The 72089-nt window shown below is 47.1% G+C and overlaps 1 protein-coding gene across 1 annotated transcript; it reads right to left on the bottom strand.

Annotated features, from left to right (window-relative positions):
* Positions 1 to 24061: 24061 nt before the first annotated feature.
* On the bottom strand, positions 24062 to 40760 carry LOC8026138 (monocyte to macrophage differentiation factor 2). Its single transcript, XM_029988153.4, has 6 exons — positions 40680 to 40760; positions 30320 to 30477; positions 28448 to 28522; positions 27000 to 27101; positions 24724 to 24793; positions 24062 to 24316 (listed from the first exon to the last, which is right to left on the bottom strand). The coding sequence occupies exons 1-6, from the start codon at positions 40755 to 40757 to the stop codon at positions 24125 to 24127; spliced, it is 675 nt and encodes a 224-aa protein (XP_029844013.4). The 5' UTR covers positions 40758 to 40760; the 3' UTR covers positions 24062 to 24124.
* Between the last annotated feature and the right edge of the window lie 31329 nt (positions 40761 to 72089).

The following is a 72089-nucleotide window of genomic DNA, read 5'->3' as shown; positions in this document are numbered from 1 at the left end:
TTGGAAAGGGGGTACTGAAGCTTCATACCATCAGTCCCTTCCCTGATGCCATTTACCACAAATGAGACTGTTGCAGAGTAGGTTCATCAACACATCTTTATTTGAGGTTCCGCAAGCATGCTCTAATCTCTGTCAATACCTCGCGTACATTTGCCGTCGGTAGTTGCAAGTTTGATTAATGGGTGGGGGAGCATGTGCACCGAAATGTGCGTCCATCACTCTGTTACCTCGCACAGAAGTGGAATGAAAAGGGAACATACTTTCATTTACCCGCAGTTTATTTTGAGGCTATCTGCGGTTGGAAACGGGCAGTAAGCACATAAGTCACCGGCAGGGAGGTCTTGCGGTTGTCCTGCTTCCAGCGCAAGCTCTCGGTAGTGCATGGTAGCCAAAGCAAGATGTAAGGCAAAGGACGCATGCTAGAAGCCAGGCATCCTTAAGAGACTCCCTATCGTTCGCATCCCGCCAGTAAGAATAGTAGTGGAGACAATTGCCGAAGCATAATTCCAGTGCCAATGGACCTGCCATTTTCGTCCTTATCTGTGACGCTAGGGAAGGGATGCATGCATCATCTCGTCGACCTTTGCCGTCGCATCTAACTATGCGTCCACCCTTGTAATGAATAGTGTCATTTTTCCGATGACCTGGGAAGAGAATGATGCTAAAATTTGCACCTGTAGAGTCCTTTGACGTTTGGAAGAAATGCACTGACATGGATGCCATTTTGAAAACCACTATGAAAGATTATAAAGCAAAGGAACTCGGCAGCCAAACTGACACGCAGAACGTGAACCACTTCAGAACTGCCATGGAATTGCGTAAACGTTTTAATAAAAAAAAAAAAAAAAGCTTCTTGTAATATACTGAGACAAACTATCGCAGATAAAATGAACGTCGTGATTCTTATACGAGTAGAAGAAACTGACATATTCAAATTTCCGCTTCTGTTTTAAAAGAGGTGTCGAATCCAAAACTGCAACGAAACTGCAAACCCATTCACAAGTTCCCAAACCTACGGGCCAGCATATATCTGAGAAAACTAGGTTGCCTCAATGTCCACATGAAGGTATGTACCCTATAGTGAAAACTTTTCTTTGCTGAGGCACCTGCGCAGGAAAATCGCGCTCTCTCACGAAGCACGTGCCCATGTCTCCCTTTGCTTTGGTACACATTCCTGTCGCTTACAACATGACAGCAAGCAACCAATCTGCGAGCTCCGTCTTATGTTCAACTTTATTGATGTCGCAGGAAACGCTTTTCCATGCCATAGAAATTTCTGAACAGTTGGCGACAGGAAGTCTCATTTTTGCATTGTGCCGATCGCCAATGGCGCCCGCCCGCGTATTGTGAGACCCCCCACGGCAAAGCCCCGCGAGAGAGAAAAGAAGAAGGGAGAGGAGGAAAGGGAGGAGGGAAGAATACCGCGATTGGCTGGCGCAGTCACGTGGTACGCGCGCGCTACGGGCTGTTCTAAGCTGCGTGCAGCCCCCCTCCCCCCCGCTACCGCCGACGCGAGCAGACGCCCTGCCGTTTTGTTTTGGAGTACTCCACGCCCCAGTCGAAAAAGTGCATTGGTGCAGTCCTAGATATTGGAAGGTATCGTTAGTGTGAAACTGGATAACATACGCGCACAGGTCTCAATGCTGACTGGGCAGCTACGCTACGGCCGTTTTATGCTTTCTGCCGTAACGTTCGCGTACTCCAGGGCGGAAGGGTGTGTTTAGGCCTAAGGACCCGTGACCGCTGCCAGCGTTCCGAAGTCATTTACGGCCTGGAAATAAACCCAGCTCGTTTGGCTTTCGCTAAAACGTCCAGTGTAGCTAATGTTTTATTTCATTCGAACGACGCGCCGCTGCGGTGTTGTGTAGTCTGCCCTACAGCGATGCCCAACTCGCCGCTTGGCAGCATTATTCACGGGTGTAACATCATTCGCCCGTTGCTGGCCTCAACAGGAATCGCGCCAGGTACGTATGAGACGCCAACGGAGCACAAGCGGTGATCTGGACCGCGAGTGCACGTCTGAATTGTGCTTTGCATATACACTGTCACGCCTCTGCAAGAATCAATCGCGCTCCCCGCAGCTAGTCGAAATGGAGAAGTGCATTGTCAAGCCTGTAACCCTGCGGCGAAATTGATCTATACCCGATGTCAGCTTTTTTGTGCTCCACTGGAAACGGTACTAAAGCGTGAACGCAGCTGCTTCGACCAGTGCTTTTTTTTTTTTTTTTTTGCGCGATCACTCGAGGGGCTGAAGCATGTCCGCGGGCAGCGTGCACGCACTCGTACATCCACAGTGGAGTGACGCGAAGTGACGTAGCGATTGTTACAAATTTAGCGAAGGAAGCGGGCAGTGAGAAAATATTCCACAAGCCGACTGGCCATCTACTGTCATCGTCCTCACCTGCAGCGACGACTGGGCACGTGTGTGAACGAATTGGTTGATGTCAAGGGTCGTCCTCGCTGTGCTTACCAATTAGCCTCTGCAATGTGATATGCCCACATGCCCACTGTTATGCGTACGCATGCTGCAGACAGCAGGTGTCAGATTTGTCCTAGCTATGCTTACCTCAGAATATCTTCAAAGGATTGTATTCACACATGTCCGCAAGCCTCGGATAGTTTTGCCCGAGTGACTTGGAGCCTGTGCTCGACACAGGGGGGCTATGTTGCACGTTTTGGACTCCCAGAAGACTAGGGAGAAGGAAGTGACGTAGGTGTGAATGAACGTGTCTTGGCAACTTCTGCAGATACTGTCATCAGCGACTACACCAATCAACATCCAGCGAGCATCGTTGACGTCACTTCCTTCTCCCTAGTCTCCTGGGAGTCCAAAACGTGCAACATAGCCCCCCGGTGCGAGGGCTGGCTTTGCCTGCCTGACCTCCATCTTTCTTTGCGACTACAAAAAGCTGGCCAAACTGGCACCTGGCATTGGTGAATAGGTAGTCTAGACATAAAGGGAAACCGAGGTCAGCCAGCGTGAACTTTGCTTCAGCAACAGGGTTTCAAAATGCAGCCGCAAAAAGATGCACTACATGTTGGGCACATTGCCATTGACGTTTCTGTTTCCAGCAGCTACAAAAATAAGCACTCTCATCTCAGTTTGTCCTCTTTTCCAAACTTGGTGATGTTAACCACTTGCGAGGTTCCATCAACCCAAATTTCCACTACAGAATACTGACACTTCTGGCTGCATGACCTCCACTGGGCCATGTGCAGTCAAATCATGGAATGCCTAATTTTTCTGAAACCAGTAGGGAAAATATACGAGGCAAGACATTCTCAGATGATCAGCATGGTCGACTATATATGCAGCAGACCCGACAACAAAACTCCCTGCACACAACTTTAGAAATCCATCCATTTATTTCAGGCACATTGCACTTGCGAGCAGGCAAGCACGAAAGCAAGTTTACATCACGAGCACTGGCAGTGCAACACAAGGCGCGCAAATATGCCCAACAAAAAATATGAAGCATAACGAAAAAATAATGGTTATCTCATTATTGAAGACGGCAATAGAAACAAGGTTGTCGTGATTCATGTATGTGCACTACACAGTAAACAGCGTCGTGACAACAGGAAGGGCACAAAAAGTGCATTAAAAACAAATCGCAATAAGGAAACCTTGCACTCTATGCAACCAAAAAAAAGAAGGAAGCCTAATTCCTACCAATAAAATCATACTATTTTAAAATAAAATAAAATACTATTTTCTATCAAAAGAACAGATGCGATGCGAATACACGAGTCTTGGTCAGTCATGTATCGGAACCGCTTCTAGCATCTCCCTTTCCACTTCCTTTCCTACGCCTTGCCACTTGCACACCGTTCAATGCAGATGAACATCCATAAGCTTTGCAGTGAATTGGCAGGTGTGATCCATAACCACTGATAAGTGAGGCCGCACTGATTACCATGCCTCTTACCGCAAACCAGCAACTTAACCTTTGGTCCCGAGCATTGCAGATATTGGAGAACTTGCAAAGGGTCGTAATGATGACAACCACACAGAATTTGGCTGCTACTCTTTTCAAGCTGTGCAATATTTTATGTACATAAGGCATGACTTCAATTTTTTTTGTGATGTTTCTTGAGTACAGTATTATGGCTTTTAAGTTCTGAAAGGGACAGTGACACCCCCCAAAAATTGCTTTTATTTTTTGCCAGGCAATACATTATGGTGTTGGAAGACTACCGTATCAATATTTTACGACAGCGTCACATATATTTTTTATAAAGTAAAAAAATGCAACTGCTTGAAACCGAAACTGGACTGGGGAAGAAGAAATATAGAGAAAGTTACCAAAAATCACATGGTTTCGCAACTTTTCTTTTTTTCATTCAACATAGTTGCAGCTTTTTACAAGCCACGAAAAATGGGCATCATATTTTTTGTCTATATTTAGCACCGGGTGTGTGCCTTCGATTACCCACGACTTTGATTATCTTTGGTGATTGTGTCTCAACCATAGAAATCGGCACGTGACCATGGAGAAGAAGGTGAGTGCGACTCAAACCGTCCAGTTTTCGAGCGGAAAGAAAACGAATTTCGAGCCGCAAATTGTGTTGTGTAGCCGCCGCATTTGTTCATTTAATGGAAAGAGTGTGATTTTATCAAGAGGGATTAGGCTTTTCTCTGTTTTGGTTGCGTCGAGTACAGGCAGTTTCCTTGTTCTGGTCTTTTTAATGCTCATTTTGCGCCCTTCCTGCTACATCATGACGCTGTATTTAGTGCACATACATGGATCACGACAATTGTTTCTATTGCCACCTTGAATCACGAAAATAACTTTGTTGTTGTTTATTTTATTTTTTTTCCGAATGGGCTGTGTTGTTGTTATTCATCAAGATAGCTATGGCATTGTGCCACGTGTGTGTGCACTAGATATGTTTGCTCGGCAGAATTTTTCAGTAAACCTTTTAGTTGCAAGTTAGCGCTCGTTTTGCGTTCTGCTTCTTCTGTGTCCCGTCTTTCTTGTGCTACTTGTCAGCGATCCGGAAAAACGTAATGCCGCGCTCCTTTCACTCTTTGCGCACCATCTCAGGACTCTGTGAACGAGAGTATGACTCTTTTACTCTGGAGCAGCGTGCACAGAAAGTCGCTTTTTGCTGTCTAGTGGAAAGAGCGCAAGCTCGTTGACTCCCGGAGCCGCTACTGAGCGCATCTAATCATCATCTGCACTGGGGTTTTGCACCAAAAGTAGTATAGCCTCATTTCACTAGGGCAATAAACAATTGTTCCACTAGTGCAACAAAACAGCAGCCGTTCCACTAGTGCAACAAACAGCAACCAACGAAAACAAGCAAAAGAGTACACTGGATAGATTACCTGTTTGTCGGAGCTCACCAACCCATCTGGCACACACGACGTAGAGCACACTGAATGCATATTTGTTTCTCTAGAGGGACCTAAGCTGGCAACAAGACTATGAAATAGACAAACAAGCAGTGTCGGATGACACGGCTTTCGTGTTTAACTCCCTGGGCGAAATGCACACTGACAAACGCAGTATCGGTAGAGGGAGTTGGTTTTCTTGAGTAAGGATTTTAAATCAACCACTTCTTTATGTGTTGTTGACTCTTCGCGTGACCAGTGTGTTCACAACGCCATTTTACTCGCACCCCAAGGTATCTCTACCGCCAGTGTTTGCAGACATAATGGTATGAAAGATGAAGAGGATAAACCATAGCAAATGGGATCATTGTCACTTACAGGTCTGCAATGTTACTAGAACACTCAGTTGGGAAACTCGCCGTCGAAACTTGGGCCGCTGGGGTCCACCGAGACCGAGCTAAATACGACAACAGCGCCACTCTTTATCATTTGTCTGTACTGTGGTCACCTTGAGCTTTTAGAAAGCATGTTTTTGCATAAAAACAAACGGAAAAGACTCTTTTTGTATGAAATTTATTGGAGTTTAGTACCAAATGATGGGCGCGTGATGTTTTTAAAATCTTTAGGTTGCAGGGTTTTGCAGCACAATTAATATTGTTTTTATACAACCATGCCTCACCGGTGCTTTCAGGTAGCGCGTCCCGACCTAGGTGCATTTTAACTTCAGTAGTAAGTCGCGGTGCGTTCGCTGGGGAGACGGGGGTGGCACCCCTGTAACCTCTTCCGCTGTATTTGTTTTGGCTCAGCAACGGCCGATTAAAGCCAAAATAGAAGTAACGTACAGTTCCTCCAGTGGCCGCTGCGGGAGAAATGGCGGCGTTGTGTTCGTCATTAGCTCGGTTCTTGAGGACAGATCGGGGCCACTTTTTCAGATTAGTCTCTGTGGCAGTTTTCCAACTGAGTGTTTTATGGCGAATTCCACTGGTCGTTTTGGAGCGCGCCGGGATCGACTTTTCTGGAGTCAGCCTATTTCACTGGGCGATCGAAATCGAGGCGACCCCGTTCGGATCGTGTGCTCCAGTCCGGATTTGGTCAACTGATCCCGGCGCGCTCCAAAACGCCCAGTGGAATTCGCCATTAGTAACGTTGCAGGTCTGGTTGTGGAAGGGTTGAGAGGCTAGTCATTTTTTGTGGCTTGTGACATAACTGGACACTGGAGTATCTACAAATGGAAGCTGACTGGAGTCATTGTCAGCACAATAAGTAATTGATCTCACGTTTCATTGTATGAATATTTAATATTAAAAAAAAAAAGTTTAATAGAGTATTAATAGTCTCATCGTGGTCCTCAGTACAAGTTAAGGGAAAATAAACTTATCGTCATATATAAGCCAGCCACAGTTCTGAGTGCGAAAATATTGTGCCCAAACCTCGCTGTCAGCGGTCTTTGGTGGGACTGCCGCTCTGCGATTGCGACAATAAAAGTCAGATGGGCCTATTTTGTGCCTGTCAGGCAATTGCCGTCCTTTTTATGTTGCCTCTCTCTCTTGTGACAGCACGGCGCTATGAGGTTTTAAAATTAATACAACACGACAAACAAGGACTTGTTCGTCGTCAACCGTTGATCGGAGTTTGTGGTGATACGTCAATGTCTGAGGTGTCCAGGAAAAAATCGCTGTTGGGCGTTCCAGTAGTACGACACAATTAGAAACGACCAAGGACATACTGACTTTTGGTTTGCAGCTAATTAACATGTATAATTCCTGAGCAGAACGTAAGACTATGACGGGGAATAACAGTGAATAACCTTAATAAAAACATCAGCGCGATATCCACCACAATGAAAAGCGATCAGACTGTACCAAAACTCCAGAAGGACAAAAAACAGGACCAGTACCTCTTTTTTTGTGTGTAGAGCATGTAGAAGTTAAAAGAGACGGACAACGCGAGAACGAACCCGAAGACTGTTCGAAGAGCACCGACTCCGAGCCAAGGATACCAAGGAGGATTCTCCGAAGATAACGGCGCCATTTTGTCCATATGGTGGTGGTGATGATGATGATGATGATGGTGGTGGTGGTCGTGTGTGTCGTTAGCGTCGTATTTGCGTGTTCCAAAATGCACTCGATCTTACTCTAGTGTTAGGTGTTTTTTTTTTTTTACTTAGGCGTTCTAAAACCTGACCACGTCCCACCGTTACTAGACCCGCGTCCAACGTTTTTAATTGGTTTTTGTCAATTTGTGATGTCACGTGACACAACCCGCCAGAGCACTAGTGCGCCAGAGTAACTCGAATTCATTTGGAATACGGCCTTGGTTTCGTTGTTTCGTAACCATAGCGTAATTAATTATTTAAAAAACTAAAACATTTAAATTTAATTACTAACACTGTTTACAAGCGTTTATTTGATTTTGAAATCTACTTAGGCGCCTTCCAATCCACAGAAAACTGCACGCACATCGACATTATCAATGGCGGCCGTCGACGGTTAAGCTGCAGCTGCGCTCCTCTTCTGCACTATAAGGTTTGGAGTGTGTCTTCTACATATACGGTTTAATCGCCTAGTCGTAAAGTTTGCTCTGGGGAAGGTAAGAGTGGGTGCCCATTGTCCAGGCAGGTGTTTCCGCTTCTCGAGTGCTCGCGCAACGAAAGCAGTGGACGTAGCTTCATGTACGTACGTATGACACCTTCCCCAATAAAGCTCGCGCGCACGGACGCACACAATGTTTTGTTTGAATTTCTAAAAAGCTTTGAACTCGCGCCAAGGGGTGGGGGATCATGGTAGCTAGCGTGAGCAACGCAAAAGGAATAAGTCTCTTAGCGGAACCTTATATCCCTTTTTGAGGCTTCTACGAATTTCCTTTACAATTTTAGCGCTCTGCCTACTACAAGGAAAAAAAAAAAAAAAAAAAGAAGAGAGAGAGAAGACATCTGAACAGTTGAACAAATGAGTCAGTAAAGAAGAGTGTGACATAATTTTGTTGACATTAAGGGCTTCAAACTGGGAGAGGCAAGAGTTGATAGTACACTGAGTATACCGAGCACCTCTGCAGTTTTAAGCGTTAAACGTGTGGTGTAATGAACAACCTGACAGCACTTGAGCAGCTGCTGTGCACCTGCAGCTCCCACATAGCTCGCAAGTGTCGCCATTGCTGGGTACTGACAGATTGTTCCAGTTAGTGGTTTCTTCAAACTACAACTTATGTGGTGTGAAGCTAACACGACGAACCGAACGCTCGCGGCGCATAAAATATTGGCATGGCTGAGAATGACGTCACATGCAAGCTGTGTACCGTAACCACAGAAACATCCCAGGTACAGTCAGCATCAAAATGAGGTGGAGCGACGGCCAGATTCAGCTTACCCCTGACGGGATAAGCCGTGTAGAGCAAGACTGGAACAGGCTGCTGTGATTTTATGCAAGGGGGAGGTTAATGGTAATGATAAGCTGTGCATTTAGCCAACAACAACTGATTGTAAACAAAGAAAACATGACAGGCGTGATGATGCATCAAAACCAACAGCTGGCCCTGCAACGAGTTCTCCCAACCTTGGAGCCTCGCCCATGCATGAAATCTCGGTGGTCCGTTCCAGCCTCGCTCTCAGTGCTATCGCGACAGTGGCACCACATGTGAGATTTTTGCCACTCCGGCCGGTGTGGCGACAAGCCAGCTCATTTTGATGCCGCCTGTACAAGAGCGAATCCAGCCAACGTGTTGAAAGCCCATTGAACAAGCTGACCTAGCAGAGACGATTGTTGCACCTTTAGCAACAAATACAAAAATCGCACAACCGAATATGCTTACTCTTTGGCCTCCCATCAGCAGGAGGATGGTAGGACTCTTTGCTAAAAAATCACACTTCATTAATGTTACGCCCTCGCTAGCCCACACAAAAGCTGGTTACATTTTGAACAACATATTACTCTGATCATATCTAACAAAACTGATGTACACTGACTATTTACACCTCCACCCGCCCGCTAAATTTACCAGCCGTGTTTATTGTTTTTATCATGCCCTAGACTTGGAAGCAAGCCCTATAACACCTTCCATGTTAAGACCCGAAATCACAGCATGTGTGTGCTTACGCTAACTTCCTACCAGTCCAGACGAAAGATAGTTGCACTCTTAAAGGGGCCCTGCAAGGACTTTTTTTACTGGTTTTTAATTTGCACCGAACCTGAGCGCATTGAACGTAGTAACTCGAATTTCGCTTTATTTTAGAAGTTATAGGCAAATTAAAATTACAAAAACAAGCAAAAAATAACCTCCTTCATGACGTCCTTGGTCGCTTGAGTGGCCGTGAACTAGAGAAGGGGTAGCGAGCTCAGCGAGCGCTCACGGCTGCCGCGCTCCGTTTTGACGGCTCAAGAGGACGCCACTAAAGCATGTTCTGGATATGAAGCGGGCAGCCAGGGTGGCTCGCAATACATGTGCTGCGCAATTAAACACCAATTCGGCATGACATTTCATTGGCCACAAACGACAGCAAACATACGGTAAAGATCAGTTCAGAACAAGAGCCACTTCGCGCTGCCATACCGCGCAACGGCCAAACCGCAAGCGAAACCTGCTTCGAAGGCCTTCAGAACGCTCGGAACCGGTTGTATCCTCGAGCCGGTATACAACCACAGCGCCGCCGCGTACATCCGGGACCTTTGTAACTCACTGCTCGTTCGTGCCTCATCCCACTACCCTTTTCTAGTATGCGCAGCCTTTTCCACTGCTTGGTGGCAGGTATGTCGACGGGTCATTTCTTGTTTCCGTACTTTATAAACTGCATTTGTTTCTTTTCTGATCTAAAATACTGAACAAAAGCTACTTTCATAAGTGATTGAAACAGTTGTCAAGATGTGGAAACCACAAAAAAGGTAGATGCTTAAATATGATTGCCGGGCCCCTTTAACAAACCACAAACTCTTACAATAGGTGAAGAATTCATTAGATGCCTCTGCCACAAGTGTTATGCACAGGCTTAAAGTCGCTGGTGCAAAAATGATTTCATAGAGATGCCCCTGTGCATTGTCTGTTTCATGACATTGGCTGAGGTGGGGGGAGGGGGCATACCATTTTGGATGGTAAGAGCGACAACCTCTTCTGTCACCCCACACAAACCCTTGCGAAGGAAAGCAGATAGCGCTATGACTTTGCTGCGTAACTTGAGGCAGGGGCTTGTAGAGAAGCAGAGAGTGAAGTGTCTTCCAATACCAGCTATGACACTACCGTAAAACACTGATAAGAAACTACAGCAAACAAAACCACATATAGGCATGACTTGCCAACATAAACCCGTGTACCGTAAAATCCTGAGCAAGCGCCCACTCAAAATTTCTAGACATTTCCTCAGAATTTAGGGATGGGTGCTTCATAGGTCATCAATATGCAAAAAATATGTGTCCAACATATGGAAGGTTACTTAAAGAAGGGGATGGACAACAATGACTTCCAATAGACAATATGCGAAATTGTTTGAACGCCTGGCAACACTCTGTGCGCTGCCATCTTTGTTGCGTCGAGATGTCTCTGCTGTTTGTCACTTTCATAGCGTTGTCGGTAGCAATTGCGGCCTACTGCTCATTCTCATCGCTCCTCATTCACACCTGCGAGCTAAGGGTTAGTATTGTTTGACGCCTTTCTTGCGCATGTACATGCTTATTGCCACACCGGTCGCTGGTTTCTCGCCGCAACCAACATGGCAGACATAAACTTCAGCTTGAAATTTGGCTTTGAGTGCCGGCAAAGGCGCGGGCACGGGCTTGGGCTTCTGGTTTTCGAAAGCGCTTTCTCTTCGCGAATGTTTGTGCGAGTAAAGGATTTTTCAGAACTACGCTTTTGCACCCTGGCCTTTGCCAGCACCGAAACCAACTAGTGAGACAGAGCATGCTCTTCGGCGCCTCACTAGATGGCACTATGCATTTCGCATATTGTCTATTGGCAAATGCATTTACTGACCCGAAGTTCACATATATAGGTGAAGGAGGGAAAAGGGGAAAGTGAAAGCTGCCACAGTGACAAGAGAAAAAAAAGTAATGTTTCACCCTCACCTCTTTTTCCTTCTCCTATATATGGTAACTTCAGGCCAATAAATGTTGTTGCAAGTTAGAAGTCATTGTTGTTGTCTGTCCCCTTCTCTGTGTTACCTTCCTTATGTTGGATACTGTTATCAAATCGCTTATTTTGTACTTAAAGGGGCCCTGCAATCATATTTAAGCGTCTACCTTTTTTGCGGTTTCTAAGTCTCTTGGAGTTCGGGCAAGCCAGCGGGCACGGGGAGAGTAACTAAATATCAGTGCGCCATATTTTAACCGGACGACGCGGAAACCTCCTTCGCCGACGGGAGCGACCCACAGTACCGAAAGCGCGCAAAATGTGACGTCTTTGGTCCTGGGCTTACTACTGGTCAGAGCCGCTAAAAGCTTCTTTTTAGTCGAAATACAAAATGTAAGTGGCGCGAACCATTTTAATTATTTATAAAAATAGTTTTTGTTCAGTATTTTAGGTCAGAAAAGAAACGAATGCAGTTTATAAAGTACGGAAACAAGAAATGACCTGTTGACATACCCGCCACCAAGCAGTGGCACCGACACGGAAAGGTCCCGGATGTACGAGGCGGCGCTGCGGTCGTATGGACAGGAGGATCCGACCGGCTCCGAGCGTTTCGAAGGCCTTCGGCGAGAAGCTCTGTCTTGCGGTTTGGCTGTTTGGCGGTATTGCAGTGCGAAGTGGCTCCCATTCTGAACTGATCCTTACCCCATGTTGCTGTCATTTGTAGCCAATGAAGTGTCATGCCGAATTAGTGTTTAATCACGCAGCAAATGCAATGAGAGCCGCTCTGGCTGCCTGCTGCGTACAACCTATTCAGAACGTGCTTTGGTGGCGCCCTCGCGCTGTCGACACGGAGTGCGGCAGCCGTGAGCGCTCGCCGAGCTCACTACCCCTCCTCTAGTTCACAGCCACTCAAGCAGCCAAGGACATCATGAGGAACGTTATTGTTTGCTTGTTTTTGTCATTTTAATTTTCCTATAACTATTAAAATAAAGTGCATTTTGATAAAAATAAAGTTTAACTAAGTTACTACATTCAGTGTGCTCAGGTTTGGTACAAATTAAAAACCAGTAAAAAAGTCCTTGCAGGGCCCCTTTAACTTTGTACAAAAATATCCTTAGCCTATTTTGCAAATGTTGCAAAAAGTGGGGGTGGGGGGTTATTGTTGCATGGGCAGATTCTTAATATTTCACGGTAGGTAAAGAGAAAAAAAAAAAAGTGTCTGTGAGAAGTTGAGGCAGCTATGGTCGGAGGTGACAACAGTGTTCTTGCCAATCTCCTGTTTAGTGTCCGGTTCCGTGGTACTTGACGTGAGGCACCCACTCTTGATGCGGAAGTGCAGATCATGTACCTGCTTGCTCCTCTTGGTGCCGGAGCCTTTGGAAGGGCTGCCGGCGGACACTGGACCTGCGCCTCTAGTGATGTCCGGTCGACACCTGGCAATCTCTGTGGGCTGCACCTTGATGCATCGCCCGTGCTTCCTGGCACTGCTGTAGGCCGCTTCCAAACCAGGTGCAAAGGAATCGCCTGCAGCTCCTTGTGCGCTTCATTTCTAACAGCACCTGCTCCAGGCAATGGTACCGCCACTGTTCTTATTGAATCTGCTGCAGTACGTCAGCAGCATCCTTTGAAAGAAAGTATCGTGGTGTATCTTTTACTAACAACCCGTTCAGGACCAGCTAATATTCATCCTTTCTTTGTTCCTCATGTGTCACTACTTTCCTCTCCTTGCAAAGTTCCATCCTCTTTTTCAACTACTGCCTGTTAAAGAGACTGTAACAGATATGTAGATAGATAATTGACAGTTGCCAAGGTGCTGCAGAACAAAAACATTGTGCAAGTTTTAGCATGTACAAAGAATATCATCCCATGAGTCGACTATGCCACGCTTTCATACGATCCGAGGGCCGTTTTGAGGGGGTGCAGCAACCGCAGACGAGCCTGGAGGGGCCTCATCACGACCAGCATGTGTCAAAGGAACCAATTAGAAGTTCCTAATGGTGGCCGTGTAACCCATTAACATTCATACAATATTAACACAAAGTATGGTCTGTGACATATGAGCAGGGAAAGTAGGCAAAGTTTTTCCATTACCTTGTTGGGTTAGGAAGTTCCCAGTCCATGATCCATGACATATTCGTAGCTTGGAGGTAGCTTTCCAGCCACTGGTAAGTATCTCGGTCACTAGTGAGAGTGACGCGAAGCACGTCGATGTTGTCAATGCAGTTCTCGGTGTCTCATATCTGTCCACCTCGCACGTAAAAAATCTCAAAGTCCATCATCATCACAGGTAGAACGAACAACGGAATTCAGCTGCTGTAATGCAAAACCTTGCAATTTTCACGCCCTCGTGTCGGTAGGCACGAGTGTGATCGCTGCTTGTAGCGCGCATGTTTAAATTTGCAAAAATAAAAATGCATGTGAGCTTATTAGTTGTAAAGGCTGAACTGCAAATTGTGCTAGAACTCGGATTGTATAATCTGTTTTCTTTAATTGAGAAGTTCTACTGAGGGGCGTCTGCTTTTTATAAATGGCGGGGCGTGCTGGCTGTAGCATGCAAGACCTTGCTGCACAATCACGTAGAAATACAAGTTGAACAACATATTTAGACTTGCTTTGGTGTTGTATGATATGCTTTACTGGTGCGTTATCATAAATTATGAAACAATGCTTCCCACACTTGCGGGAACAGAATCTGCTCTAGAATCTGGTTAAATAATGCATACTCATCGATATCAGTAATGGTAACAACTATGAAAATAGCAAGAAATAGGAGGCGACATACCAACTCAAGGCGGCCAAACAAGAAAATCCCAAGTGAAGCCAAAAGTAGAGCTCGCGGTCGGTGGGAACGCCCCTGTGGAATTAGGGAAAGGACTCATTGTTTTTTAGTGTAACAGAACATGGTTTATTTCGAGTGAAAACTGATTTCAGTAAAGCAAGCGAAGGCACGTCCACCTTCGACCGTCGTTTGAACAAGAAGGGAGAAGTGGCCCCCAAGCGTGGGTAAAGAGGGGGGCTCGTCATTTATGACCCCGCGGTGGGGCGCGCTCTCCCTGCGGCTCCCCGTCCCTCTTCGCAGTTTCCTGAAAAGGGGCCAGTGCCTCAATCTCGGGTCGTCCTAGTCGTTTGCCGCCCTTTCTTCCCTGCTCGGGCATCTCCAAGTTCTCTTCTTTTTATTTTACAACACGTTCCCCCCAAAATGACAGCGTCATTTTTTTTTTTTTTGTCCCGTTATGCGATCTCAAGAGGGTGCAATAACTGTACTATAGGTTTTTTGAGCGTTGACCCTCTGGGCATCTTGAGCAGGCATGATCATACTTTGCCGTCTCTTCCCGGAAACACCTGCTGGATCCTAGCGAGTCCCCACTGCTGTCGGGGTCGCAGGCCGTTGCGAAGAAGAACCAGATCACCCCCTTCCAGCAGTTTTTCTTGGCGTTGTTTCTGGCTTTGCACATTCCTCAGTTCCGCCATGTACTCTTGGCTCCATCGGCGCCAGAAGGCTTCCGTTGTCATCTGTCGGTGGGTCCAAAACCTGCGAAGGTTGGTGTGAACACCTTAGACATCTTTCCTCCCTATGCTTGGCTGCGTCGTCAGTCGTCTGCCCGTTAAAAAGAAAGACGGACAGAGTGGCACGGGCTCTTTGGGTTCAGCAGGGCAGGCAGCTGTTGCACGGTTTTTTCTTTGCAGAAGAAACAGCTATCAAGTTTTGTTCATTGATGCAGTAATGCTGCGGAGGATTGATAGCGTTCTTCAGGACTTCCCTTCTTCTCGTTTTTCTTCTCTGCCCTTAATCCACGTGGCTGTTGCCTCGTGCCTATAGCTTGTTGTGTAGCTAGGTTCCTGCGGTTCTGGACTTCGACTCTCAAAAAGGCAAGCAGTCGTGAGATTAGTGGCACGATACCTCGTTCAATGGTGCTTGTCTCCATCGGCCGTTCCCGAGAGTCCTCAAATCTCGTGGACATCCCACCAGCTGAAGCGTCCAGCGTCGACACGTCTGATGCCTGCTCGTTCACGATCGTTCTGTTAAAATTCAGCAAGATTTCTTTTGTCAGTGCACGGTAAACCATTGGAAACAGAGGAGCACCAAAGGTCTGATGCTTCTGTCCGAGTGCCTCCAGCCTTTGGAGATGGGAGATGATGGTGTCGTAGAGTCAACGGAGACCCCGGACGTCGTCGGCGTTTCGCACTGGCTGTAGATCTAGGAGCTTCTGCATGTGTGTCTGAACGAGGATGTCCTCATTTCTGAAGCGTTTCTTCAGCAGAAGCACCGCGTCCTCGTAGCACCGTGATGTGAGAGGCAAACCCCTGATGGCACTTGACGCCTCGCCGGTCACCGCAGCCCTGTGGTACCCAAACTTGTCGAAGGTATTACTTGCTCGAACTGCTCCCAGAACTCTTGCCAGGAGAAGCTTTTGCCGTCATACTTGTGCAGCTCGAGCTTCAGGTGCTTCACTCGACAGGCAGTCGTTGTCGCGTTTCCGTTGTTGTGCATCGCCGATGAATCCGAATTTTGTGGTGCCCTTGCTCGGACTTCCTTCAACTCTTCCTGAAGTGTTGCAATATAGGTGAGGACCTGATCATTGTATTCAATTGTTTGCACAAAGTTTTGCTCGGCTTCTTCCGGCACCAGTGGCTCGATGGCGGCGTCCACCTCGTTCAGTTGGGCTTGGAGGGCACCAAGCCTTGCGGAAAACATGCTGAGGTTCTTTTCGTTTTTCTCATTGCTTTTGATGTATGAATCAATTTCAGAAAGGAGTTTGGTCACCTGTGTTTGCAGGGCAGTTCGTTTCCCCTTGAGTTGTTCCATGGTCCGGAGCTCGTTGCCTCAGCTGTTGGCGAATCCAAGATGGCTCCTGCCTTCTTCTCGTTCGTCTTTTTCCCTTTTCTGTCGTTGGATGTTCTGCGTTGGAAGTCACGTCCTAATTTCCTTCATTCCCGGGTTTCGGCACCAACTTTTTAACAGTGTGGAATTAGGGAAAGGACTCATTGTTTTTTTAGTGTAACAGAACATGGTTTATTTCTAGTGAAAACTGATTCAAGTAAAGCGAGCGAAGGCACGTTCACCTTCGACCGTCGGTCAAACAAGAAGGGAGAAGTGGCCCGCGCAAAGCAAGGTCTAAGAGGGGGGCTCGTCATTTATGACCCCACAGTGGGGCGCGCTCTCCTTGCGGCTCCCCGTCCCTCTTCGCGGTTTCCTAGAAAAAGGCCGGTGCCTCGATCTCGGCTCATCCTCAAAGTCGTTTGCCACTCTTTCTTTCCTGCTCGGGCATCTCCAAGTTCTCTTCTTTTTATTTTACAACAGCCTCTAAAGGTGTCCTTTCTTGTCTATGGAAGTAGGAAGCTTCTGGAGGCGACATGAGGTTACCAGGGGTGAAGCCAGAACCGTGGAGGGACACGCCCCCAATGATAACCAAAAACCAAGAGATGCTATTGGACAGCTGTTGAGCCAGCTCTCCTTTTCGTCCACAAGCGTCTCTTGGTTTTTGCTCATCGTTGGGGGCGTCGTGTCTCCTCCACAAGCTTCCTACCTCCATGCGAAACGGCGCTCTGTTGTTTGCAGACCAGTGGCGTCGCTGCGTTTCCATAGGAGCTAAGCCTTTTTCTTTCTTTACTTTTTCCTCAGGTAAAATCGCTCTTTGCAAATTTTACAAAAAAAATGCACCATCCGTGGGCAACGCTGCACAAAGTCGTAGAGCGATAGGTTAAGAAAGCGAATTTTCCGGTCGATTTAAAGAGCCTGGCGTCTCCTTGTATCACCCTGTAGAATGCTTTCTTGCCGCACTTGTGAAGACAATTGTATCTGTTTTTGTATTTTATCCTCGCAGTACATGTATTGCAGTATTTGTGCTCCAGAATAGGTTTTCGAGTATATCTGACCAGCCCTGGCTATCTTTTTCCTGGTGGGCAGCTTCTATATAGCATACAGATGGTCTTCGTCCCAAATTCAGAGGCTAGAAGTATTCGATTTCATGTGGCAGACTACCTACCGAGCAAGTGCCCACTCAAAATTTTGAGATAGTCACAAACCATTGGGGGATGGGTGCTTGTTAGGTCATCATATTAACATGTATATATGTGTACTGTGCACATTTTTTTTTTCTTTCTTTCAAATGTTATAAAATTTGGGGTTGGGCACTTGGAATGGGCCGACGCTCTAAGCACTAGAACAGCGACCACGATCATCATTCTTGACCCCAAGTACACATGGTTTAAACTTTCAATGTTATTTTACACTAATAGGTATGGGGATGGGTTAAACTAGTTGGTACGTGCCTGTTATATGCATTGGCTTGTGCAAAATACACAAACACACACAGGAAGGAATGGGGCTCTGACCGCTGTCTACAAACTAAGGTTTACTACTCCTTCCTCTTCATTCCTGTTTACTGGGACCACTAATAGTGTTCACTTTTTTGATGGCTACTTAAAAATGATTACCCCTCTCATTGGATTCATATGTGCAATGTTTGACAAGTAGTGAGCCTGCTTAAAAATAAGCAAGCACATTAGAAAAGAACCATGCCAGTGTGTAGTTTTACTTTTCCCACATCATTTTAACAGCAATCCATCGAGCTTGGTATGTTGTAAAATTGTGAGCCACCATTGTCGAGAAACATCACAGAAAACTTGGGCGATACGACTTTCCTCCAAGACATTCCAGCTTGTCTCACTACCTGCCCCGCAGTTCCATGAATGTGACTTAGAACTCTTATGCCTTGGCACCCTACTCACTGGATCTGGCACCATCGGACTTTCATCTATTCCCTGCGCTCAAACAAGATCTGTAAAGACAGCCGCTCCAGCAAGGAAGCCGTCATAGACGCTGCACGTGAGTGGTGTGAGGACCAAGAGAAATTACTTTTTTCTCAGTGGGTGGGCTCCACTAGAAGTGCATAACACTCAAAGGAGACTTTGCAGAGAAATAATAAAGGGCCATTTGCATGTGACAGTCCCATCAAAAATAGGCTCACTACTTCTCAAGCTTCCCTTGCAGACAGGTTGTGTACCAATCTTTAACAACTTTCTACAGTACTAGCCCACAGTTCTTCGTTATGCTTCATATTTTTTGTTGGGCGTATTTGCGCGCCTTGTGTTGCACTGCCAGTGCTCGTGATGTAAACTTGCTTTCGTGCTTGCCTGCTCGCAAGTGCAATGTGCCTGAAATAAATGGATGGATTTCTAAAGTTGTGTGCAGGGAGTTTTGTTGTCGGGTCTGCTGCATATATAGTCGACCATGCTGATCATCTGAGAATGTCTTGCCTCGTATATTTTCCCTACTGGTTTCAGAAAAATTAGGCATTCCATGATTTGACTGCACATGGCCCAGTGGAGGTCATGCAGCCAGAAGTGTCAGTATTCTGTAGTGGAAATTTGGGTTGATGGAACCTCGCAAGTGGTTAACATCACCAAGTTTGGAAAAGAGGACAAACTGAGATGAGAGTGCTTATTTTTGTAGCTGCTGGAAACAGAAACGTCAATGGCAATGTGCCCAACATGTAGTGCATCTTTTTGCGGCTGCATTTTGAAACCCTGTTGCTGAAGCAAAGTTCACGCTGGCTGACCTCGGTTTCCCTTTATGTCTAGACTACCTATTCACCAATGCCAGGTGCCAGTTTGGCCAGCTTTTTGTAGTCGCAAAGAAAGATGGAGGTCAGGCAGGCAAAGCCAGCCCTCGCACCGGGGGGCTATGTTGCACGTTTTGGACTCCCAGGAGACTAGGGAGAAGGAAGTGACGTCAACGATGCTCGCTGGATGTTGATTGGTGTAGTCGCTGATGACAGTATCTGCAGAAGTTGCCAAGACACGTTCATTCACACCTACGTCACTTCCTTCTCCCTAGTCTTCTGGGAGTCCAAAACGTGCAACATAGCCCCCCTGTGTCGAGCACAGGCTCCAAGTCACTCGGGCAAAACTATCCGAGGCTTGCGGACATGTGTGAATACAATCCTTTGAAGATATTCTGAGGTAAGCATAGCTAGGACAAATCTGACACCTGCTGTCTGCAGCATGCGTACGCATAACAGTGGGCATGTGGGCATATCACATTGCAGAGGCTAATTGGTAAGCACAGCGAGGACGACCCTTGACATCAACCAATTCGTTCACACACGTGCCCAGTCGTCGCTGCAGGTGAGGACGATGACAGTAGATGGCCAGTCGGCTTGTGGAATATTTTCTCACTGCCCGCTTCCTTCGCTAAATTTGTAACAATCGCTACGTCACTTCGCGTCACTCCACTGTGGATGTACGAGTGCGTGCACGCTGCCCGCGGACATGCTTCAGCCCCTCGAGTGATCGCGCAAAAAAAAAAAAAAAAAGCACTGGTCGAAGCAGCTGCGTTCACGCTTTAGTACCGTTTCCAGTGGAGCACAAAAAAGCTGACATCGGGTATAGATCAATTTCGCCGCAGGGTTACAGGCTTGACAATGCACTTCTCCATTTCGACTAGCTGCGGGGAGCGCGATTGATTCTTGCAGAGGCGTGACAGTGTATATGCAAAGCACAATTCAGACGTGCACTCGCGGTCCAGATCACCGCTTGTGCTCCGTTGGCGTCTCATACGTACCTGGCGCGATTCCTGTTGAGGCCAGCAACGGGCGAATGATGTTACACCCGTGAATAATGCTGCCAAGCGGCGAGTTGGGCATCGCTGTAGGGCAGACTACACAACACCGCAGCGGCGCGTCGTTCGAATGAAATAAAACATTAGCTACACTGGACGTTTTAGCGAAAGCCAAACGAGCTGGGTTTATTTCCAGGCCGTAAATGACTTCGGAACGCTGGCAGCGGTCACGGGTCCTTAGGCCTAAACACACCCTTCCGCCCTGGAGTACGCGAACGTTACGGCAGAAAGCATAAAACGGCCGTAGCGTAGCTGCCCAGTCAGCATTGAGACCTGTGCGCGTATGTTATCCAGTTTCACACTAACGATACCTTCCAATATCTAGGACTGCACCAATGCACTTTTTCGACTGGGGCGTGGAGTACTCCAAAACAAAACGGCAGGGCGTCTGCTCGCGTCGGCGGTAGCGGGGGGGAGGGGGGCTGCACGCAGCTTAGAACAGCCCGTAGCGCGCGCGTACCACGTGACTGCGCCAGCCAATCGCGGTATTCTTCCCTCCTCCCTTTCCTCCTCTCCCTCTTTCTTTTCTCTCTCGCGGGGCTTTGCCGTGGGGGGTCTCACAATACGCAAGAAGGGAGAGGAGCCCGGTAGAGGCCAATGTGCAGCCCCCTGCGCTGCCATCTCGGAGGCGCATGTGCAGAATTCTGTGCGATTATTTTTAACGCTTCGCCCAGGCGCGTGAACTGCCCGTGGCGCCGCTGCGGAACCGCACGTGCGCACTGCGCGGTTCCGCTCTGGTGTTATCTGTATGACGTCACTTCCGTGACCAAGATTTTGTGACATCCGACCTCCTAACTTTGCATTCCCTTCTAAGCGCGGGGAAAAACGAAGTTCTATGTCAAAAAAAGATCGAGGTACACCTAAGCATTCCTAATGAGTTGTGAATGCGAAAGCATGCAAGCCGCTCGTCCGCTCCCTTTTCGTTGCCGTTCGGCGCGTGTGCTCCCCTGGTGACCTTGAACGCTCCGCGCCAATGGACACACAGCGCCATGGGGTGAGCGGTCATAGAAACTAACTGACGAGTGCAGCGGCCAATGGAAGCCCCGTCGACGCGCGCCAGCCAATGGAACCAAAGGAAACTATCTGCCGTTTTCGCGCTTCAGACTGGTGACGTCAGCTCGCCCCATAAGACCAGTTAATGCTTTCGCATTAAAATAGGCACAGCGAGCAAGCGGGCGGACGAGCGAGAGGGCAAACGGGCGAAAGTTACGAATAAAGTCACTGGACCCCGATCCAGTGACTTTAGTTACGAAGAGCGATTCTGAGGATGCGGGAAAGCCGTCGGGAAGGCAAGCTCTTGTGCAACTTTCTTGTATCGCGCGTACCCGCGTGCGTCGTTCGTGCGCGGCGTGCTATCAAGCTGCGTTGAGACGGCGTTGCTGCGTGGCGTGGGCGACACCGCGAAAAGACAGAGCTCGAAATAGGATGTTTCACAGACGCCTGTGTGCAGCAGTCAAGCAAAGCTTTATTTATCCATTGCCTTTGTCCCAAACGTCGCACGATCTTACCAACCGCGGTCGCGACGTTTTGGGACGAAGGACCGGGTTCGCGGTGACCTTATTTCGGTTCGGGTTCGAACGGACTTACTTTTTTTGTAAGCAAAGCAATTTTTTTTTCTTTTTCTGGTATCGTTATTGTTTTCCTATCGCACGAACATACTCTGATTTTTGAGGTCGCAAAAAAACAGTACGAGCTAAAAAGAAAAAAAGTCATTTTCCTTTTTTGTTTTACTTTGTCAAGGACATCCTCCAACTCTTGGCGGATCCCGCGGGGTCCGCGCTGGGGTATTTGTAAGGGTGGGCAATCACTTGGTGCCTTTTTTTTTCTTTCTAAATTGGTATTTGCCCAAAAAATTGAGTGGGCGATCACTGGGGTATGGGCGATGACTCGAGATATTACAGTAAGTCTTTTCTGTTTGTGATTGGTTCAGCGATGACAGAACACATAAAGAACGACGAACACCATGTTGGTGCACTTTTGACTGTCTGAATGAACCAATCAGCTGCTAGCAGGGGCTCCGTCTGGACCTAAGATGAAACGTAGTAAAGATGTTGAATGGATGCCATATTTGAGCGCGTTCTTGACACCGCTTGCTCAGGAGATTCGTTACTTATTGCCTGCTGAGGAAGGCAATTTTACTGGTATGTCTGAAGTAGCAGCGAGTCTTAAAACGAATCGCAGTGTGGATGCTCTCGAACGTCGAGCGCGGTGGTACTATGTTGCAGCGGATATGGTGGGAATCGTAAAGAGCAACTCCGCTCAATTCCGAAAATATCGCGATAATGAGTGAGATTAAAAAGCACTAATAAAAGGCGCTATATCGTTTGCTTCGTGAGAATAGGGACATACTTTAAACGAGCACAAATCGAAACCGAGATTTCGGCTCCGTCTGGCAACATTGGCCTCGGGCCGCCAAGAACACGGCTATGACGTGGTACGAGGTGTCACGTGATCCTCCACACAACGACGGGCGGAATGATAGGGACGGGTGTGTGCCAGATGCAAGAGTCGTCTGCACTAACGTCCCTGGATATTTTTTTCGTGAAAAACATCGAGGGACTTTAGTCTGCATCACACTCGTTTTAATGCCTACAACATTCGACGGCGTCTGCACAACTGCGGCATCAGTCTACGCACGTCGTGTGAACGAAACGGTGAGACGACGACGGCCGTACGGTTCCCAAGAAGCGCGCCGGGCAGGCGCGTACGCCAATCATGTGGACATCGCTGAGCCCCGAGAGGAAAAGTTGCTGACGTCACCCGGTACGCATGACCAGAGTGGTTTAACACCAACAAGGGCGAACTGCTTGCATTTTTAGGGTTATGATGATAATGCAATTGTATGCAGCAAAGGTGCAAGCGAGCTGGACAAGAATGACGAAAATATTCCCTGGAGAAGGGGAACAAGAGGGACAAAGGACAAACACAAAACTCCAAACACAACTAGGTGACTGGTGCGCGACCGAAAAAAAATCCGACTGTTGCGCGACCGAAAAAAATCTGACTGGTGGCAGCTGATAAAACCTGTTTGCGCTACGGACATCTAATTCCTGGTTAGCTCAGTCGCGCCAGTCACCAAGCTGTGTGTGTCCTTTTTCCCGCTTGTTCCGCCTCTACAGGGATTATTTTCGTCATTCTTGTCTAGCTCGCTCGCACCCTTGCATTTAATTGCATTGTCATCAATGAAGCGGAGTTGCTCTTTAATGGTTCATTTTTGCTGGCTTTTATACCAACGAATAAATTCGAATATTAGGAAGTGACTTTGCTGCGACAATGGGGACACAAAATGGCTGTCCAAAGACGCCCATAAGGGTCCTCGAGAAAACAAGAGGGGAAGGAGAATGGTAATGAATGTGATGATGAAGACGGGGCGTACGCCATCTGTCGGCATCACTTCTCACTACGCGTCCATCGTCTGCGAAGTGGCGGACTAGATTTCCCAAAACAAATTTGTTTTTTGTTGTTTTTTAAGACGCAAGTTCATTTTTGGCCTTTTTCACTGTAAACTTCCACCACCTGCTTGCACTTTTGTAGTAAACCGCAGCGCGATACCCTGAAAAACCGATTTTTGCGGGCCGTCAAGCGCTAGTTTACGTTCCGGAATTCGTTTTCCCATCCTCCGTTTCCAAGATGGCCGCCCCGAGATCACAGGTATCATCGAGAGGTGAAACTATAGCATCGTATGTACGCCATATCCTCTCTGATCTTTATAAATAGGACTATACATAAACATTTTAGCACGCATAGCACAACTGGGAAGTTTAAGTTTCTTTGGCATACGCAATGGGTGCACCGTATATGTACCCTGAAAGCACGTTCTTAGCTAACATGTAGACAAGAAAGCCTAAAGTGCATAATTTTCTTACCTCTCAAAAGAAGGCCACCTAGGGCAGACTGGACGCGAATGCAGCAGCGTTAGCGTTTAGTTGGATCTCGTGTACAATCAGTGAAAACACGAGACTACGGTAGCCTTCTTTAGTGACGAAGGAAAATTCAGCGCTTAGGCTTTCTTATCTATGAGCTGTTAGCGTTTTGCTTCGCTCGGGAAAACAAAACAAAAACGCGACAGAAGTTGCATCACCGCGCGACCAGGCACGTGACGGGATGCTGCGTCACTGTTCGTGGCTGGCACCGTTGAAGAGGTAGCGGTACACGGCCTGGTAGTGCACCACCGTGGCGGCGTTCACGAACAGGTGCCAGATGGCGTGGGCGAACGGCAGACGGCCGTCCATCTTGAAGAAGAGCACGCCGACCACATAGATGATGCCGCCGAAGTACAGTTCCTTGATGCCCGTCGGAGGCCTCTGCGAGGTTCCAGCACGCGTCACGCGGGGTTACTGCACTGAACTAGGGAAGAACATCCGCCATCTTGCTTTTGTGAACCGCTCATGGGGAAGATGGTCGAATCCACCATGGATGGCCACCGAATTTCTGTGGCATTTCAGAAGTGAAGAGTGTTCGTGCACAGCTTTGATAAAAAAAAAAAAAAAAAATGATGTTTTTTTCTCGCAAAAAAAAAAAAAAAAAAAAAATTAAAAACAAGTTTTTTTTTTATTTGTTTTTAAGGAAGGAAGTGTGAGCTGGAAATATCTTTGCGATACCTTCGGTGTTTCACAAAGCATGCTATGTAGTCTAAGTCTTCATTTTAGACGTGCTGCACACCGGACCGGTCGCATTACAACAGCGGCACCGTAAAACTCAAATTCCTTACCATTGAGAATGTTGCAGACGCCGGCACCATAGCAGATACAATGTAGATGAACACTTCGAGTGTCTTGTACCTGCGGCGACGGGACACAAACACACAATACCATAAAAATTGTTGTTCGGGGCATTACCCGTACGAATGGGTGGCTCCATGACTTCGTCTCTAAAGTGTTGGCATGTACTTACAATGGGCTGTAGACAAGAAGCCCGACAATTTAGTGAGTTTGAGACAAAGCGTTTTGCCATATTATGCCGTAAAATAGAGTTCGTATACACGTTTGCTCGCAATCGAGCTCTGAAAAGTAACAAAGTTTGGCTATCGCGGGTTGGGAAAGCGCCCTGCAAGTGCGTGAGGCGGGCGATTAGCACGAAACTAACGGCGTACGTGGGTCATACTGAACTTCCAAATTTAGACGTGTACATACAGAGGGTAACCATTTTGTTCTTAGCCCGAGACTGAGGCAGGAAAAGAGGAAAGTTTCAAAGTAGAAGAAAAATGAACAGTTCAGGACACGTCTCTAACAGAGCTAAAGACCAACTATATTTGGTCACCCCCTTGTATACACTCCACGAACTTCACCACAGAACCTTCTCGACCTCCAAAGCCAAAAGATAACAAAGGTCCCATCTCTTTACACCACAATTGTCAAACGACCTTGACGTTTTCCATAAAGCAACACACCTAGCTCCCCTCTCCCGGAAGATAATTGACTGAACCTTCGTCTTCGCGTGGTTCTTTCTGCGCGCACTGGAGCGCTCTTTCCAGAGCGCGCGAAATCGGGTGGTTGAAAGAGAGTGCTGTGGCCTGATCGGGTGGTTCATTCCGAGGGCGCCTCTCCCTCTCAGAGCGCTCTCTGGCACTCCGTCTGTAGCCGTCGGAGTGCGGAGCGGCGCAGGCGTCACGTGGCAGCTGGACGGTGATCACGTGGTTCTGTTGACGATGGCCGGCAGTGGTCTGTGGTGGTCTGCGGGGTCCGGCATGACGGTGCATTCGACGGTGCGAGGATTACAACGGACGGGACGACATTCGTTTGCGCCCGTAACAGGAAAAGCCGACACAACGCGATGAGTTGACAACTGTTTCCAAGCGTTGGCTTTCGTTCCGTTCTGCAAAAATCAATTCGCATACTGTTATTTTCTTTCTTTTTTTTACATGCCGATGAGTAAAACAATGTACGTCAAAACCGTTATTTCATCACGTTGCGAGCGTAAGTTTTGCTCAATCGTCCACCGAAACGCTGTAAGATCGTGTTGTTTTTAATGCATTATCAGTGTCAAGGAATATTAATTCCGTGACTGGTCTGAGAATCTCGGAGCGCCCTGAAGCCAGCAGTTGTGATCGGCTGAAAAGGATCCCGAGTAGCTCTGGCGGCGGGGAGGGGTCGCTCTGCTGAATCGAGGTCAGAGGGCAGAGGCGACCACCCGAATTCACCGTAGAGGTGTCCTCGACTGTTCATTTTTCTTCTACTTTGAAACTTTCCTCTTTTCCTGCCTCAGTCTCGGGCTAAGAACAAAATGGTTCACATCCACCAGCTCGCCTGGGCAATCACTATATTATCATACAGAGGGTGTTTGCGAGTATCGCACGGTGCGCTTGGAAGTATGGGGTCAAGAATTTCGCATTTGACAACAATAATGATCGATAGATCATTTGTTGTGCCCCCCTATGTAATGCCCCCCTATGTAATACCCTCTCACGAGGGCCTTTAGGGGTAATATGAATAAAAATAAATAAATAAATAGATCACGCCACCTTTTGGCTGAGTGAAATGACATCATTAATGGTTTTTTTTTCACTTTTTATATGGGAGTACAATAGCGAGTTTTAGTGGACCGTGTTTTCCCTTCCGCTACGCCCCTACGCTACCCGGAACTCTACAGCCAATTAGGGAGTTGTAGTAGATCGTTTTTCTCCTCCGCTACGGTATCCCCGAAGAAAACGCCGCAGCTGCGCATGCGCGCCGCCAGCCTAGTCTGCGTAGTTCAAGGTCTTGTGGCGGATTACGGAGCGCTATGCGGGTGCTTAGCGGGCTGCGGAAACGGTCTACTACAATTCCCGAATGCCATCGGCGCAGGCGCAGTGGTGGTTTCTTCGTTGCCGGGGGGGGGGGGGGGGGGGGGGGGGGGGGACGCGGTTTATTAAGACTCCCTACTAACCGCCCTTGTGCTACGGTACGTCCGTTTCTGTTGATACGTTAATTTGCGACATTTTTTTTTTTTTTTAAGCAAACGCAGCGTCACTCTAGCAAACAGCCAGTGGTTGAGCTTTGGCGGCCTTACTTCTCGTGAAAGATGTTCTGGTAGGCGATGCCTAAAATACACATGAGCCAGACGAGGTAGAGCTGCTTTTGGCCCCACGCGCTGTATTCCCGCAGTAGTAGCCTGAAACAGAGAGCTTCGTTTTGACAAAGAAGCGACAATCGTGCCTTTCGGATCCCGCAATGCTATACCGCAGAAAGCAAAAACAATTCGAAGGAAAAAAAAAAAAAACGCGTTTCGGGCACGAGTCGCGCATAACACGAGTACGACCGCCGCTGCGTCGTTTATTGTCACAGAAGCTGCGCTGACTGTGCTTGCGTAGTAACCCATTTTGCATCGAGCAAAGCGTCGACGGATGCGCCGGCCATTCGACAGCTAGTTCCACCACCGTGGCTTCGCGTCGAGGGCATGAGTTGGCGCATTGTAATTGAGTAGTGCTGTTGGCATTAGATGGAGAAATGCACATAAACTCAAAACAAAATGGAGGCATTTTAGTTTTCATTTGTGCGTCGAAATACGTAACCGCTTATACGAGAATCATATAATCACTCTCCCTGAGGGATCTGTAAATACTGCCTTGAAAAAAAAAAAAAAACTTTGATTACAAGAGGACGGTGTCGCTAAGTTTGGGCTTATTTGGGACCCCCGGCGTTATGCCACAACTAACATTTAAGTGTTCCCGCGCTTGGAAGCCAAGTCGACTTGAAAGCCAAGTCGACAAAAAAAAAAAAAAAAAGAATTTTTTTGCGTTCATTTTTTTTTCGAGTTGTTGCCGTGAGCTTCCTTAGCATTCATTTCACAACATGAAACGTCTTGTTACCTGTCAGGAACAAGTTCTACTGCCTATCAGTGTTGCCAGTAGAACCTCAGACCAAATTCAATAACTTCGCGAAGACGAATAAGGAGTAATCACTGGCGGCCGTTGCTATGTGCGCGACTGCTGATCGGGTGCGGAAGAGGAGCTTCCAGTTCTTTTGCAACGTTGCCCACAACTATGGCGTCCGGTGAATTCTCCCATGACCGACCTTCAGTTTTTATTTCCTTTTAATTTGTTCACTTCATGATTACCACAGCAGGACAGTTCATTATCCTACTCGATTCCACTGTGCCTCTCTCCCCAGGCCTTTGTGGAGGCTCGTAGACGCCCGTTTCGATCACTGCCTCGGCACCTCGGTAAGACTAGAGAAGGTCGGGAATGGCGGCTGGAATCTGGCACGTGTTTAAAGCTTCTTAACTCCGTTCATGCTTTAGCTGAGCGTGGTGGTATGTGCGTTCGGCGGAACAGTGAGTCGCCTCCCTTTTATCACTGCCCTGAGCCTTCGCTCTCTGCGTTTGGGTATTGGCTGGAGCGAGATCACGTGGCGAATGATAAACGTACGACTCGTTCAACGAGCACGGAGCTTCCTCCGGGCTCAACGCCCCCGAAAGATAGAAGCATTGCAGATGAGGGAAATGTCCGTTTGACCCACCATGGAGTGTATGCCGACGCGATAAAGATGTAGATGGCAGCACGGTCGCAGCGATGCATGATCTCCTTGAGTAACCTGCGAGGGAGTTCGGTTGGTTTATCTCTGGGACCCGTGGCATTCGATCAGTTCGGTCGTTCAAGAACCTAGACACACATAGCTTATCCCCAAAGCGTCTATCCGATGCAATCGTTTATGCAATCGCTTGGCCGTTCAGACCGGTGTGTCAGCTTACCGACATACTCGGCCATACCTTAGCTCCTCTTAAAACGGTCCAAGAGCGAGAGGGTCCCTACTGGCGAATCCAAGGCCTGGAGCTTGCCATGTCATCTCGAGCTTTGAATAGCGCAGTGCGCGATAGCAAGAACGCGTGTATGTATTGCGATTCTGGATCGACTGGACTGGCTCGTGGTGTTTGCAAGGTTCACTTCACGGTATCCAGTCACGTAGCTAATTTCATTTAATCGCCGATTCCTAATATTAACCCCAACAGATCACGGGGATTTCGGTACGTTTTCAGGTCATTATACATTATAATTAGGGTTCCGCGTTATCGTTTTTTTATTTTTTCAATATTTGGCGTACTTCTTTCGTTGTTATTTTAAAATTCAGTTTTTTTTTGGGGGGGAGTATATTTATGCCCACAAAAGTTTACAGTCTTTTTTCGGTGAACATGAAATAAACACCAACGGACACGGATCGGATGATCCTTGTAGGCCTGACATTTGTGATCACTCAAAGAATAACGGCACAGATACATTGAAAAAGTAATGAACACTTTTGGCGAGTGTATGTAACTGTAAAAGAAACAAGAAAAAAAAAACAGAAAAAAAAAAACAGACAAGTCAGATATGAAGTCTATGCCCAAAAAACATGGAACTTCACCTTCTGTACATCAGGATTACACGTGATCTTATTACAGTAAACACAGATGAACTTTCCCAGGTTGTACACAATAACGGACACTGGCAGGCTGAGGAGGTGAAGCGCTGCCTGAGCCAAAATCGGCCAATCAACCAAATCTGACCGCCAAAATAGACGCTGCGACGTTTTAAAGCACAACACAATATGCAGAGCTTGCACCAAGTCAGTCTTCCTTACAACGAGTTTGGAAACACGCTCGTACATGGCGAAGTCATGGGGCATTTCGGACTTGACGTTCCGATCGATGATGCGCACATTGAACCATAACGTTGTGATGGCATCCGTGTATCCCCATACATTCGGACACGCTTCGATAGACACTGTCGTTCCACGTTTTCGCCACGGCTCTGCGGTACGACTGGAAGGGCAAAGTGTCCTTTTTCGGTTAACACCGAATTTTAGAAAATGCCAACCGGCATTTTTAGCCGTTTTAGACGCCACAACTCTGCCTGACACCCCGGAACGTCCCAGGAAAAACTATGCCAAACCCATTTTCTTAAAAAAAAAGTGTTTATTGAGTAGTTTTATTTCTAATCTTTAGAGAAAAAACATAGCGCTTGACACCCCTTGAGGTAGCAGGGCATCGCCAAGAAATAATTATACCCGTTCTCACACCAAGAAAAACAATTTGCGCATTATTCGCCCGCTGCGCGAAGTATAGTTCTTAAAAAAATATTGGTTGTTTGTTGAAGGAAGAAAGGATGCTTTCAACGTTTAAAACGTGTACGTCTCGATAAAATAATATCAGACTAATCTAAGGTGCACCCAGATATATCTTAATTCAACGCAAGAAAGGGACACTTTTTTTTTTTAGTTTATGACGTTTTTAGTTTAGGACATTGCGACGATCATATTTCAAGCCTGGATCGAGTGGCGTGGAACGACCACCTTTCAGCTGGAGGCGAACTCGGCGGGGGGAGAGGTGCGGAGGCCGTAATTGCAATGTCCCACCTGAGCTTGCCGATGAAGTGCACCGAGTGGAAGAGCGAGGAGACGACGAAGAGCATGATGAGTGCAGCCCCGTACACCATGGCCGCAGCGTAATGGGCCGGGGTGTGGGCCTTCTGCACGAGCAGCTTGAAGGCGAACAGGCTGGGCAGGATGCTCAGCTGCGCATGGCCCACAACTCTCACTCCGCGACGCGCGACGGGGAAGCCGTCCCGCACAAAAATGGCCAGGTCAAGACCTGATGAACAATGCCATCGTCTACTGGGTGTCCCAAGGAGCGGCCGCAGATTGTGCTTTTTTTTTTTTAATTGCAAAGAGCGAATTTATTTGAGGAAAAAGTAAAGAAAGAAAAAGGCTTAGCTCCTATGGAAACGCAGCGACGCCACCGGTCTTCAAACAATACGGCACCGTTTCGCGCGGGAGACAAGAGATGGCGCAAGTGGTCGAGCCAACTGCCGGCAACGAACGAGCATACGACGCTGGAGTCGGCGTCTTTAGCAGACGATTTTTTCGACTCAAAATGGCGCGCGTTCAGCAGGCGGTGACAGTCGCAGAAACAAAAACAGGCGCGGTAACAACAAGGAACTGCAAAGCAGACGACATAAGTACCACGAAAAAAAAACAAAAAAAAAAACAAACAAAATAGCCCAACAAATTATTTTTTTTTAATCGATTATGTGTCCATTCAATGTGTTTTAGTAGTAAGGATGATAAAATAATGCATTGGCAACTGATATCAGAAAAGCTCGCGCCGCTTTTGAGTCGAAAATATCGTCGGCTAAAGACGCCGGCTCTCGGCGCCGTATGCTCGTTCGTTGGCGGCAGTTGGCGTCGCGACCGCTTGCGCTTTCTCTTGTCTCCCGTGCGAAACGGCGCCGTATTGTTTGAAGGCCGGTGGTTTCGCTGCGTTTCCATAATAGCTAAGGCTTTTTCTTTTTTTACTTTTTCCTCAGGTAAAATCGCTCTTTGAAAATTTTACAAACAAAAAAGTGCACCATCTGTTGGCAACGCTGCACAAAGTCGCAGCGCGATAGGTAGAAACAGAATTTCGCGGTCCATTTAAAGAACCTGGCCGCTCCTTGGGACATCCAGTAGATCTGGTATGGGGCTTGAAGAAAAAAAGGTCTAAATCAGAGCAAAATATATTTTTTTTTTGTCCGCTGGTTGTTTTGGAAGGAAATGTCAGATCAAAACCTGAAGAATATTGGGTCAAGTTTGGTTCTTAAATCCGGCGGGAACAAACATCAGGGCTTAACCATTCTGATGTTAGCCTGAGACTGAGGCAGGAAAAGAGGAAGTTTCAAAGTAGAAGAAAAAGGAACAGTCGAGGATACGTCTCTAACACAGCTAAAGACAAGTTTATTCGGTCACCCTCTTATATACACTCCACAACCTTCACCACAGAACCTTCGCGACCTCCAAAGCCAAAAGATAACAAAGAACTCATCTCTTTCCACCACAATAATCAAACGACCTTGACAATCCTACAAAGCCCCCTCACCAACACAACCTATCTCCTCTCTCCCGGAAGACGATCGACCTTCGCGTACAAAGCACACACTCCTCCTCTCCTCCCCGGCCCACAATCCCGAAACAACCCGGCAACAAAAGATACCAATCCACCTGATCCAAACCAAAGACACAAAGGAGGAAACCACTTACACCCTTTCACAAACAACAACCACTTAACAAAACTCTCAAATCCGCAAGAAGGTTTTTGCACTGCTGCTAAGCCGTAACGACACTTGACTAATGCAGTTGCCCATTGATTTCATTCTTATTGTTTCTTTTACAACCCTTTTGATGTCGTTTACTTCCCTGTGTATTATTTCTGTCTCGGACCAGCGTGGTATACAATTATTACATTCTTGAACATGTTTCGCTATTTCCGAATCAGTCGCGTTGTTTTTTACATTTCTTTTGTGTTCAGTCAATCTATCATTTATACACCTCGACGTTTGACCCACATACTTAAAACCACATTCTAGGGGAATTTCGTATACCACTCCATTATCACACGGAATAGACTTTTCTCGATGCATTTTTGTGCATTCCCTTACACTCTTGTGGAAGGGCGTGAGCTTACTCAATTTATAGTCGGAACTAAAAACCAGATCAACATCGAACTTTTTTGCACAAGCCTTCAAGTTGTGAGAAATTTTGTGATAGTACGGAATTACAGTAGTTCTATGTTTTGGCCTTTGCTTTGGTTCTGCTCTACATTTGTCTACAAATTTTACGGATAACTGTTTCCCTACGAATTCATCCTGATAACCAGCACTGTTTAGCCTTCTCCACTGCCTTTTCACTGATTCAGCCAAGAAATGAGTACATGATCTGTCCATTGCATTTGTGATTAAAGATTTGACAATACCTGCTTTGACTGTTTTTGAATGGCAACTGTTTTTTGATAGCAGCGGTTTTGCGTTTTCTTTTCCATATTCCCAACATACCCCTTTTTCATTGTGAATCATAAGCTCTAAAAACTGCAGTTTACCATTCGTGGGTCGTTCGACTGTAAACCTCAGTTCCGGGGCAGCCGATCTGATCAATGCTTCCAGAGTGTCAGACAATCCCTCCCGAAAAGAACAGATCAAAATGTCATCGACATATCTTTTCACAAAACAGGATTCGGACGTCAGTTCTTGCAACTTATCAGATACAATGCAATCCAAAGAATTTAGGTAAATTTCCGCTAACGCCGGTGCTACACTCGACCCAATGCATACTCCCTCTTTCTGTAAATACTTTTTTCCTTGATACTCTACTATTGTTGACTGCAAGTAATAATCAAGAACGGCAAGAAAGCTGTCCACCGATATGCCTGACCGCGATTGGAACCTTACCAAATTCATTTCAAGCACCCCTTTTACCCTTTCCAACAGACGACTCTTCTCTAATGAGTAATAAAGATCCTTGATGTCCATTGACAACATATCTCCTTCCTTTCCATGATGACCTTCGAGTACCGTGATCAACTCACTCGAATTTCTCAGTGACAAAGACTTATCTAGAATTGCATGATTTAAACCTTTTTGAAGAAACACGGAAACTGTATACCTTCTGCCAAGTGCCATTCTCATTGATCACCACTCTAAGTGGCATCTCCGGTTTATGATCCTTAATGAAGAACTTTACGCTCAACGCTGATTTCGACAGATTTACCATATGGTCTTTGCTACGTCCTTAAATTCGTCTTCCTCTAAAATTGAAACTATATTTTTCTTTAACTTTCCGATGTTTCCACCCCATTCTTGAAACAAAGATTCCATCGCTTCACCCGTTTTCGTTTGAAATGACGATTTTGAAAGAACCGCGAATCTACCGGATTTATCCGTTTGTAGCAATTGCAATGACCGATCCTCTAACTCTTTTCTAACCGAACTGAAGACACGAAAATCCCTTTTCTCATTTGGGTATCCAATGCCCATTACGTTTTCCATTCTGCCAACAGCCTGTTCAATAAACGCCGCTCTTTCCTCATGCCTGACTATTCTTGCAACCGACTGTATAGAAGAAAATACATCCACCCTTGACGGTTTTACATCAATACAAAACTTCGGTCCGTTTTCCAACACTGCTTGCGTCTTCCTTGATAACATTACGCCACCCGGATTGATAACAGAACCTCCACACATCCGATCGAAAAAACTAAAAACCCGTGAGTCTCTATTCCTTCCCTCCTGAGATTTCATCTTAATGCTATCCAGAACATGCCTTCGTTTGACATACCACATACGGTTGAAAACTGTCCTCCTGATGCTGTTCCAAATGATGTAGTCCCTGTGCCGCTTGAAATCACCTCCCACCAGGAGCTCCCAAAGTCTTTCGGAAGCGCTGCGCATTTCTTTGATCCGGTGACTTGAGGCTTCTCTGTACGCCTTGAGGATCCTCTTCTTGCCGCTCCATTGGCCCCCCGACGCTGACAGATGTTTGAATGCAGCTGGGTCCACGAACCTTTTTCGGAGGCAGATGCCGAAATATGCAACCTCGGCCTCCAGCTCCGCCAGTCGACGTCCCAGTCGGTCCAGTACTTCTACTGCTTGAGAAATCCAGGCGGTCGGTGTCGTTGATGATGCGGTTGTACATGAGAAGGGGACCAAGCCTGCTTCAGGTATAATCAATGATATTGTAGTGAGTGCGCAGGCGAGCTGGTGGAAATTAACCATTCTGATGTTAGCCTGAGACTGAGGCAGGAAAAGAGGAAGTTTCAAAGTAGAAGAAAAAGGAACAGTCGAGGATACGGGTGAAGCGATGGAATCTTTGTTTCAAGAATGGGGTGGAAACATCGGAAAGTTAAAGAAAAATATAGTTTCAATTTTAGAGGAAGACGAATTTAAGGACGTAGCAAAGACCATGGTAAATCTGTCGAAATCAGCGTTGAGCGTAAAGTTCTTCATTAAGGATCATAAACCGGAGATGCCACTTAGAGTGGTGATCAATGAGAATGGCACTTGGCAGAAGGTAGTTTCCGTGTTTCTTCAAAAAGGTTTAAATCATGCAATTCTAGATAAGTCTTTGTCACTGAGAAATTCGAGTGAGTTGATCACGGTACTCGAAGGTCATCATGGAAAGGAAGGAGATATGTTGTCAATGGACATCAAGGATCTTTATTACTCATTAGAGAAGAGTCGTCTGTTGGAAAGGGTAAAAGGGGTGCTTGAAATGAATTTGGTAAGGTTCCAATCGCGGTCAGGCATATCGGTGGACAGCTTTCTTGCCGTTCTTGATTATTACTTGCAGTCAACAATAGTAGAGTATCAAGGAAAAAAGTATTTACAGAAAGAGGGAGTATGCATTGGGTCGAGTGTAGCACCGGCGTTAGCGGAAATTTACCTAAATTCTTTGGATTGCATTGTATCTGATAAGTTGCAAGAACTGACGTCCGAATCCTGTTTTGTGAAAAGATATGTCGATGACATTTTGATCTGTTCTTTTCGGGAGGGATTGTCTGACACTCTGGAAGCATTGATCAGATCGGCTGCCCCGGAACTGAGGTTTACAGTCGAACGACCCACGAATGGTAAACTGCAGTTTTTAGAGCTTATGATTCACAATGAAAAAGGGGTATGTTGGGAATATGGAAAAGAAAACGCAAAACCGCTGCTATCAAAAAACAGTTGCCATTCAAAAACAGTCAAAGCAGGTATTGTCAAATCTTTAATCACAAATGCAATGGACAGATCATGTACTCATTTCTTGGCTGAATCAGTGAAAAGGCAGTGGAGAAGGCTAAACAGTGCTGGTTATCAGGATGAATTCGTAGGGAAACAGTTATCCGTAAAATTTGTAGACAAATGTAGAGCAGAACCAAAGCAAAGGCCAAAACATAGAACTACTGTAATTCCGTACTATCACAAAATTTCTCACAACTTGAAGGCTTGTGCAAAAAAGTTCGATGTTGATCTGGTTTTTAGTTCCGACTATAAATTGAGTAAGCTCACGCCCTTCCACAAGAGTGTAAGGGAATGCACAAAAATGCATCGAGAAAAGTCTATTCCGTGTGATAATGGAGTGGTATACGAAATTCCCCTAGAATGTGGTTTTAAGTATGTGGGTCAAACGTCGAGGTGTATAAATGATAGATTGACTGAACACAAAAGAAATGTAAAAAACAACGCGACTGATTCGGAAATAGCGAAACATGTTCAAGAATGTAATAATTGTATACCACGCTGGTCCGAGACAGAAATAATACACAGGGAAGTAAACGACATCAAAAGGGTTGTAAAAGAAACAATAAGAATGAAATCAATGGGCAACTGCATTAGTCAAGTGTCGTTACGGCTTAGCAGCAGTGCAAAAACCTTCTTGCGGATTTGAGAGTTTTGTTAAGTGGTTGTTGTTTGTGAAAGGGTGTAAGTGGTTTCCTCCTTTGTGTCTTTGGTTTGGATCAGGTGGATTGGTATCTTTTGTTGCCGGGTTGTTTCGGGATTGTGGGCCGGGGAGGAGAGGAGGAGTGTGTGCTTTGTACGCGAAGGTCGATCGTCTTCCGGGAGAGAGGAGATAGGTTGTGTTGGTGAGGGGGCTTTGTAGGATTGTCAAGGTCGTTTGATTATTGTGGTGGAAAGAGATGAGTTCTTTGTTATCTTTTGGCTTTGGAGGTCGCGAAGGTTCTGTGGTGAAGGTTGTGGAGTGTATATAAAGGGGTGTCCAAACAGGACACTACAAAACCCGCGACTCCGACAAATCGTGAAAATTGAAGCGGACGCTTCTATTTTTACGGTCTGTCGGAGTCGTGAAAATGCTCGCAGGAGTCGTGAAAATTTTTGCGATCACGACTGCTCTCCTCTTCAGATTGACGTCACACGCCACCTGCGTCTGTCTCACCTCGCCAACGCCCTCGCGTACCGCCGACGCCTCAGCTCGTAGGCCAAGGAGGTCCGGCTTTGGGTGGATTTGGGACATTCCTGCGTCGAAGGGTGCGTTTCGCCCGCCTCGGATCTGCTTTCTTTGTCGAGATTCACTTTCGTCGTGATGGCGTCCGATGCGGTTCCGTATTGTGAGCGGAGGCCTTGAGCAATTGACCGACAGCCAACGGAGCGTGTGAGTGGCTCTCCGGACCCACGTGATGAGCAGAGCAAGGCCGCCGTGGAGGAAGCGAGGGGGAGATTTGACGGAGGGAAGTTTCCCCCCGGGAAGAATTGACGGAGGGAAATTTCCCTCCGACGGCCGGAAGCGGATCGCGGCAGAGCGCAGCACGATTTGCCGGAGTCGCGGGTTTTGTAGTGTCCTGTTTGGACACCCCTTAAGAGGGTGACCGAATAAACTTGTCTTTAGCTGTGTTAGAGACGTATCCTCGACTGTTCCTTTTTCTTCTACTTTGAAACTTCCTCTTTTCCTGCCTCAGTCTCAGGCTAACATCAGAATGGTTAATTTCCACCAGCTCGCCTGCGCACTCACTACAATATCATCAGGGCTTAATCAGCTAGCTTGTCGTTTCTGATGTTTTATTGTGCGGGCTGTCCCCTCCCTTCGTAAATGCCGGATCAAAAGCACGATGAACGTCAGGTCCGGTTTGGATTTGGAATTTATTTATCAAATATACCCCGAGGGCCCGAAGGCACTATAGAGGGGGATGGCAAACAAAAACAGGCGGTAAAAGTGTAAAGTACTTGTGTTGTACGTATCTTCAGACAGCCGGATGTTAGTCTGCCTCAATGAACAACTTGTCTCTCAGGTGTAGATGAGACATTTAGCTGCAGTGCAGTACAATCGCTAGCCATGGGGTCTTTAACGTGCATCACGCAGTAGTGATACACGACCGCACGCCGGTACGACGCTCATCCGACCAAATAAGCAGGGGTGGGGATGTAACCCAGGATTCCTGACTTCTGCAGCATGAACTTTCGCTCCACGCGCTCCGAGCTGGTGTGCGTGAGCACACTCTGCCACTCATTACCCGGTAAATCTGTCGCAAATTAATTAAATAATCAATTGGGCGGAAACAATCGTCAGGTCTGAAACAGGCCGGACGTTGTTGTCGTTTTGTCGGACCAAAGCTTGATGAATGTGAGGCCAAGAACGGATCGAAAATTAAGGCGTGAACAAACTTCGGGGCTTATAATCAAGGCCGTAGTACGTTTTAGCTGCTTAGCGCAATTAGGAATTCAGTGTCGAAAGAACCAACAATTTGGCATTGCGCTCTTCGTGGAGGACGATGCGTAAGCGGTTTCCGTTTGCGGTGGTCTAGAAGTTGATTTTGCTTTGTAGACAAAATAAATATCGGGCCCTCACGACATATCTGAACTACGAGGTAGTGACATCCGACAATTTTGTGTATTATATCGTCATTTGTTTTTCTTTTTTGAGTGGGTGAAAGTTTATTTTCTGCCTCAAGCCCTTACTGCAGAAGCTCCATTTACCATTTCGGATCATGCTGCTATTTTTTTATATATATTTTACCCGTGACCGCGTGCTGCGTGTATTGAGTGTAAAACTAAGTTCCATCACTTTATGGAGAACACCTGAGCCGTCCTAAACTACAAACCTCGGGAAACAATCGAAAACGGGCAGTTTGTAAATTGCCTCTAAGTTTACAAAATCACGTTGGTCCGCGTGGCTTCTTTTTTTTTTTCTTCTAAAGACACATGAACATACAGGTGTCTTTCGCCACGAGGTCATTGTTTGAGTAATGCTCGATTCGCGAGCAGTAACTACTGCCTTGTGCCATTTCGTTCGTAAATCCCTCATTGAGTGCCGGTTAGGGTTAGTCATTGCCGGCCATTTTGGTCAGCATCAGGTTCGAGGAGGCTGACTCGCACATTTGAGCTTGAGTCACGACCGACTTCGTTACGACCCATTGCATTCCGATGCGTTGGGCGAACCTCCGTTGCCATAGCAATTAACTCCCTCGTCATAAGTATTCATAAGGAGCACACAATATACCTTTTTCGATTACTCTCGCCCCCAGACACCTACTAGGCACATCCGGTTATGGGCGACGAAAAAAGAAAAAAAAAATGTCATCCCGCAAAAAGTAAAAAGAACATGAAGGGAAGGCAAAACGAGAATGGGTGACGGTTATGCTTATATCCTAAATGTATGCTATTGTCGTGGCGACGGCAAAACTATGTTTTCACCCAACCTGAAAGTGACGACATTCAAGATGGCGTCGCCCTTGTGGAAAAGTTCCGATGACTCCGATACCCGATACTGCGCCACCGCCTTTGTATCGTTATCAAGTATTGTTCTTGGGGCTGTCGGAATGATCTACAAGAACTCTCTAAAGACTGAATCAACCTTTAGAAAACAAACGTTGGCAGCACCATCCGGGTGGTATATGTCATCCAGACATGCATATGGTATCTCGGACTTGTGCGTTCGCCGCGTCCTCATTTAATTGTAGTGATCTCCTTCTCATGACGTCACAGAGGTGTCCTACAGTTGTAAGGTCTAGGGTGACCACCCGTCTCGTGACTCGCGGGACTGCCTTGCATTGAGGGCTCGTGTCCCACATCCCGCGAGAAATTCTAAAATCTTCAAAGTGTCCCGCATTTCAAACTGTCGTAAAATTCACTCCGCAACTCATAGTGTTGCCGAACAACGGGGCACGGGGAAGCTCGGAGGTCGCTGGTAATCGTGTGAATCGGAATGGTACGCCATTTTCTATCCAAGCAATGCGGGGAGCGACCGTCGTTCTTGGAGGAGACCCGACACGCATGCTCCGTTGTGCCTCTCCCTTTGGTGGCAAAATATTGCAGGAGAAAATCGTTCGTCAAAAGTTTAAATATAAAATATTGTAATTATTTTTAAAGTGCTCTATCAATGCAAAAAAGTTGCTGTAGACTTTTTTTTTTAGTGAAGACAGCACACTCACAGCGGTCGAAAAAGAACATAATGTTAAAATTTTGTGTAGGACCATGTTGATAAAAATAAGCGTTGACAGGAAACAATAGCCCAAAAAAATATTTACTGTTTCTTTTTTTCGATTTGATGAATTGAGTTTTGATAAAGTCGATTTGTATGTTTTCAACTTCGACACATTTAATAACATGTTTGACACTCAGTAAAATATATCACTGTGAGTGGAAATTATTTGAGCTTTATTGCTACAATACAATTAGCAGGCGCATAAACAGTACGGGATAATAAATAGAGCCTCGGTTCGTTGTGTGGGTGTCAATAAATACCCCCCTGCCCCGCGTGTCCCGCATTTCGCCATAATTTCACTAGCAGGAAGGTGGTCACCCTAGTAAGACCCCTAGGGGCCTGATACAGTTGTGGTCTGCCGCGATCCTGGCGGTGGTCGCGCAGCAGAGGCGGTGGATATGACAGACGCTTGTTCTGCTGTAGGCCGCTCTCCATGGTTGACAGTCCATGGAAGCTTCAGTAGTACACATTGTTTACAAACAAGCGTGCGTCTGCCCACACGAAGCGATGGGCACTGCGCAAGCGCAGAAACCAGGTTCGCATGAAGAGATCGTGCGCCGCGCCAACAGCAGCGCCACCGCGGCTCTGTGACGTGGAGCAAGGAACACATGGGCGACAACAACGGGCGCCGGGCGGCAGTTTCCATGCCAACTTGCGCGGACGCCGTGACGTGACAGCTTGGCATAGGTTTACGTCACAGCGTCCTGGGCTGCTGCTGCTGTGGGAATCACCGCGCGGCGCCCGTTTTTGTCGCTCATTTGTTCTCTGCTTTAGAGCCGACGCTGCGCTGGTGGCAGCACTCGCCTTCGCTCGTACTTCTTGCCTGAACTTCCACGACCAAACGCCAGGATTCCGACATCCGACAACACGACACAACGGCTCTTAATTGTTGCCACCTCAGGACCAGTTTTAGATGCGCGGGCGGCACATAGGACGCTGGACACACTGCAGTCGAGGATGCGTTCCATATGGGCACCGCGCAATCACTCACCGCGTGTGTGGCCACGTTGGCCAAGTGCTCCACCTCGGTGGGGACGTACGCCTCATTGCCGATGGGTCGTGGATTCATCAGTCTGGAACCGAACGTGGACATTGCGTCAGGCAACGGGAGTCGACGACGTACCAGAACGCGAACTGCCTTCGCGTCTTCCCGGAGCATGGAGCACCATCGGCGTACCATAATCGAATGCCCTTGGCCGTTCTTGTATATGCTCCGCTATGACCAAACGTCTTCGTTCCAAAGCGTCGGGCGGCGCGTGCGATTCTCTCAGCGAGTTTTGCGTGTCGTTGTTGCACGAGCATAAACTCTGCAGTAGAACGGCAGGACGCCCCTTCCGGATGCCTCCAGCGCGTGCTCGGTGCCTTCTGCCGCGAGACACCGAAGCAGTATCAAAGGCAGGACATGCTGCAGGAGGCGGCAGTGGCGTAGCCAGGGATTTTTTGCAGGGGGGGGGGGGGGGGCAAAATAACAATAATAATCCCTGGAGAAGGGGATTATTCTGGTTATTCTTGTCCAGCTCGCTTGCAACTTTGCAATAATAGCATTATCATCGTAACCTTAGAACGCAGGCCGTTCACTCTTAATGGTGTGAGACTGGTGGCAGCTTTTAAATCTCTGTTTGCTCTACTGACGTCTAACTTCTGGTTAGTTCACTTGGCAGAGCTCTCCGCTGGAAACGGAGGTGTCCCTGGTTTCATACCACGACCGGGCGGGTTTTTTCGGTCGCGCACCAGTCACCTAGCTGTGCTTGGAGATTTGCGTTCGTCCTTCGTACCGCCTGGTCCCCTTCTGCCCGGATTATCACCGTTATTCTTGTCCAGCTCGCTTACACCTTTGCATTTAATTGCATTATCATCCTAATGTTCCCCGGGACGATTTTAGATGACAGTCATGGAATATCAATAAGCAATAATTAAACCTTTGGACACGTATAGTTATTATTATATTTTTTTTTTATTTCACGTCTCTACAAATGTTTTTTGTTTTGTTTTTGTTTTTTGCGTTGAATCATATACGCCGCTTTCACAAAATTATCAATTTCTGCGTCTTGGCAAAAGGTCGTAATGTTCCCGAGGACTGTAATTGCCTGGGTATCATAAACGCAAATAAATTAGAATTTTGGTATTTCCTTAAAAAACTTTTTGTTCTACGGAGTGTCCCAGAAAGTTGGTCATGTTTCGTGAGGAAACACGGCCATGTAAAAACAAAAGAAAAAAAAAAATAGTCACGGATGAAGAAAGAATAAAAGAATTAAAACAGGGACAACACAACCACATCTTTAATTAAAAAAGGGACAACACAACCACATCTTTCATGAAAGATGTGGTTGTGTTGTCCCTGTTTTAATTGTTTTATTCTTTCTTCATCCGTGACTTAAACCAACACGCTCTTCTCCCAAGCAAAAAAATAGTATATATGTACTATATAGTGAACACTCCCAAACAACAAGGCTTTATATTCCAGGCCGTGAAATAAAAAAAAAAAAAAAAAATGTATCACACTTTGGACACTTCCCCAATCTATTAGACACTTTGGGCTACCCATTAACAGGGTGCGACAGACTGCTTTACAGCGTGTTGCACCATCGTGGTGCACGGAATCCCACGCAAAGCAGTAAACAGGATGGGTGCTTCTATATTGTTCGTTTATTGATGCTGTTCGCCCAGAAGGGCGGATACGGCACCTCCTTTCGCTTTATTTCGCTATAAAAAGTTATTAATTCACATACACGCGAGTTTGAAACCCAAACACAATACGCGAGGGATGTGAGCTGGCGGAGGTTTAGTATCTCGAATCCAGCAGGTTTTTCTCCCTTTGATATCTTTAAACTTGTGTTGAAGATGTTAGAGGGGTTTGCGAGATGTACTTCTCTTTAGCATAACTTGGCAAGCGGCGAAAACTACAGCCTCAGGGAGTCAATCACAGGTTCGGAGCGAGCATGACAACACGGTCGGCGTGGTCGGCGTTCACCTCTCTTAGAGTCACGTGCTTCGTTCCTCGAGGGAGTCGCAGCGTTCGCTCTTGGCCAACTTATGCAGAAGGGCAAAGTAGGGGCACTTTTAATAGTTTCGAATTTGTGCTAGGTCGCCAAGAGCAGACGACAAATTCCGGCGGCATTATCGTCTGCTTCTTTTTTCTTTTATTTTTCGTGTTTTTAGTTGGCAGACGACGGTTGGGTGCCGTCTGCTATTCTTATATGCAAGGACATGCGTTCTCCTGCGCTACCCGCGCTCTCGTCTGCTTCTCGCTAGGGAGCCTAGATTTGAGAGTGGGGGCAACTCAAAGTGTGGGGAACGCTCGCAATTCAATGGCGGACGCCTCCCGCGTTGGTTGGGTGAATGTGTGCACGCGCGCGTTGTCTAGTGGCGAGGAGGATAGCGGTGATAGAGAAGAAAAGTATTGGGTAGAGAGACGGAGCAAGGCGGACACGCTTCCGGACTAGGGAGCGATTGAAACCTTTGATTCCCTCTCGCCGCTTCCATAAACCACGTGACCCCAATAGAGCAGTCGGTAACACTCTAAAATCTAGGCACGCTAGCTCTCGTTCTCGCGACGGCGAGGGTGTCGGGTTGTGGCGTTCCCACATTCAGCGTGGCTCTCGTTTTTCGATGTCGGGTTAGTCATTCGGCGTGCCACAACAATGGGCGGCAGGGAATCAATAGCAGCGCGTCCACGCTCATGGCGCGAGGAATATCGTATTATTATATGGCTGCCGCGCTTGCACGATAGCCGCCAGACGCGACCGGAGTTTTTTCTTTTTCTTTGTTTTGTTAGTGATATAGTGCTGGGTGTCGAACGCTAATCAGGCCTAAACAGACTCGCGTAAGTAAGTCAATGAACAGAGTGCAATAAAACTTTCACAAGAGAGTTTTTAAGCGGTGCATTTATCACACACGTAAATCACGCTTAAATTTCGTACATATAAGTTTCAGGGAAAAACAAAATCAAGAAAATGAACACCGGGAGAAAAAAGGGTTACAAACTGTATCGTTGCTACTCGGAGATGATGTACCACACACACACACTCGAATCTGCTGCACCATCTTGCGAGCGTTTATCTAAAAAACATACACACACACACAAACTATGAGGTTTCGTTTTATGTGATGCCATATGCGTAAAAAAGAAAAAACGGTTTCTTTCCATTTTTTTTGTTGTTCTTTTTTTTTGTGTGCATAGGAATAACAAGATTTCTCGAATTATTTTTTTTCCCGGAAACCTATACGAATTAAATTTGAGTGTGTTAAATACACCACCAAAATACAGCTCTGCGAAAATTTACGTTGCGCTCCGCTCATTGCTTAATTTACACGATTTTTTTTTTTTCAGTTGGACAGTGCTGGGAAACATCCTGTCCATACGACGTCACGTTCGCCGCACTTTTTCGGGCTCCTGTACCTCAAAGCATTGTGACGTCCCCTGCGCACTCACCTCATAAAATCCCGAAGGAGAAATCGGGCGCGTCGGATCTCCTTGCCCTCTTCTGTCTCCATGCGGGCACGTCATCTGGAATTCGGGAGACATCAGATTGACTCCCATTTTGGACACTCACTTGTTAGATTGTTAGTGCACATAATTTGCACTATTAACATCTTATAATGAGCTTCCATCTTTAAGCGGAATGCGGATATTATCTGTTCTTTTTTTCAACTGCGCACGAGAGTATTAGCAAACCGTTTAACCGTTCAAAAATGAGAGAAAAAAAAAGACTCTGTAACCACTAGCGCTGCGAACGTCAAACTTTGAATATTGTCAGACACAAACTGACTTTCATAAAAAAAAGTTTGAAAAAATATATTTTAAAATATTGATATTACTAATGAAGCTTACAAGCAGCTGTGGTGTACGGTTAAGACAAATTGCTCGTGTGGGTCTTCTGCAGGAACTTGGGGTGCTTATAATATAATAGAAAATCGGTAGCGACCCACTTGACTTGCGGAACATCGACGTGTTTAGAGAGAACCTCAGTGTACATTTGCTTCCCTTCCCTTCGGCAGTACAGCCAAGACATAAGAAAATAGCCCTTGCTTGGAGCTTGGTGGTGAAAAAGGAAGGGGGGGGGGGGGGGGAGCTTGATAAGCATTCTTATATAAAAACTAAAACTCCCAAAGAGGAAACGCGCGCCTTTTGCCCGTTTAAGTGTCGTCGATGACGGGAGTCCGACAAGGAAGCACTGCGACGTCCGGAGCGTGATTCTGGAGGGGATACAGAAGCCAAAGACGAAGCGAACAACGGAAGGGAGCAGCCGCGTGTCGGAAGGACAGCGACGCCACACCCCGGTTGCTCTGATATTCTAACAAGCGGCGAACCAGCCTCTTCCGTCCGTTGACGGCCTGCTATTTTTCCCGCGGTGAGATTGCACACTGTGCTGCGCAACACTACGAAATGTCTGGGGAGAGTAAACAAAAAAATGCTTATAATCTCATTTTACCTTTGCGGTGACCGGATTAAATAAATTCCCTACCTGATCCTACCCGACCTGATCATTTCCCACCCGGCCCGACCCGATCAAACCCGACCCGACCCGACCCGACCCGACCCGGCCCGACCCGACCCGACCCGACCCGGCCCGACCCGACCCGACCCGACCCGAAGCGGGTCGGGTCTCGTGAAGCTTCAGCCTGTTTGCCTCTTGGGGCGGGTTGGTGATTCACGAACGATGATGTTTGCGACGGTATTGGACAGGTGCCCTCACCCGTTACCGAGACGAGGTCATGCTAGCCGCCGATCCATCTTATCAGTACCAGCGTGCGCGGCGCATTACGTTGTGTGGTGTCATGAAGTCGTGGAGCAATTCGGGACCGTAGCAAATGCGTCCTATGCGCACATACTGAACAGCTTTATTTTTAAACATAAAGTAACGAAAATAAAGGAATATTTCAAGTATAGGCTTTGCGACAAACTAAGCGGAATCGCTTAAAAATCCCCATCATTTATCACCACGGGTTTCTCAGCTAAGTGTAAAAAGAAAATATTATATATGAAGTGCGCAGCGCCGGGTTCCAGAGAATGCCGTGATTCGTCACACGCTTCCCTGCACTGTACTGAATTCTTAAAATAAGGTTATTGATGAGATGAATAAGAAAACAATACGCAAAATCTTCTCCTCTTGCCGATAATTGTCTTGTCTATATATCACTGATTGTTGTTTCTTTATGATAGGGTTCTATCTTTTTTCTGTCGGAAGGTGCTCCGTCAAGCTGCACTTCTGAAGTTTTTTTTCCCTCTCTCCATCGCCCATGTGTAACATGGGAGAAAATGAATTGAATTTGGAGCAGGCAACATGCAACCATGCCCCCCACCCCCAAGGTAAACTTTTTTTTTTAGGAAAATAAATTGATATACACTAGCCAAAAGTGTAGTTTTTAATGGCTTAGCCAATATTGGGGGGGGGGGGGGGGGGGGAAAGGGTTAAAAAAATAGATCTGGGCCACATTTCGGCCGTAACGCCATATCTAAGCAAACTCCCCCAACTACCCTCCCCCCTCCCCCCTTTTGGTAATACAACACCCTGGGAGCCTCACAAATCTAGAACCTGACACCAAGAAAGGAGAACGAATATAGAAAAAAGATAGACAGAAGGAGAAAATGAATGAAAGTTGAGTAAGGCAAAAGAAGATACATAATACAATAGCAATTTAGTACATTTTCCCCCACAACTTAGAACTTAATTTTCTCATACGCCAATAAGGATTTTATGTAGAACGCGGCAGTGGTGGCACAGAGGGAGACAAGCTAATCTAACGGGAACACAATTTGAATGTTCAACAAACAAAACAACAACAACGACATGATTTTAGTAATATTTTGTATATTTGTCACTATTTGGAGCTACCAAAGCGCGGAACCGAGTGGTAGATGTACATCTAGATACGCATATAGTAAAGGTTTCCTAAAACCGTCACGGTCTGTATATGACAGCGTATCGGCGCTAAGAAATACATTTCAGAAAGAAATAGAGACGGCATGTGCGCGTATTATGTGTTTGTGTTTGCGCGTGTCCGTGTCCTTTCTTTCGAGAGTCAATTTCTTTGGTATCAGGTATTAGTTGTGCCCGCGGTTCACCGGCTGAACGGTAGTTATAATTTGGAATATCAAAACTACTACTTCAACGTTGATACATCCAAAGTCCGAATTTCGACATTTCAGGATTATTAAATTCACGATGTTGTACATTTCTTTCCCCTTGCTTCTATAACGTGGTGATTTTTTTTGGCGTGTGTTCGTGTAGAACATGATAAGGACGTGTTTTCCCCCAGGCTTTGTGCAGTGCAGACTTCTGTTAAAGTGAGTGTTGTGCACCAATTATGGGTACAGTAGCACCACATCTTTCTTTTCTTTTAACTTTATATTTCCTGCCTTGGCTGCTTCTTGGTGGCCGGCAGTACGTATAAATACATAAAAAATTATACCTGCGCCACCACCTTAGTTTTAAGGCCGCGCTGGCTGGATTTTGTGCTGTGCCACGTACCAAAGGCCAGCCGGGGATCACAGGTTGAATATAACTGCGTTCGCTGAAAACCGTGCCCCCACTGACTGATCACGAATCCCAGACGAGCGCGAACGCATAACTCGTGTTCAAAATGTGTCCCCGCGTAAAAAAAAAAAAAAAAGGAATTTTGTTCTTATTGAATTTTAGTCTCAGCGTGAATGTAGAGTACAAACTGTTCCGGCCCTCTGTCCTTTGAACGCATACAAGCTATTTCGGGCAGAACATGAGTAAATAACACAAGGGGAGACACACGATACTAAAAGAAGCCTGGCAAACGAACGACTCCCTTCGGATCAGGACCGGAGGATTAACAAAATCCTTCGGTACTTTTTTGTTGTTATTATTCCAACCATTGCGTCAACTGGGCAATCCAATTATCTGGATGACATTCGCACACCCACACAAGGGCACTGATCCATTTTTGGCTGAAACTAAGTTTACGGGAGTAAAAAAAAAATACAGCCTGCATTTTTTTTTTCAAGATTGTTGCAGCTGGCTGACATTTATTATGACGATTGGTTTGATGAGCCTCTCTTTTGATTACCACGACAACTTTACTATCCGGCGCTGGTCGGTGTATGCAGGGATCTGAGTGCTAACTTAATTTTTAATACACTAGGGCGCAATAAATCGGCGCTTATTTAACTGAAATATGATTGGTATCTATTGGCGTGTACTCTTTATGACCACGACTACGCCCCATTAAATATGGCGAAAATTTCACCGGATACAAGCAAAACTGTGGCGCCGTCCATAAAATAACTATTCAAAACTATTTGAGTTGCTGTATAACAAGTTCAGCAATCGAGCAATTCCGGAGTTAGCGCAACTATCACTGATCATTAGAAAAAAAAAAAAAATCGGCATAAAGCTGTTATTTTTTGTGAGGTCTGCTACTAGTCGTATTCGCCAAAAGTGTAAGATAATGCCTATCTCAATTAAGGCCTTCACCAGAGGCGTTATGGTAATGCCTTTCACAATTTTTGTCAAAGACAGTATGACAAACGAGTGTCTGGCCACCAGAAAATTTGTTCGATATAGTACAGGGCGGCCAAGCTGCGGCTCTTCGCGTGTTAAAGTGTGGCTCGCGGCTATTTTCACTACCGCCCCCCCCCCCCCCCCCCCCCCTCCCCGGTCACACGAGCACTTCCCCCAAAAGAGAAATGGAACGCGTTTTAATTCGAAGGGCAGGTTGCGGTTTGGTAGTCTTGGGCTACTCCTTCCTGCCTTACGTACAGTTGGACTGCTTTTGACTCCGATGGATCGAAAGTAGTTCGAGTTTCGTTTATTACTTGGACAAAAGTTTGCCCCCCCGCGGTTCTTGGAAGTTTCGTGGTTTTGTTTGCAGCTCTTAGGCTGGGTCAGCCTGGCCACCCGCGATATAGTAGCTCATACAGGCCTCTTCCACGAGGGCGCCGCCATCTTGAATGTTGTCACATACAGTATGATGTTTTGGGTTTTAACGCAACCATGTTCCTAATTTCAAAGTCAATAAATACTCTCGTTTTTATTTTTAACTAAAAAATAAACGATTTGTTGGCTTTTCGCACACATATTCCAGCCTCGAATGTGCTCCGATGGGCTTTGTTTCCCGAGCCCTTGTGGGTCCGTATAAGCAGAACCATTCTTTTTAATGGCGCGACATTAATAAAAACAAAATATTTCCGATCGTAGTCAACGCGCGGTTCCCGAGAATAGATAGAAAAATCCTGCTGTTGGTCACATGCCGCCAGTGGTATAATTATCATAATTAGCAGATATCAATTATAGCAAAATATTCGGAGCTTTCGCTGGGACTTGCTGCGTCACATGACTATAATAATGACGCCGTCGCAGCGCTCACACATCGTACAAACGACGGGGCTACCTTACTAAAACACTCAGTCGGGAAACTCACCCTTTAAACCCGAACCGCTCGCGTCCACCGAGACCAAACTAAATACAATAACAGCGCCACCCTTTAGCGACGAATCAAAACATGAAAGTTGATTTAGAGGGATACTTCAACGAAATTTGAAATGTACCCGTCGTGTTCAGAAATAGGCTGAATATGATCCACAATATCCGTAAATGACAATCGCAAGTTTGTATTTTGAGCCTGATGGCTGTATTTTTCGTTATAAACGGCCCACTCTGGCAAGCGCTCGGAAAGCAGCCAGCTGAGAGCACGTGACATCCGCCGCACTCGTGACGTAGATTGTCTCGGGACGAGCAAAGCTGCGACGAGGCTTGCATAAACAGGATGTTCTAGCCCTTCCAGCCACCGAAGCGGCCGAAGCACGCCAGATATATCGGGCCACCGCAACTAACCCCAAAGCTGCTTTTGAGTGAATTTTGGGTGACGTGTTAATCCTCTATAATCTTGTAGAGGGACAATAGCGACGTCTGGGACTCACAAAAGAGAGTCCCGGTGACAGGGGAGTTCCTCCTTCCCCTCTTCTTTCGTGGTGGCCGGAGGCGAGACAGGCATCGTCACTACCTGTCAAGGTTCCTAGACGTGCTCTACAAACGAGGCTTTAACGATATGGTGCTCTTTGCTAATCGTTCAATTCGTTTTAAAATTCATTTACGTGTCTTTTTTAACAGGAGATTGCCGTGCCTGACGGAGGCCTTATTCTAGACAAACAATATTGCGCTGTACAGTGGTTATTGAACAATGGCGGCTCGACGAACTGCGCGCGTTGAAGTGCAGAAGGGGGGAATATAAAGTAACGGACGACAGTTAAAATACAGCCGTGTGTCTTGTTTAATAACGTAGTTTGTGCACTGTCATTTTAGCAACCCGCCGCGAACTAGTATTTTCTACTGATATTGCTATTAAATAATGACGTCTACACGCGAATACGCGCTCGGCTGTTAGGAATACGCGTTTTGCTAGCAATTTTTATCAATATATATATATATTCTTTTTTTATGATCGTAATATCAACTTGCATCGTTTAAAAACATTTGGCGCCGCGACTAGCAGACGATAACCGAGAAGCATAGCAGACGAAAAGCTACGCTCACCTGCCGTCTGCGCCGGACGATCTGACAGCCACTGCAGCGTCTGTCGGGAATTTCGTAAGCTCCATTCAATCGTGGCGGTGGTTCGGAGCCTGCAGGGGCTTGGCGACTACCAGTAGGGTCCTCCCAGCGTAGCAGAATTTCGGAAAGTCGGCGGCGGGAGGGTCCGGTTAGGCCTCGCGACGTGGTCAGCCGACTAGTTAGCGACGGCGATCGTCGGGCTCGATTCCATGCCGGAGCCGCTCAGCCGCGCCGCTCAGATCCGACGGTGCGCTGTGGGGCAGCCGAACCACCGCGGCCGGAAGATGCTCCCGTCGCCATCTTGCTTGCGTCCGCATCCCTGAGAGGAGGAAAAACGGAGGGAAAGAAAGCTGGAGAGGAGAAATTTAAAGGGGGAAGAGAAAAGAGAAGGAGAGCGAGAAAGAACCGACCGGTGGCGCTGCACTCGCTTCAGCGTGCCTAGATTTGAGAGTGTTTCAAACTAGTCGATTGGCGTCACGTGACAAGCAACGCACGCATGCGCACCAAAAATGTCCGCCATAAAATTGAAAAAAAAAAAGCTTCATAGGTTGGGTTGTTTTTTTGCTTAAATCCAGGGCTCTCCATGTCGCTCTAGAGAGCCTATTTTTGAAAGGGCGAGCAACGAAACCATCGAGAGCAACAGAAACCATCATGCGCATGCGTGACTTGCCGCGTTGCGAGGAGGAACTGGGCGACGCTTGGACAAACTTGCAGACGATCGAATGCTGCGGTCTCCTTCTCGCAGCTTGTATTGCAAGCGCGGCCCACAAAGCACGCGACCTCCATCGAGCAGACGGATACACTCTCGAATCCGGGCACGCTCCATCGCCCCCCAACGTTACAATGTTTCTGCTGGTTTCGTCGCTTCTTTTGTTAGCGGGGAAACCCGCAACCCTCCCCTGCGTGACGTAAATGCGGTTGACGGCACCAACGGCACTCTAGGCTTGGGCTCTTTGGCGCGTGGTCTTTATTTTTCCAGGTGTTGGATGAAGGAGTCGACGGGTGAAGAACAGGAGCAGAATAACCGAGCACTCAATTTTTAGAATGCGCTCCCGTTTTACCAGCCTCGTTTGCCAGAAAGGAGCGCGTTATATTATATTTTAATTTTCCGTAAAAAATGGGGAAATGGCAGCCGACAGAGCCATCGAATACATGGAGCTGCATGAGGCCAGTTACCGAAAACGGGCAAAAAATGGGCCCCACTTCCTTTTGAAAACTTAAAATCATTTCTAACTTTCGAATAAGATAACGGTTAGTGCTGAGATTTCGACACCTGGTTCGGACCTCTAGCGCTACGTTTAAACGGAAAATGACCGCTCGGCGATGCAGAGTTTATTTGTGCGGAAGGATACATATTTGTTTGATGCTTCACGTTTTAAACAAGTTTAAATTTATGTTACATCTGCACGTTTCAGCCTCTACAGAGTTTATAATTTTCACGGGAAGCAAAGCTTGCAGACAAAATGTTTTTTTTTCTTTGCTTTATTTTGATGAATGCCTTACTGAAAATATTTTTGGTGAATATACAATCAATTCAGAAGAAAGCATTACCGCGCTTCCTTTTCAGTCGCTACGACAGAGATTTCTCACCCACCTCTGACCTTACCATATTAGGCCTGAGTCACCCTTCTGCGCGCCGTCGCACCGAATGTGTGAACCTATACTTTTAATTAATTCATGACGTTTCACCTCATGAAGTTCATATGTAAACTCTTGCCATGCGTCATCTACGAGGAGCAACAACGACTTAAATATTTCACCCCTTTTATGCGCGTGCCGATATGCTCAAATGCAGCTCTTGCTTGCCCGAGCAATTGCAATTTGGAACTCACTACCCTGAAATATTTTATTACCATCACCCGATGAATTTCTGTGCGCCGTTTACAGCGGTAGATGTTGATGTTTATTATGTTTTATGTTGTTTGACGTTTCTTGAACCTTGTGTGACTGCACTTGTCTGATAGTCCCTGCAATTGCCCCAAACGGGGCTGCAGTATGTAAAAATAAATAAATAAATAAAATACGTATTAGGTGACTATCATTGCACCCTTCATCGCAATTAATCGGGCGATGTGGTTTACTGATTCACTCACTTGAACCGGGGGATGTGGATTGCTGAGTCATAGCCTCCTACACCTGACAGGACGATGGGAGCGACGCGAGACCAATTTCTGCATTTTATCACCTGACCTTGCCCCCTGCGCAATGGTATGCGCAGAAAGCGCTATCACGTGGTGTCGGAGAGACGGATGACTGGACCAAGCATGTAGCCTCCACCGCCTTGTCAGCTTAGCAATGAACCAATTATAGACCCCTTCAATTATTACGCCCCCTTACGGTCGATCTAAAAATACTGCACAGTGGTGTGCGCAAATAACACCAACAAGCTGAATGAGGGCACACAATGCAATACTTAGAAGGACAGGAAGAAAATATGCTAAAGAAAGGAAAAAGAAATGCAGCAATTATGAAACATATATCACTCTCAAGAAGAAAGGGTGTCCTTTGTCCCATATAGTACACCCCCAAACTTCAATTCGACGTACGGCGCCCTACAGTCGAACAGACGGCCCCAAATGTTAGGAGGGGCTTGATAGCCGTGTGGGACAACTTATTAAAATAGCTAATGTACGTTTTACTGTCTACAACAAAAATAATCGGGGTTTTCTTGGCCCTACTGTAAAAACTCGGTGTTTTCTCTATGTGGTCTTTGATACGTGCTTTAGCTATTTCAAAAGTTATATGACACCGTTATCAAGCCGCTCGTAAAATTTGGGGCCGTCTGTTCGACTCTAGGGCTCTGTACGTTGAAATGAAGTTTGGGGGTGTATTATATGGAACAAAGGGTGTAAGGATACACCCTTCTATACCCTTTATTCTTCAGAGTGTAGGGTAGTATAGAATTACAATGGATATGGAGTTGTTAGGGAATATAGAAAGGGATCATGGTGCCGGGGTTGTCTTTTGGCACTGCAGTATTGTGCATGAAATCTGAGGTCCAGTCAAGCTTAGAGACCCGGCAGACGAGCAACTGACACGGGGGGCACGTGGGAATACACCAAATGAAGGGGCGCAAGAAGACATGGGCCGGGCATCTTTCGAGGCTAGAGAGGCGATCAGTAAGTTGAAATTTGAACAAAGACTGGACACAATTGAAGATACACGATGGGTGAGAAAGGTATATAAGCATCTATATATGAATAGTCTGAACACCAAATAGACCAACCGAACCCGATAACTGAAATTCAAATACCAATAGCCATGGCTGGTGCAGGGCAGACTACGTTTGTGAAAAAGGAAGTAAAAGAAGCCGAGGGAAAGGTTTGGGAGGAAATAATGCAGAGGGAAATAAGGAAGAAATATTGGTATGGTACTTCACGGGGGAGCTCTTTGCTGTTTGACGCTAGAACGGGAATACCGAGGACTAGAACATTCAGGACAAAGTATGAGGAAATGGATACGCGGTGTGTGGTATGGCAAGGGGAAGACGAGACAATAAAACATGTGGTGTTGAGGTGCACTGCAGTGCTTGCTCCCACCCTCCCAGAGGGGGCGGCAAATTTAGCAGGAGCGCTGGGGTTTGCAGACGAGAATCGAAGAATGGATGATAAGTGCATTTCAATAACAAGGAAGAGATTGGAAGATTGGTGGAAATTATCTAGGGAGAATTCAATGACGTGCAACTAAGTGCCACAGCGGGACAGAGGAAAGTTTGAAGTCACTCCCGCGTGGCTCCGGCTCAAAGTCTCCACCCTGTCTCCCAGTGGGCCCGGTGCCGGGGCAGGGATTTCTCCAGGAATTGAGTTAAGGGGGTGTCTAAGTTTTTAGGGGGGGGGGGGGGGGGGCATTGAGAATAGAGGAGTCGTTGCGAATTAAAGGGGTACCTTCAGAAAAACAAGGGGGGGTGTACACCCCCCCCCCCCCCTTCCCTAGGGGGTGTGTAGGGAAATCACTGTGCCGGGATCATCTGACTAGGTTTTACCAGAGGAAAATCGGCGACTCCCTCGCCGGGAGAAGAGGCGGGGGGTGATGTTTTTAGTTTCTTTGTCCGATCCCAAAGGTCCTCCTGGTGATATCCCACACCGCCTGGTGATATGTTACGAAATTGCAGACGGTAAGCAAATTGACGAAGAAATCATACTTTTGTTTCTTAATTTCTAGGCTAGGTGGCGCAAGCTACCGCCCTTTATAAAGTGTACAGCCGTTAGCGTCTATCCATCCATCCATCCGTCCAGCTGGATTGCGCTGCAGCCGCAAGTCGCAAGTGCGGCCACCAGAACCCCATCCTGCGTGTCGAAAAATCGCCTTTCTGGAGCGTTGCAGAGGCTGGCGGCAGCGTGCTCAAGACACATTTTCTACTCGTTCGTCGTCATTCGCCGAAAAAGTTTTTTTTAAAACGTTGTGTAAACGGTAAGACTTGCCTTTGAGAACACTTGGAAAATTTTACGAAAGTGCAGCGCCGCAGAAAAAGGGCACGACTCGTCGAAAGCAAGTTTCGCCGGTCTCGCGATGTGATCAAAGCTCCCTTTGATCCCCTTGAAAAGGTGATTTTTCGACATGCATGATGGCCGTCCGGGGGCCTCACTCACGGAGCGGGGAAGCGTGATCCAGCAGTTATCATAGAGATCAGTGTTACTCACTTGCAGAATAGACTTGCCATATTTTTACGGTGTCTTTTGCGCATGCCACTATGCAGTTTTTCCCGATAGATCATAAGAGGACGTAATTTTCGTAGGGGTTCATAAGGAGATACATTACCCAAATTAATTGGGTTGGGGGCAAATTCTGGCGTCTTGCACGGACACGCGCGCGCACACACACACGCACACAAATAATTTGGTTGAGTCACAGGTTCCATTTACCTGCATATTGTTTTGATTGGTAACTTATGCGTTCTGTAGCTCGGTTTGTTTTAAAACTGTTTTTATGATGTGGTGGCCTTGCGTTGAGCTTACCGAAACGCTGTATTGCAGTGTTCAGACCTCTGGATGCCGCCAAGCCCGTCGCTTTTCGCGCAGTCCCGGACCTCTGCCCGCGCATCCAGGGCCTCCGGTGCCACTTTAGGAGGCTGGGGCACCAGGAAGGCCAGTTGGTTGTCTTCCAGCGTGTCGCCGGTACCAGACGGACATTGGTACTGGCCAGACGGCTGGTCCCCCTGGCCCGACAGGACCGCAATGGATGGTCTGGTCGCTGCAGACCACTGGTGCTGGTAGGGACGATGTCACGTGCATTGCTGTTGTCATTGTCTTTCTTCTTTTTGAGCACCTGAGGGTGTTTCATGTGTTAGGCATGAAGGAAGAGGAGATATGCACGCGAGCGGGCCGGCGGGAAAAGAGGAGGAAGAAACGGGCGATCACGAACTTGGTCGAACGATGTCTGGATTCCCGCCTCAGGAGGTTCCAGGCGTCTGATCCTGAGTGCCAACGATTTCAGCCACCTCCAAAACAAGGAGAAAAGTCGCTTCGAAACTGAACGGGATCCTCGTACGAAAACTTATTCGCAGCGGACGACAAATCACACGAATTATGGTACCTCTAGCACTGCACAAGATCGTAACGTCACGCCTTGATAAGATCGGACAAATGGACCTAACGAAATTGTCAGATCAGATTTTAAACTGGTGGCCATTCATGACCAAAGGCGTTGCATGCTATGTTCGAGCGTGTGATATATGTAGGCAAGTAAATCGACGCACTACCAGAAAGGAAGAATGTCTCAATCCAAGAAATATCCCTGAAGATCCGAACAAAGTGATAGCGCTTGATAATTTCGGGCTAGTAGTGAAGGAAAGAAATACTCATGTTTTAGTGTGCCTTGACCACGCTGTGCGCTACGTCGATGCGTCAGCTGTTCCCAGCACGGCTTTCATACAGATTGACGTCCTGACGAAAAGATGGATGCCCAGATTTGGGGTACCAGAAGTCATCATCACAGACAAGGCAAATACTGTTTATAAACGGAAACACAAAAACAATTAATTGACGTGTCGGCGCAACACACACCACGTCTCCACCATGTTTGCTGGAAGAGAACGGTTGCATCGAAAGAATGGTAGGAACAACCAAACAAATCGTATACGAACACTTGTGGATCACTGCCTCGTCTGGCATATTGGATTGCGAGATGCTGTAACCGCAGTCACTGTTATAAAACAGGGTTCAACGCAATACAGCCCTTTCTGGCTACCTCATGGGTATGATCCTAAACTTCCAGGCGAACAGAACACAGGAAGTATAGACGATGACGCCAGCGAATCCGAATGATTGCACAATCTTGCCAGGAGCCGATGCACTGCAAAACTCAATTTAGAGAATAGCCAGACATTGACGAAAGCCAGGTACGAAGCTGGCATGAAGGCACCGTGTTTCAACGTCGGCGATTTGGTATACTGCGTCAAAGGAACTACATGCACAGATCGCTGGAAACTTCATTCGATGGACCGTACTGAACAACAGAGTTCAAATACATTCTGTGTTGCTGAAAAGAGCCGTCACTGTCGAGGGCAGATCCAATTCGAAACTTTCTAATTTGAAAAAAAAAAAAAAAAAATCACGAATACTGGCCGAAGGAGACATTGAGCCAGTTGAGCTATCAGACAGTGTAATAGTAGGGAGCCTTCATGCGCATGAAGGCACCCTATGTAATAGGACATAGGTTAGCTAACCAAGTGGAGACAGAATCACCGCAAAACGGCGGAAACATTCCAGATGATCTTTCCGAAAGCATTGAAAAAACATCTAGCTCAGCGCACATCGAATATCAGGGGTGGAACGGCTGCGCCATTTGCGCCATTTTGCGCCAGACGCATGTGTCTGCGCCAACCTGCGCCATGTTGCAGAAACTGCTCCACAGCTAATACCTCGCGCCATTATGCGCCAAATCGCAAAACGTGCGCCAGAAAACTTTGTTTTGTCTTGGTGTCGGTTTTATTGACTCGATTGGCAACAATGAGCCCGTTTAGCCTGGTCGGCCTTGTAATCCTTTGTTCTGTTTATTCTCCCTGTGTATTCCGAGTCGGAAGCGCGCGAAAAAAACTCGGATTCTTAGCGCTACACCACCTGCGACTGGATTGTTATTCTTCAATCATCAGCGGTTAAGCAAGTCGGCTAAGGTGAGGTCGAGTCGTTAAACCTCAGATTGCCTGTGGCTCTGCGGCCCGGGATCCGGACGTCAGCCAGTTGAAAACAAATGCGCGAAAGATTCCTTTTAGTACTTCATCGTTCGAAGTTGGAACCGCATTCTCGCAAGATAAATCGTGATTTGATAGAACTGAAACGCGGTCCCGATCCGAAACCTTGCCGGCCAGCAGCTCTTACGCGAGTGGTGGACCTACTCGGCGTACATCAGCCTTGCTCCTGCTTATCGCTTCAAATACGATAACTTCATTAATCGTAGTCTGCTGCTTCGATATCGAGTTGCACAATAGGATAAACTCGAAATTTGTTGCCCTGTTCCTCCGTGCAACTGCACGTTCGTTGCTTACGCACGTCACGTGGTTCGCACATATAATTACTAAGTCGAGCACGTGTGGGTTGTGCAATAAGCAGTGCTGGTTTGCATTTTCAGCAGCTGAAAGCCACTCAGAAAATATCAAGGACGCTATCTTCAGAAACATAGGGTACTTGCTCTTTTGATTCTCATTAACGCTCACAAAGTCTCAAGTTTTCGCATCTGTTACACTGTTATCCCATCTACCTAGGTCCCTAACCACTCATGTTCGTCTGTGCTGCTAAGCACGATTGAAATTGCTCCCGTGGTTGTCTAAGACACAAGCTGAAGTGCAATGAGAACTGATCTGAGCTGCTCCTAGCCTGCTCCAGAACGTAGTTTTAGCTGCTCCCAACCTGCTCCAAAACAGCTGTTTCAGCTGCTCCCGTGGCTGCTCCCAAGTACATTTCATGAGTTCCACCCCTGAATATGAATTGGATGAAGTATAATCAACCTGATACCTTCGAGACTACTCAATGAATTGAAGTGAAATGCGTGAATTGACGACAATTCAAACTTTGAAACCGGGCTTGTTAGGTATGGAGGAGGACGAGATATGTACGCGAGCGGGTCGGCGGAAAAGTGGAAGAAGAAACGGACGATCACGAACAAGGTCGAACGATATGCTACGCTCTGCGACCAAATCATTGTTCAGTTAATGCGAAAGCATTAAAAGTCCCATGGAGCGCAGCCGGCGTTGTCTGTAACCCCGAAAAACGACACCTAGATTCCGGCTGAGCGAAACGAGATTTAAATTCCCATTGGCTGCGACACGTCATTAGGGAGTTTTAGTAGACCGTGTTTCCCGCTCCGCTAGCCCTCCGCTACGAAGAAGCCGCCACTGCGCCTGCGCGCCGATGGCCTTGGCTGTAGAGATCCGGGTAGCGGAGGGGCTTAGCGGAGCGGGAAACACGGTCTACTAAAACTCGCTAATAGGGAGTTTTAGTAGACCGTGTTTCCCGCTCCGCTAGCCCTCCGCTACGAAGAAACCGCCACTGCGCCTGCGCGCCGACTTCCTTGGCTGTACAGTTCCGGGTAGCGGAGGGGCTTAGCGGAGCGGGAAACACGGTCTACTAAAACTCGCTATTGTTCCAAGGAACGAGACCCCACAAAGAAGCCCTCTTCCTGGATCTGCGGTCCGCGCGCCGGTAAAAGGAAGAGGATGGCGCGCGCGCGGCCGTAGAGGCCCGGCCGGCCTCTGCGGAGGACAGCTGGGTGCGCTGCTTGTAGGAATGGGCTGCGTGTACGAATGCTTTCGCATTCCTACACGCGAACAGTCTTAAGTGTCCTGTAATTTTTATACTCTTAAAGGGGTCATGAGGAACGATATCGGGTCATATAATGCTGATGACTTTACAGAGGCGTGCCGGTCCTAGTCTTGCCCTGGTATATTCGCACGGACCGCCTCTGACTCAGAAGCTTCTTGGTCACGGCGAAATTGCGGGGATAAAGGGGGACTATTTCTTTCAGCTTAAAAGCTTAAAATGAGAAGAAAAGTCGTTTTGAGAATGGTCAAAGCCATAAAGTTTGAAAGGAGAAGGGTTAAAATGAGAAAAGTTGTTTTGAGAATGGTCAAAACTCGAAAGTTTGTTTTGAGAACGGTTTAGGTGAGAAAGCGAGAGAAGCGAAAGTTGTTTTGCGCTGGGTTGAAAGGAGAAGGTGAAAACGAGAAGGTAGGAATGCGAACGGGTTCAAATGAGAACCACCCCTCCACGGCAGTACACCGAAGACCAACTAAGGAAGCGGAAGAATGGCATTCATGCTTTTGCATTCACAACTCAAGAAGTGCTTAGGTGTCCTCGCAATTTTTTGTCGACTGACATTGCTCAGAAAGATAAAACAGGGCAAGTTAATTCGGTAATTAACGTTAGGGAGGGATTCTGAATAGTATTCAGCGAGAGTAGAGAAATTGTTTCATTGCCCTTCAACGGTTTGATGAAGCTTAGCTAACACATGGTTCGTCAGGGGTAGCGGTGCACTGCAGCTCGGATCACGTGGAACGAAAGCTCGCGTTGCAGGACCCAGGGATCTTCAGGCTTCAGGGTCCGATCCCCAACCCCTGTCCTTTTCGATGAGCTGCTAGACGATCATCGTACCGGTGTGCGGTCGTGTATTACTCTCTGGTGGACATTAAAGACCTTAGGTTAGCAGTCGTACTGCACTGGCTAAATTTCTCATCCACATATTAACAACCCTGACTAACTAAATTCACGCTGCCTAAACATATGTGGCCTTATGTATATTGCTTGTTTATGGCGTATACGTGTGTTCCAACTTTTGGTTTACTCGTTTATAGATGCTTTCGGAAATAATATACTCATACATGCAAAACATGCAATTTTTTCTTCTTTTTTTTTGGGGGGGGGGGGGGGGGGGGGAGGTTTAGCTTGGGGATCAGTCAAGTGGCAGCTCGGAGCACTTGGAACTTTCTGTGGCAGTGAAGTCCAAGCTATCTACATCTTTCAAGGCCTATACGGGGTTCCTATCAAAATGCCTGTCATCTGGACGATTGCCGTAAAACAGCAGCACAAGGTTCCCAGGCAGCACAAAACGCCGTGGAAACATCGAGAAAAGGTCCCGGACGTCCGTGACGTCCCGGATGACTTCAATCACGTTTTTTCGATGTTGAGCTGACGTCCTTATATAACGTTCCGTTAGAGTCCAATCAGTGACGTTGTGACGACGTTGTATTTCAACTTAAACGTCGTCAACGTTCCCAGGACGTCGATGCACGACGTTCTGGCAACGTCCAACGCTCACGTTTCTTTGACGTTGAAGTGAAGTTCATAAACGACGTTCCATTATCCTCCTGTCCGTGACGTGCTGGAGACGTCATGTTTCAACTTCAACGTCGTCATCGTCGCCACGACGTCAAGACAAGACGTTTTAGCAACGTTACATCATTGCCCCGTCTGTGACGTTTCAGCGACATCGCGTTCACACCTAAATGTCGTACAGGACGTACTGGCAACGTCGACCACTCACGTTTTGCTCGACGTTGAGGCCATAATTAAATTACGTTCCATTTTTGTCCTGTCATTGATGCCCTGGCGATGTCATACCACGACCTTTGCTTTGTTTTATTTAGCTTTTCCAACTCAATCTCCAGACTGTTAAAAGCTTAATTATAGCTGTGGTCAAGGTGACGTGCTGAAGAGCCGCAAGCAAAATTAATTTTTTGAGAGCTTGAGGATTTTATTTATTTATACATTAATTTACTATTTTTTGCACATAGGATTACGCTAGGGAGGGCATATACAAAATTAAATGTGCGCCGAAGGAAAAAAATATGAAGGCATGTTGGGAATATCATTCCTTTTACATGTACACTTGTTATACTTTTGGTTTGTTTAAAATATTGTAACGGTTTTATTTTACGAATGGAAGCCCATGGCGTCTAGAACGGGTCGAATTGTACCATTCTTGCTTTTTGCACGCGCGTTGTCGTGTTCCAAGGGTGCTGGCAAGCGCCTCAGGGGCGCCGCTGCACTATCCCAGGTGATTTCAGGCATGCATCCTTTCCTAGATTTCGTGTTTTGTTACCCATGCTCACTTGCGCACAACCACGAAATTTGCGTCAACATCACAGTTCATCGCCAACACCAACTTCCAGCACCTTAGCGCTTTCGGTAGATCAGGGAGCAGAGTCTTGTCACGTGAGTGTCAGTACAGATCTTGCTCTCGTTGCCACTGGTGACGTACCCAAGCAAAAATCGCTTGCTGCGCATTTTTGAACTTGACTCCAAAAAATAAAATGCCCGGCAATGACGAAATCCGGTAGATATTGTCAACGGTTCGTGAAAATCGGCATTCATGATGCCAACCGCTGAATGGCCCAGATGACGGTGTAAACAACGGTCAAGTCCGAACCGCACTTACGTGCCGACAAAAAAAAACAAAAAAACAAAAACAAAAACAAAAAAACAAAAAAACAGAGCTGGCGTTTGCGCGGCGCGGGAGAAAGGAGGAACGGCAAATCTCTTGCTATGCGTTGGGAAACTCGGCAAGAAGACTGCGAGAGAGAAAAGGGGGGGGGGGGGGGGGTTGAAGAAGAAGATAGTGGCAATGCGATGAACTAAAGACCTCTTGGCGAATATGTGCTGCCACCTAGAAACGCGACTGGGTTCGAGGTTAAGTGGCGGGAAAACAACGCAAAACGTCAGGTACATCCTGTTCACCCATTGAGGCGCTGTGACCTAGATACGGCTCCCCCAAACTCGCCTTTGTCCCCATCGTGCGCAATCTTCCGCCCCGAAGTCGACACAACGAAACCATCTTCCCTCTCTGCTCAGCCAGAAGGAAGAGAGAGAGGGTACTGGGAATCATTTACTCTCGAACCAATGTTTCTACAAAAGGTCCATTGACAAGCGTAAGTTCCGGGTTCACGTATTTTCTCAGTCGATCCCAAAAGTTTCAAAGTCAGTCACTAGCACCGGCCGGCAGTCTACGAGGCAGGCTGCTGTGTCGCCGTGATTGTCTTTCGAGTCTGCTTACAGTGTAAGTGCTGCGATTGGATTGGGGCGGTAGTTCCAAGATGGCGGAAGAGACGGGTATAGTTTCTCCAGGATATCCCGTGTGCCTGCTCGCTGACGCTGTTCAGCGCGCTAAAAATTATTAATTTGTCTACAAATGCGAAGCGGTTAGCGAGGGATCATATTACAGGTGATGGAGATGTTGATGCACGTTAGGAAAACGAGCATGCTGATATTTAAAAGTTGCAGACACCTTAAATTGCGAAGGTTTGTGATGAGCGAGCGTGTTTTAGGCACCGGCCATGTCACTGTTCGTGGCAGAATATTTTTGATGGTGATGAAGATAGGTTTTCGCTTTGCCTGGCCATTAGTGCTCTAAACAGAGAGCCGCGAACGGTGACCGTCAAGCTTCGGAAGGGCAGCGTTCACAGTGTTGGTGTCTTGGCGTCACAGCCTCACAACTCGCTGCTCACGGTCTCGGTTTTAGTGTATTGAAACACGTAATCGAATTGCTTTATGGTTATTGATAGAAAGTTTGTTACCGCAGGCTACCGTGCGGTGTAGCATTACAACCGCAAGCTCGCGCTGCGCCTTTGAAGCACAATTTTCAGTGCGCGCCAAAAGCGTTGCCGTGCTCATCACTTTAAAAAAAAAAAATGTTGTAGTTTTTACATTTCTTGTCACATATACGACACTCCAAAACTTCAGTTAGCCGTGCAGCGCACACAGCTAAAGTACGCATCAAAGGGTACCGAAGAAGAAAGAAAAAAAACAAAAAAACCGCAAAGGTTTTGCAGTAAAAATAAAAAAAAACCATTACTTCTTTTTTTACAGTCATTTACGCTCACTTTTAATAAGTTGCACAACTCGACTATCAAGCCGTTCGTGAAAGTTGGTAGCGCCGGTGTCGCACGCTATGCAAAAACTGCCTATTAACATAATCGGTGTGTATAGGGGTTTTGTTTATTGCTCTATCAAAAATAAATATATTAATATACCGTACATTTTTGTACCGTGTTATTTTCAACATTGCGGTCCCTCTGGCCAAAACTGCGCTCTCGTCACGAACGGCTGGCTAACACAGACGAGCTTAAAATGCTTCGAGCATTTCTTTATTTGCTTTGTAATTACCTGAAAGCAAGTGCGGGTATTCTGTCTCTTTAAAGTGCTTGGAATAAATGGTCATGTTCCTTGTAATGGCCTTAAAACGCGAACCCATTCCCGATTTGTATTGCTCGACATACCGTTGTGCGACGAGTTTTCTCCTACTTATATGGCAAAGAATAGACTCATAAGCCAGTTTTAGTAGACGCTTTGCTAGGATGAGGCCACTCTTTGTTATACCACTCGCCGACAAACCAGCAGCCATTTTGGTTCTCGGCGATAATCCGTGGGGCTTCTAACCCTCCCGGAAACAAGCACCTTATTTCGCAAGTTCGGAGCAGCGTTGTGGAACCCACGGAGGGAGGATTAGTAATTTTCCCCCTCGGATGGGAGGACCGATGGACACAAAGGCCACTTTCCGGCGCGGAAACAATGAGAGGAACAAAATGGCGGTGGAAGAGGGTGCGGGAAAGGGAAACAGGCAGTTGGCATCACTCTCTGCGAAGCGCACATGAAGGCACCCTAGACCGTGTTTCCCCCTCGGCTAAGCCCCTCCGCTACCCGGAACTCTAGAGCCAAGGCCATCGGTGCGCAGGCGCAGTAGCGATTTCTTCGTAGCGGAGGGCTAGCGGAGGGGGAAACACGGTCTACTAAAACTGCCTATTATTGGGGAGTTTTAGTAAGCCGTTTCCGCAGCCCGCTGAGCACGGGGATAGCGCTCTGTAATCCGCCACAAGACCTTGAACTATGCATAGAAGGCTGGCGGCGCGCCTGCGCAGCTGCGGCGTTTTCTTCGCGGATTCCGTAGCGGAGCGCTTTTCGTCACGTTGAGCACAGATTGAGCTGGCATCCATACACAAGACCAGAAATCCGCAGCGTATGCGACATAGGAAAAGTCCCTAATGAAATTAGACATCCCGGTCCTTCGTGCAAGGCTGTTGCAAGGCGGAGCACAAGAATTCCTTTTTTAACGCGCTCACTTTTTTCGTTAAAACGGCTTCACGCATGAAAGCCGACAATCCCTGCGGCGCGCTGGAGTTGCCATATGCTGTCCAGACTGACGGCCGTATTCTTAAAGGGGCACTGACACCCCAAAGGTCGTATTTATTTTTATTGTCTAAAACGATGCAAGTTGCAGTCATAGACACGCAAAAAAAAACCGCATCGCGAAAACAAATTTTCCCGCACGCTCGCGCGCCTTTTTATTTTTGGCGTTTGATTTTCCCGCCTCTCGCCTCCTCGCTTCTTTTGATCGGTGACGTCAAGAATCATGAAATTTAGAAGCTTTGTAGGCGACATCTCTATAACATTTAATTACGGCAATCCTAAAACATGTTTTTTAACGCAATTGCGAACGCACTACGGCCCTTCTTTTTGAAATACAAAAAATCCGGAGTTCGTTGTGGTGCTGTCTCCTGGATTTGTATCCTCCAACGGAAAACAGGCGACACCGCTCAAAACTGGTCCGCCGCAACGCCTGCGCTCGCTCCTTTCCTCCTCGCTTTGGGTCGCCATGGCAACAGCAGGAAGTGGTGAAAAAAGTGGACTCTCAGGACTCCGGAATATTTGACGTCAAGGCACCGGCGCCGATCGCGCGGGAACTTCGAATTCGGCATTTGGAAATTGTTTTTTTACTTCACAAATACTGAATTCCCAAATTTCAAATTTTGAGGGTAATGTCCCGGCATCGTTTTCAATCGTTTCGGATAATAAAAAAAAAATGATTTTGATGTGTCAGTGCCCCTTTAAACGGGCCTCGACTCGACACTCCACCTCGACTCACTGGAGTGGAGGAAAGCAGCTCGCCTCCACTCGAGGAGCCATCGGGAGTTTGTTTTATTTTAACGTATTTAACACAAATAAAACGAGCTCCCGATCGGTAACCCGATCGGGAGTTCGTTTTATTTTAACGCATTTCTGTGCTTTCACAAGAGTCGGCAACCATTTAATGACATTTTTTTTTCTTCATAAGAACGCTCACGCTCGGTCGTGCAAACTGTTGCCGGATACAGATTTGTCTTAAAGTTTTGATTGATATTGTTACGTCAGAGTTTAGACCTACGATATTGCATCTCAGCGTACAGTTTAATTAATTAAGTTTGGCACTCCTAACGCAAACAACAGGGGTGAACTTACATGCACGTTGATGGAGAAGTATCCATTTCTGTTTCGAGAACACCTCCACATCGGGACCGCCGGGTCCTCTTATCAATGCACCCAGTCGCCCCTGGAAACTTCATTTCGCAGCAGCCCCGCACGAACGCATTAAAGTTCGCTGCGCCCTGCGGGAGCTTCACCGAGCGAGTGAAAATGGTCCGTGCGAGGAGCCGCGAAACTCGCTCCGCAATCCGGCACACAGTGGGCTGCTGCATGTTCACATGGTTCCAGTACCAACTTGGAACGTCCTGGCACCACAAAAGCTCAAAACAACGAGGAGCTGCAGCATCGTTGAGGGCGGCAGGCCCCGAGTACTCGCGCTCCTGGCATAGACAGCAGAGCGCTCGCCGGTCGCCTTCGTGAAGCGGCACCGCACAGGAAATCCGCGGTCAATGAAGTGTTCCAGCGGGTTCAGGCGTTCTCTGAAACTTCGTATCGTCACACGTCTCGATTCGCTGTCGCCTGCGTCGGCGTTGCTCTTTGATCGCTTTGATCTTGCGCCGTCGGGTTCATGGAGTCCGGAGTAAACGTACGTACGTGCATCTGCTGGATCGGTGTTTTGGACTGCCACAAAACTCTTTCTCGCGGGCATTTACCTTGTGAAGCTTAGTAGCTCATTACATTTCGTCGTCGACTGCGCTCATTTGACTACGACGGACGAGCCTGCGTGATGTGAATTTCACTGCCTAAGATCCTTGGTGTGCTGTAACGAGGGCTAATAAAATATCACCGCGAACTTCTGAACAAACGAGTCTAAGTTTCGTCTGCTATCATAACTGATCGCCTGTCACAATATTAATCAGTAGCGTTCCTAGACCCCGTCCCCACAGGCACCCTGCTTCGTTGCCCGATAGTAAGTGTCTCCTGGTACCTTGTAGAATTCCTGGTAAGTACCATCCTTTAGAACTGGCAATTAATAGTCTCGAAACCAGACGCTCGCAGCGTGTGTGTGTGTGTGTGTGTGTGGGCAGACAAGGCGGCACATTACAAAAGAAAGCTAATCCGAGCTGTCTATGGAACTAGACCCATTCGCTAGTCATTTGATGAAACGTCGTGGTCTCGTTTTCATTCGCTAAAACGGCGTTCGATCAAGTAAACGCCTCCCACTTATTTCGGCTCGGCAGAGCCGCAGAAAGGCAAGCAGATCGCGAAAATCGGTCTCAACCGTGCCACGAATGTAATGTCGTATACAAGAAGCCGACAATCAAGCATTTGAAAGCTACAAGAAAGCGGCAGCGAAATATTTACTTCGCAATGAACCCGGACTGAAACGCCGATGTCAAGGGTCAGCAGACACCGAGAACATTTAAGACAAGAAAGGTTTTCTCTTGTTTTCTCGATCGAGATGGGTTCTCGAATGTTCACGACATCTTATCTGTTGAAGAACGGGCCGCGGAGGCTTCTGGTGAAGACATCTTTCACGATGTGCCGGTGCATTCGGACAGCCTGCCGCATCCAGCTCCCCGAAGCAACGCCGCCAACGCAGCCCCCCCTCCTGCCTGCCAGTTCTCTCCGCGTGGTGGCGCGAGCGTAGATAAACATGGCGGCGCCCTGGAATTGGCGCGGACCACTGGCGCGGACACCGTTTTACTGAAAGAGGGCGAGAGAGAAAAGGGGAAAGGGCTACCGGCGCTTTCCCCCTTTCTGATTGTGTAGAAAGAGTGAAAGTCCCGGATGAGAGGCTTGGCCGGTGTTGGGTGTCTGCTGTGCCCCAACTTCGTTCGCGCTTTCTTTTCTGTTTCCCAGACAACACTTGGACATCCCCAGGATGTCCTCAGGACAGCCTTTTGAGGACATTATGATGTCCTAAGGATGTCCTCAAATGATCCTGGAAACATCCTAAAAACGTCCGATTGTCCGGCCTCAGGACATCCTCAGAACGTCCTCAAGAGGGCAGCCAAGGATGTTTCTAGTACATTTTTAGGACAATGCACTGCGGGTGCAGCTGTTTACTGAGCTATTAGGATGCTTTCATTTTTATTATTTCTAGGTTTTCTCCAACTGGATTTTGAACCTGAAGATGCCTGCAAGAGCTGCCTGGAGGAAAGAGAATGCTTTGTTGTGCACTATTTTAAAGTGAAATTCACACACTAATTCTAGATCACTATAGTCAGTGAGAGGCTAAGAACATAGGGCAAGGGAAAGGAGGAAGAAAGCTGGCGGAATGCTAGGAGGATAGAAGAAAACCTTATTTAAGTGGTTAGTTGGGCGAGTTGGTAATGATTGAACATGGTTAAAATTGCGCACAAATAGAAAGGAACAGAGAAGAGGGAAGAGAGAAGAGACAAGCGCAAACTCACAACTCGATGTATTGAAGGTAGAAAAAAGAACAGAACAACCGAGGGCTGTTTTTTTTTTTTCTACCTTGAATACATCAAGTTGTGAGTTTGCGCTTGTCTCTTCTCTCTTCCCTCTTCTCTGTTCCTTTCTGTTTGTGCTCAATTTTAACAATGTTTAAAGAAAACCTCTCCCCTCCAGCATCCTGTCGGCTTTCTCCTCTGCGTATTTTTTGCGCTATGTTCTTAGCCTGTAACTATGAGCATGATCGTGTCATTCATTATTGCAAACAAAGGTAACTGTTCAAGAAATACTTTATTGCAGAGCAAATGTTATACATGACTTTTTTAACGTCTGCACCAGACGTGCAGTCTGGCTTCGCATCTTGGCCTGCACTAGTCCAAATAGTCAGCGGGGTCTGCAGGAAAAAAATCAATTCCATAAGCATTAATAATAAAAACAGGTAATGTGAGAAACTTACCATCATGTCGAACATCTGCGGCCTTTGACTGCAGCCTTTTCAGTTTCTCTCCAGCGTGGCGCAGCCATACTTTGATGATGGTCTCCACGTCAGCTTTGTTTGCGCACTCAACATTTAATTTCACTGCTCCTAAAACATTGATTTGTGATGACAGTCACAGCAGAAAGCTAGGATGGTCTAGAAAAAAATCACAATTAATGTTCGTGCGAGGAAGATACCCTTGCTACCGAGTCTACTTTCGCACAGTTGAAACGCTCGAAGCATTCGTTTACGCGCCGGCATCTTTCCCGTCGAAATTGCCGTTCATTGCTTTCCGCCATTTAGAAGAATTCATTTAAAAACACACTAACCTTTGTCTCCCGCCTTGCATTGCTGCCATCATCAATTTGAATGGAACAGCGCGGATATACAGATTTGCAGCGCTGACTAACAACTCAGTGATATATTTCTTCTTCCTCAAGTCGTCATCATCTTCTCCTTCGCGGTTAATGAAAACATTTTAAACTTTTAAGCACAGGAAACCAAATAGCCAATAAACATTAATAAGTACATAATAAATAAATAAATGACAGCTAAAAGTAAATAAAACTAAGAAAATTAAAAAATAAAAATAAAGTTAAAAAATATTTTTAGAAAATAAATTACAATTAAAAAAATTAAACTTAAAAAAATATTTCTTTTAATTTTTTTTAAGTTTTATTTCTTTTTAGTTTTCATTTATTTATTATTTATTTATTAATGTTTATTGGCTATTTAGTTTCTGGTGTTTAAAAATTCTATGTGTTCTCATTAACGGCGAATTAGGAGAAGATGACGATATGAGGAAGAAGAAATATATGACTGATGGCGAATTCCACTGGGCGTTTTGGAGCGCGCCGGGATCAGTTGACCAGATCCGGATTGGAGCACAAGATCCGAACGGGGTCGCGCCGCCTACGGATCCTCAGTGGAACATGACCACTGCTCCGGGATCGGCGAATGCCGTCCCGTCATTCAACTGCCCGGGAATCCCCTTTTCGCGGCCGCCGCGGTCGTTTCGAAGACGTTTTCGCTACGCGGAGCTAGCACGTGTTCGACGCACGAGTGGCAGGAATGGCTCAGGCGCTTCTAGCAACGATTGCCGAAATGCCCGTAGCGCCGGCAAATACCTTCTCTTCTCCTTCCTGGAAAACGAACCGGCTGTCGAGCCAATTGGTAAGCAAGCGGCCTTTAGGAATTCTTCTGATGTCGAGACAATCTAGGAGCCCAGCCCGTGACGTGCCTCTTCTTCTTCTGAGGCGAGATGGGCGAGATCAGGCGAGATGCTCCACGAGAAAGGAAGTCACGTGTGTGCGCCGAGGGCTCCGAAATCGTGGGAGCGACTTTTCTCGTGGCGAATTCCACGGGTCGTTTTGGAGCGCGCCAGGATCGATTTTCCCGGAGCGAGCCTATTTGGGCGATCGGGATCGAGACGAACTTGTTCCACTGGTCGTTTTGGATTAGCTCCCGCTCCAGATCTCGATCTGGATCCGAAAAAGTCGCTCCCCCGATTTCGGCGGATTCAACCGGAAGCCAGCCGGGTCAACCCTCGGCGCACACACGTGACTTCCTTTCTCGCGGGCATCTCGCCTGATCTCGCCTCAGAAGAAATGGTAATGGCCGCTTGCTTACCCCTTGGCTCGACAGCCGGTTCGTTTTCCAGGAAGGAGAAAAGAAGAGAAGGGTTTTGCCGCGCTACGGGCATTCCGGCAATCTTTGCTAGACGCTCCTGAGCCATTCCTGCCGCTTGTGCGTCGAACACGTGTTAGCGCCGCGATCTCGTAGACGTTGATGCTTGGAACTTGGAACCAGCCGCTACCAGACACCTGATTTGTTAAAAAAAAAAAAAAAACCAGGACGTTTTGGGGGAAGGAATCGATCACATAGCAGGCGGTAGACAAGTAGACAGCGTTGAAAACTATTTATTCCGCCGATTGTTATGAAGGCCGATGGTGCCGGTGTCGCAGTTTTGAAGCACTGTCAGTTCAGCTCAACACCACGTTACAAAAGACGGTTTGGGGTACTGCCGGTGCTATCGCAATTTCACAGTAGAAATAGGAATTGCATGAAAGAACCGGACAGAAACACTTCATACAGTGGCGTAAATGCCGAACATATATCAGCGATGTCACTTTCCTCGGTTAGGGCTATCTGCTTTGTCAGCGAATGAAGAACATCTTGATAAATATAAAGAGCGGAAAATACTCCCCGTGTCAAGTTTTCTAATTACAGCCACTGGTTGATGTCGTACCGTAGTAATTCCCGGCCCTTCGGACGCACTAGCGCTTTGTAGAGTCACATTTCCAGCGATTCCGCGCCGCACACGAACGAAGGTAAACAATCAAGATGGCGGAGTGTTCCCCGTGTTGTCCTCGCCGTCAGCACGGTGTGACAGGGTTGTCGGACAACAAATCGGGCAACACTCTTGCCGGGCGGCAACAACATGTTGCCCGACTGTTGTTGAACACGTGTTAGCACCGCGATGGCGAAAACGTCTTCAAAACGACCGCGGCGGCCACGAAAAGGGGATTCCCCGGCAGTCGAATGACATGAAGGCAAATGCCGATCCCGGAGCAGTGGTCATGTTACACATGGGGATCCATCGCCGGCGCGACCCCGTTCGGAGTGTGAGCTCCATTCCGGATCTGGTCAACTGATCCCGGCGCGCTCCAAAACGCCCAGTGGAATTCGCCATCGGATCCAGATCAAGATCTGGAGCGGGAGCTAATCCAAAACGACCAGTGAAACATGTCGGTCTCAATCCCGATCGCCCAGTGAAATAGGCTCGCTCCAGAAAAGTCGATCCCGGCGCGCTCCAAAACGACCAGTGGAATTCGCCATTAGTTGTTAATCAGCGCTGCGAGTTTGTTTCCTTCTTGTGTGCCTGTGAGTGTGACAGTATCCGCGCTGCTTCATCCAAACATGAATTACCATCTAGCCCAAGCATCCACATTATCAAGCCATCATCAACCTCGGCGCTATTTCTGTTTCCGTCCTGCCTTGGCTTAGCTTGCTTGAGTCTCTCGGATGGGTGGATAATTGCCATAACGGTACACCTTGTTGCAGGCGGTAGCTTGCGCCACCTAGATTGAATGTTGCCAATGGAACTGAATTTCGAAATACTGCGCAAATACAAAACTAATAATAATTGTAGTGCGTCCTGGTTTTATTAAAGAATCGTTTGATCAAAACTATAGTTAAAAGATGTCCTAAACTAACGCGACTACATGTAATAATTTGTATGTGAAATTTAATTGAGCAGTGAACGTGAACTGTGTATACTACCGCTATTTCATTCATTTATTTGTTTAAAAACGCAATCAAATTGAGGACGTATGTATTACCTCTAACTTTGTATCCTTCGTCCTCAATAAGTCCTCGGAAGGACGTTTCTAGGATGATCCAGTGACTGACGTTCTCAGGATGTCCTGAGGACGTCTTGAAAGCCTTGAGGACGTTTGTACCTTTCGAGGACGTCCTGAGGATGTCGGGTGTTGTCTGGGTTTGAACTCGCAAACTTAATTAGAGTAACGGGCTTCGATGGACACAGTTCCCCGGTCATCGGGACACCATTGCTCGGTCATAGGGTGCACGAATAACGACAGAAAGTGTCGAATACTGTCCGAGGGCCTATGTAGCTTGCAATGAATCGGGCAAGGCGAGAGCGGCTGCAATGTCTTTAAGCTCCATCGCTTTCCACATGACCCCGATCTTGGCGGCAGTGGATTGCGTTCGTAAACCGAAAAGACATTTCCTCAACACCATCTTCTCGACTGTGCTCGGAACAGCTTGTGAATGGAGCGCGCACCGAACGCTGTACCGCCGATGAACATGGGGTACGCTCGCAAGATACGTGCCAGTTTTCTGGTAATAATTGCTGTTTC

The sequence above is a fragment of the Ixodes scapularis genome, unplaced genomic scaffold, assembly GCF_016920785.2.
Source record: "Ixodes scapularis isolate PalLabHiFi unplaced genomic scaffold, ASM1692078v2 PGA_scaffold6__148_contigs__length_123643588, whole genome shotgun sequence".
Classification (NCBI taxonomy): Eukaryota; Metazoa; Arthropoda; class Arachnida; order Ixodida; family Ixodidae; genus Ixodes; species Ixodes scapularis.
This window is presented reverse-complemented; position numbering and strand designations above follow the sequence as displayed.

Coding starts and splice junctions, on each gene's coding strand:
- LOC8026138 (XM_029988153.4), bottom strand. CDS start 40,757: ATGAATCCACGACCCATCGGCAATGAGGCGTACGTCCCCACCGAGGTG. Junction 28,523..30,319: donor CACTTCATCGGCAAGCTCAG/GTGGGACATTGC, acceptor ACTCCCTCGCAG/GTTACTCAAGGAGATCATGC. Junction 24,794..26,999: donor CAGAACATCTTTCACGAGAA/GTAAGGCCGCCA, acceptor CCGTCGCCGCAG/GTACAAGACACTCGAAGTGT.